The sequence below is a fragment of the Hemitrygon akajei genome, chromosome 2 (genome assembly GCF_048418815.1).
Source record: "Hemitrygon akajei chromosome 2, sHemAka1.3, whole genome shotgun sequence".
In the NCBI taxonomy this organism is placed as follows: Eukaryota; Metazoa; Chordata; class Chondrichthyes; order Myliobatiformes; family Dasyatidae; genus Hemitrygon; species Hemitrygon akajei.
In genome coordinates this window covers 62,212,073-62,284,010 of record NC_133125.1, presented here as the reverse complement: position 1 = coordinate 62,284,010, position 71,938 = coordinate 62,212,073, and the positions used below count along the sequence as shown (strand labels likewise).

General features: G+C 44.5%; 2 protein-coding genes across 2 annotated transcripts; both read left to right on the top strand.

Moving 5' to 3' along the window:
• Positions 1 to 12,667: 12,667 nt before the first annotated feature.
• Positions 12,668 to 40,969, top strand: LOC140737498 (sialidase-2-like). The gene is made up of 4 exons (XM_073063955.1): positions 12,668 to 12,710; positions 13,895 to 13,963; positions 27,917 to 28,114; positions 40,699 to 40,969. The coding sequence occupies exons 3-4, from the start codon at positions 27,917 to 27,919 to the stop codon at positions 40,732 to 40,734; spliced, it is 234 nt and encodes a 77-aa protein (XP_072920056.1). The 5' UTR covers positions 12,668 to 12,710; positions 13,895 to 13,963; the 3' UTR covers positions 40,735 to 40,969.
• LOC140738334 (sialidase-3-like) lies at positions 29,056 to 31,201 on the top strand. The gene is made up of 2 exons (XM_073065545.1): positions 29,056 to 29,082; positions 30,044 to 31,201. Exons 1-2 carry the CDS (start codon positions 29,056 to 29,058, stop codon positions 31,169 to 31,171), a joined length of 1,155 nt encoding a protein of 384 aa, XP_072921646.1. The 3' UTR covers positions 31,172 to 31,201.
• Positions 40,970 to 71,938: the final 30,969 nt, after the last annotated feature.

The following is a 71,938-nucleotide window of genomic DNA, read 5'->3' as shown; positions in this document are numbered from 1 at the left end:
GAGCAGTACTTGGAGATATGATGTGGTTGCCATTACAGAGACTTGGATGGCTCAGGGACACGAATGGTTACTTCAAATGCTGGGTTTTAGATGTTTCAGAAAGGACAGGGAAGGAGTCAAAAGAGGTGGGGGTGTGGCACTGTTTATCAGAGATGGTGTCCCGGCTGCAGAAAAGGTGGACGCTGTGGAGGGATTGTCTACGGAGTCTCTGTGGGTGGAGGTTAGGAACAGAAAGGGGTCAATAACTTTACTGGGTGTTTTTTATAGGCCGCCCAATAGTAACAGGGATATCGAGGAGCAGATAGGGAAACAGATCCTGGAAAGGTGTAATTAGAACAGAGTTGTCGTGATGGGAGATTTTAATTTACCAAATATTGATTGGCATCTCCCTAGAGTGAGGGGTTTAGATGGGGTGGAGTTTGTTAGGTGTGTTCAGGGTGGTTTCTTGACACAGTATATAGATAAGCCTACAAGAGGAGAGGCTGTACTTGATTTGGTATTGGGAAATGAACCTGGTCAAGTGTCAGATCTCTCAGTGGGAGAGAATTTTGGAGATAATAATCATAATTCTACCTACTTTACAATAGCATTGGAGAGAGGTAGGAACAGACAAGCATTTAATTGGAGTAAGGGGAATTATGAGGTGATCAGGAAGGAAATTGGAAGCTTAAACTAGAAAAAGATGTTCGCAGGGAAAAGTATGGAAGAAATGTGGCAAATGTTCAGGGGATATTTGTGTGCAGTTCTGCATAGGTATGTTCCAATGAGACAGGGATGTTATGGTAGCCTACAGGAACTATGGTGTACAAAGGCTGTAATAAATCTAGTCAAGAAGAAAAGAAAACCTTACAGAAGGTTCAGGGAGCAAAATAATGTTAGAGATCTGGAAGGTCATAAGGCTAATCGGAAGGAGTTTACAAAGGAAATTAGGAGAGCCATAAGGGGCCATGAGAAGGCCTTGGTGGGCAGGATTAAGTAAAACCCCAAGGCATTCTACAAGTATGTGAAGAGCAAGAGGACAAGATGTGAAAGAATAGGACCTATCAAGTGTGACAGTGGGAAAGTATGTATGGAACCGGAGGAAATAGCAGAGGTACTTAATGAATATTTTACTTCAGTATTCACTATGGAAAAGGATCTTGGTGATTGTAGTGATGACTTGCAGCAAACTGAAAAGCTTGAGCATGTAGATATTATGAAAGAGGATGTGCTGGAGCTTTTGGAAAGCATCAAGTTGGATAAGTCACTGGGACCGGATGAGATGTAACCCAGGCTACTATGGGAGGTGAGGGAGGAGATTGATGAGTGTCTGGCGATGATCTTTGCATTGTCAATGGGGACAGGAGAGTTTCCGGAGGATTGGAGGGTTGCAATTGTTGTTCCTTTATTCAAGAAAGAGAGTAGAGATAGCCCAGGAAATTATAGACCAGTGAGTCTTACCTCAGTGGTTGGTAAGCTGATGGAGAAGATCCTGAGAGGCAGGATTTATGAACACTTGGAGAGGTATAATATGATTCGGAATAGTCAGCATGGCTTTGTCAAGGGCAGGTCGTGCCTTAAGAGCCTGACTGAATTTTTTGAGGATGTGATTAAACACAATGATGAAGGAAGAGCAGTGGATGTAGTGTATATGGATTTCAGCAAGGCATTTGATAAGGTGCCCCATGCAAGACTTATTGAGAAAGTAAGGAGGCATAGGATCCAAGGGGACATTGCTTTGTGGATCTAGAACTGACTTGCCCACAGAAGACAAAGAGTGGTTGTAGACGGGTAATATTCTGCATGGTGGTTGGTCACCAGTGGAGTGCCTCAGGGATCTGTTCTGGGACCCTTACACTTCATGATTTTTATAAATGACCTGGATGAGGAAGTGGAGGGATGGGTTAGTAGGACGCTCAAAGCAGCTGCACAGGTTGACTCTGTAGTTAAGAAGGCGTACGGGGTATTGGCCTTCATCAATCGTGGAATTGCATTTAGGAGCCGAGAGGTAATGTTGCAGCTATGTAGGACCCTGGTCAGACCCCATTTGGAGTACTGTGCTCAGTTCTGGTGGCCTCACTACAGGAAGGATGTGGGAGCCATAGAAGGGGGCAGAGGAGATTTACAAGGCCATTGCCTGGATTGGGGAGCATGCCTTATGAAAATACGCTGAGAGAACTCGGCCTTTTCTCCTTGGAGTGACGGAGGATGAGAGGTGACTGGATAGAGGTGTATAAGATGATGAGAGGGATTGATCGTGTGGATAGTCAGAGGCTTTTTCCCAGGGCTGAAATGGTTGCCACAAGAGGACACAGGTTTAAGGTGCTGGGCAGTAGGTACAGAGGAGATGTCAAGGGTAAGTTTTTTATTCAGAGAATGGTGAGTGCGTGGAATGGGCTGTCGGCAACGGTGGTGGAGGCGGATACGATAGGGTCTTTTAAGAGACTTTTGGATAGGTACATCGAGCATAGAAAAATAGAGGGCTATAGGTAAGCCTGGTAATTTCTGTGGTAGGGACATGTTCAGCACAACCTTGTGGGCCAAAGGGCCTGTATTGTGCTGTAGGTTTTCTATGTTTCTATGTCTTTTTCCATAAATGAAAGTATTGAGTACAAAAATGGGATGTTATGTTGAAGTTGTACAAGATGCCAGTGAGGTCAATTTGGAGCATTGTGTGCAGTTCTGGTCACCTACCTACAGGGAAGTTATCAATAAGATTGTAAATTTTCTCTGCACTGTTTCAAGGATGTTGCCAGAACTTGAGGACCTGAGTTACAGAGAAAGGTTGAATAGGTTCCCTGGAGCGTAGGCGAAAGAAGGCAGACTTTACAGAGCTTTGCAGTTAGGGGTACAGATTGGGTATTTAGAAGCAATTTTTTTTCACTGAAGTTGTTTGAGATTAAAAGTAGAGGTCAAGGGTGAAAGGTGAAATATTTAAGGGAAAGTGAGTGGGAACATGTTCATTCAGAAGGTGGTGAGAGTGTGGATAAGCTGTCAGTGGAAGTGATGGATGTGGGTTCATTTAAGAGAAGTTTGGGTAAGTACAGGGATGGGAGGAGTGTAGAGGTCTATGGTCCAGATGCCAGTCGATGGGACTAGGCAGATTAACAGTTCGGCACTGACTAGATGACAGAAGGCTCTGTTTCTGGACTGTAGTGCTGCCTGACTATGACATCCAGTGACTGAGTAAAAATCTAATACGCGGATTAATGTGTGTGAGGTCACACACTTTTGTAAGAAGAATCAAATGGTGGATTATTATCTACTGTAAAAGGAGAAGGATTGCAAATGACTGAAGTTGAGAGGATCTAGGTGTTCTACTACATTAATCACCCAAAAAAACTAACAGGAAGGTTTAATGGATGTTTAGAAGGCAAATTCTATTTTGGCCTTTATTGCAGGTTGGTTGGGGTTTACAAACAGGATGGCTTTATGTATTGTAGGAAACTAATGTGGGACTTGAGAGGTTAATGGGTTGTTATAAGTATCCACTGAGCGTGTGGTATTTGGTGGGGTAGTGGGTTGTTAATGTAGCAGAACGGATGGCGTCGGGCCAGGAAATGTAACAATGCAATCGGTCCCAGCTCGTCAACCGCAACGCGTCCTATATTGTCCTGTGGTAACTGTACCATGTAGGCATGTAGAGGCATTGTACAGGATGTCCTTGTCCGTGTAGGCATGTAGAGGCATTGTACAGGATGTCATTGTTCTAAGAAGATATATATTGTTCTCATTGTTCTAAGAGGATATATATAAGGGGCCGGGGCTGTGAGGTGGAGAAGAAGACAGGGAGAGGACGATATGCAGTCCGTGGAGAAGGACAACAACTAGCAAGACCAGAAGGAACCCCAGGTGGGGACGAAACATCCCAGGTGAAGACCGCGTTCGCTGGCGTGGGTGCTTCATCACGCCTGTTCCTGGCCCCGTATGAGTCGTGTGGGAGTGGGATTAACCACACGTTGATAAGCATTGCTTGTATCGGGAAAAGGGCAGTTGCACAGCCGTGGATAGTTAAGCTAAGCCGCTTTCCGCAATGAAGTGTCATTTATGCTAATATTTTACCTTACCAATAAACAAGTGTAATCCTGTGATCCGGTGTATAGTCTCATTCTTGTCGCAGATACATTTTCTCTGATACCACGTTCCTGCTTGGTCGGATAACTTTCCGTCCATAACAATTGGCGCTGCGAGCAGGGTATCAGGATGAATTTGTTCCGCCGCAAGAAGGAGGCCACTCCCGAACAGTTCCTTATTCCCGGCTGGACGGATAATTCGGCCGGGTTCGGGATGCTGGCAAATACATTGTCTCAGTTGGGCTCTCCTCTTAGTTGGGAGGATCGCCTGCTACCACGGGAAACCCCTATCGGGGAAAGTGTGGCACGGTTATTGCGAGAGCTGAATTTTCCGAAGCAAAAGGGGTCCCTGATGGATGCTTTTTGGCTGCTGGCCACAGCCCTGAGGCATCAATCAGGAGTATTATCTGCTAAGAAGAAGGAATTGGGTGAATTAAGGGAGGAAGTTGAAGCCATGCAACAGAGGTGTGCTATGATGGGCGAAGTAGTGCGCACCAGTCAGAATCGGGCTTCTGAGCTGGAGGAAACGGGGGTCAAATTGGCATGTAGGGCCCTCCAATTGAAACACCAGTTGTATAAGCAAAAGGGATCTATGTCCCCGGATCCCGCCCGAGTAAGGGCAATGTTAGCACAAGGGGATGACATTGATACCTGGGATGGTGATATCTGGTATGATGATGACAACCGATATCCGGATCAACCATCTTATCCACCTCTCCCGGGCAATGGCCAGGGAGAGGATACCGCCCAAGCCCAAGCCCAAGCCGGGCCGGCAATGGTCACCACGTATACTTATCCTACCCCCCAGGATGAGGCGGAGGGAGACGATTTTGAATCTGACTATGCTCAGGCCGAGGGCGATGCGCGGGTAAGACCGGGGGAGGCCCTAAACGCGGGTCGGAGGCAGGTACAATATAAGGATTACACCATGAAGGAATTGTCCGGGATGGGCCAGAGGTTCCGGCAGAAACCATCGGAACCTTTGGCGGCTTGGTTATTACGGATATGGGAGGAAGGAGGGGGGCATATCTATCTAACTCCGGAGGAGTTGGTAGGTATGGGGACGTTAGCTACAGACCCTCGCCTTAACCAAGAGTTGCGGGGTCAGAGCGTCGACACTGATTATTTGTTCTATACTATTACTGCTGCCGCCCATAGAGTCTTCCCTTCCGCTATGGATTGGGACCATAAAGTTGCGGATTGGGAGACGGGGGAGGAAGGAGCACAGGTGCTGCGGCAGCAAGCCCTGGCGGCTGCCTTATATGCACATCGGCTGGGCCAGTGGGCCCATGGGGGAGGGCCAGAGGATGAACTCTTTACCGCCGGTATGCAGACCCGCCTGGTCCGCTCAGCGGCTCCCGCATTACGGGGAGTTGTATTATCAATAACGGGACCCTTGATCGGGAGACCTATCGCCCGTGTTATAGGGGCCCTGCAGACCTTGTCTGAAATAGCCACCCCCCGTAGCCGGGCTCGGCTCGTGTCTACGGATCGGCAGAAGAAAGAGGGACCGCCAGGACCGAGTAGGCGAGAACTGTTCCTCTCACTGTTGCAGGCAGGTGTCCGTAAGGAAGAAATAGATGGTAAGCCCACCTCTGTCCTGCATGCATTGTATAAGACCAAAGTGAAGGGAAAGGTGGAGGGAGGACCGGGTCTGAAGCGTAATGATGTGAGCAAGTCGTCCCCTTCCCTTTATCCCAGCTTGGACGATGTGCAACAGCTGGTGCGTAAAACATGGCAGGAGGAGGCGGCTAAATGGAAGGCACCAGTGCCATGTAAAGAATAGGAGGTTGGCGGGGTCGCCCTGGTGTATCGCATCACCACAGAGTGGATAAAGGGTGACCCCAGGCCTTATATACCTGTAATAGTCCACTGGGGAAAGGGGAATGACCAGCGCCATCTAGCCTTGGTTGATACTGGGGCTGAACATACGGTAATACCGGGCAATCCAGACAAGTGGAAAGGACCTCCGTACCACATTGAGGGTATGGGAGGAGCTCTGACGCGGGCCCGAGAGATTTCGGTCCGCCTCACTATTGGCCATCATACCCCGGTGGTGCGGCGGGTACTGGTGGCTCCCACGGAAGAATGTATACTGGGTATGAACATCTTAAGAGGGTTACAGTTACAAACCACAAGGGGCGCGTTCACCTTTGGGATAAGGGCTACTAGAGTAATTGTGGGAAAGGCGAGGTGGGAACCGGTCCACATTCCTGCTCCTCTCTCTCCGGTCAGTGTTCCCCAATACCGCATTCCTGGGGGGCATGATGCCATAACCGAGACGGTACAGGCTTTGGTCCAGGAAGGCATTGTGCGACCAGCCACTTCCCCGTTTAATAGCCCAATATGGCCAGTACAGAAGCCAGACGGCTCGTGGCGAATGACGGTCGATTACCGCCGGCTGAATAGAGCGGCTCCTCCATTGGCGGCGGCCGTTCCGGACATAGTAACTATTATTGAAAATATCGCCGCGCAGGAGAACGGGAGTTGGTATGCTGTGATTGACCTGGCCAATGCCTTCTTTAGTATTCCTATTAGCCCCGAATCGCAGGATCAATTTGCCTTCACTTGGAAGGGGCGGCAGTATACATTTACCCGACTACCTCAGGGTTATCTCCACTCTCCCACCGTATGCCATGGATTGATAGCCCGAGACCTGGCAGAATTCACCACCATACCTAGTATTATTATACACCATTATATTGATGATATTATGGTTCAGGGTTGTGATATGGACACAGTACAAGGGGCCCTGGAATCCCTAACCGCATACCTCACACAACGGGGCTGGGCAGTTAACCCCGCTAAAGTCCAGGGACCAAGTCAGTCAGTAGTGTTCCTGGGCATTCAGTGGCATGCGGGAGAGCAAGTCATTCCGGAAAAGGTGCGGCAGAAAATAATTAATATTGCCACCCCCTCTAACAAGACGGACACGCAACGATTCCTTGGGTTGCTAGGTTACTGGCGGAGGCATATTCCGCACCTGTCCGGCCTTCTGCGCCCTCTCTATGTGGTCACCCGAAAAAAGGCCCCCTTTGAGTGGGGCGAAGAACAACAGAAGTCGTTTGAAGACGCTAAGCTAGCTGTACAACAAGCGCTTTGTCTCCAAGGGTACCTGGTGTACCGTTTGAACTGCAGGTGACCGCCGATGTGGATGCGGCTCACTGGAGCATGTGGCAAAAACAAGCAGGACGGCGAGTTCCTCTGGGCTTTTGGTCAAGGAAGATGCCAGATGCTGCAACAAGCAGTGAACCGGTTAAACCAGCGGGTGGGGAAGGGGGGCACCCCGTTGGAGCGCCTGTTTCCCCCTGATGGTAACCAGGCCGGCATTGACATTGAGGAAGACGAGGAAGAGAAAATGGTGTCTGTTGTAGGACAGCAGGTATGGGTCCGTTATCCTACAGGTGAACGCCTCCCGGGGGAGATTATTGCTGTGGCCCAGGGGAACACCCGTTGGGTGGCTGTGAAAGGGCATGATCGGGTGGAATGGTTAAATACAGAACGCCTGACTAAACGCGAATGATTGTCTGTTTTCAGGATTTTGATGATGCTCTTGTACGGCCTGCTGACCATCCTTCTTCTCGGATCCAGTACCAGCTCTCGTATCTGGTCTTGCGACGATGGCACCGACCAGCTACACTTACCCGTCGGTGACAGCTGCATGTGTCATGCGAGTGGATGGAGGGTTGACCGGTTAACTTGTAATTGGTACAATGGTTTGTGTTTGTTATTCTGTTAATAATTTTTGTGGCTTTATGTGTTTTTGTGATTAAGCAGGTTATTCAACGTTATGTAACCCCTCGCCGCCGTTGACGAGTTGGTACCGAGGGGGTGGAGTGTATTGTAGGAAACTAATGTGGGACTTGAGAGGTTAATGGGTTGTTATAAGTATCCACTGAGCGTGTGGTATTTGGTGGGGTAGTGCGTTGTTAATGTAGCAGAACGGATGGCGTCGGGCCAGGAAATGTAACAATGCAATCTGTCCCAGCTCGTCAACCGCAACGCGTCCTATATTGTCCTGTGGTAACTGTACCATGTAGGCATGTAGAGGCATTGTACAGGATGTCCTTGTCCGTGTAGGCATGTAGAGGCATTGTACAGGATGTCATTGTTCTAAGAAGATATATATTGTTCTCATTGTTCTAAGAGGATATATATAAGGGGCCAGGGGCTGTGAGGTGCAGAGAAGACAGGGAGAGGACGATATGCAGTCCGTGGAGAAGGACAACAACTAGCAAGACCAGAAGGAACCCCAGGTGGGGACGAAACATCCCAGGTGAAGACCGCGTTCGCTGGCGTGGGTGCTTCATCACGCCTGTTCCTGGCCCCGTATGAGTCGTGTGGGAGTGGGATTAACCACACGTTGATAAGTATTGCTTGTATCGGGAAAAGGGCAGTTGCACAGCCGTGGATAGTTAAGCTAAGCCGCTTTCCGCAATGAAGTGTCATTTATGCTAATATTTTACCTTACCAATAAACAAGTGTAATCCTGTGATCCGGTGTATAGTCTCATTCTTGTCGCAGATACATTTTCTCTGATACCACGTTCCTGCTTGGTCGGATAACTTTCCGTCCATAACACTTTATTACATATGAGACCACAGAAAGTGCAGAGTTTTAATCTCCGTACCTAAAGAGGAATACAATAGTGTTAGAGATTCACCAGGCAAACCTCTGGGATGACAATGTTCTCCTTTAAACAGAGACTCGTCAAGTTGTGTATGCTTTCCTTGCAGTCTAGAAGAATGAGGCATGATTTGTCAAACATAGTAGATGTTAAGATGTTTTCAATTGTGAGTCATGAACAAGGGGACGTACTGTAGATACAAGAGGTTAGTTATTTAAAACTGAAGCACATAGAAATTCTTTGCCTCATAGGGTAGCGAATCTCAGAAATTCATTGCCATAAAGGGTGGTGGTGTAGGGCAAATCTTTAGAAATACATCTGATGGAGGTAGAGGAATCAAGGGTTATGGGGAACTGAAACAGAAGAGGAGCTGAGGCCAACACAGATCAGCCATGACTAAATTGAACGGTGGACAGACTACCTCCGTTCCTATTTCTTCTTGCGATAACAGTATTTACTGATGGGCCAACGAGTTGTCAGAAAGTAGTTTGTAAAGGAGGAATAAATACAATGTAGTTCAGTGTTGTGAGGGGTCAGATAGTTGTCAAATGGAAGGGAAATGTGAAATTCTCCATTTTAGTAGAATAAATAACGAACATTGTCTATGTGGTGAGAGTCTCGATCATAACACAACAGGAACATGAAACTTCAAAGAAAAAGCTTTTTTAATTATGAGAGGCTTAGATAACGTAGGTAGTCAATGTCTGTTCCCCATGGTAGGGGTGTTAAACACCACAGGGCACAGGTTGAAGGTGAGCAGGAGGGGAGGAACTGAAGGGTAAATTTTTCACACAAAGAGTAGCTGCAATGAGCTGCCAGAGGGGGTAATGGAGGCAGGAGTGGTAACAACATTTAAAAGGACCTTGAAAGGTAATTGGATAAGCAGGATATAGCAGGGTATGGAATTAACACAGCCAAGTGAGTTTAGTGTAGATATGCATAAAGGTTGGTATAGAAGCAGTGGGTCAAAGGACCTGTTTCTATGCTGTACAACTCTGTCTATTGTCCATTCTATAAATGATTGGGATTTTCTGTGCAGGTCTTGGCCAATGAGGTGAAGGATGACAGCAATAAAGATGGCTAATAGTGTGGGTGCAATGATGCAGCCCTGTTTAACTCCTGTGCTGCAATGATGCGTTCAGATTCAGCTCCACTATGCTGAGCCCTGTGGCTAACATGCCTCAGTATTCAGCAGTACTTTTCAGGACAGCCATGTTTTGATCGTATACACCAGAGTGCTTGGTGGTATACTGTATCAAATGCCTTTGTCATGTGTATGAAAGCCAAGTACAAGGGTTGTCTTTGTTCACAGCTTATTTCCTGGAATTGGCGTGTTGTGAAATCTGTGGTACCTCTAGCTGGGCAGAAACAACACTGTGATTCAGGGAGTACTTTTTCAGACAGAGGAAGAAGCCGGTTGACAAGGATACGTACAAGCACTTAGCCTGTTGTTGCAGCAGGGAGATACCTCTGTAATTGCCATGAGCTGCCTCATCTCCCTTCTTGAGTATGGTCACTATTAGAGCATCCCTGACGTCTGAGGGCAGTTGCTCCTTTTGCTCAGACCATCAGGGGCAAGATGCAGGAGTGGCGGTTCACCTTCGTTAGGGATCTCTGCTGCGATCCTGTCAGAACCAGTGGTGTTGTTGCACTTCAGTCTCCCATTAGCATTACGGTCCTCTTTCACACTGGGAGGTTCCCCCGTATCTTCTCCACGGGTCTCTGATGGACTTGGTTAGTAACCCTTGGTTCAGCAGTGCAGCCACAGTTCCTGAAAGTGCCCTCTCCATCGATTGTTGATATCCTGCCGATCCTTTAGCAATTTCTTCCCATCCTTTCTGCAGGGGATTTAATCTGCAGTAACTTGGACGGCAGTCTGATTTGGTGGCACTGACGAAGCCTCTCATATTACCAGAATCTGCCAGGCTCTGGATTTCCAGTCCATGAAGAGTTCTTTAGCTCTTTCACTGAGTTGGACGTTTGCCTCGGCTCGGGAGTATGCCTCTCTTTTGGCCTTGCTGCAATGTAATTCTGCCAGGCACAAAAGGCTTTCCTTTTCTTGGAGACAGAATAAACCAATCTCCATGTCATTATTATCAGACCAATCCTGATGTATTCTGGACTTGTACCCAAGGATGTTTTTGAAGATTTAAACAGACCCCAGTATTCGCCAATACCCTCTGGATATTCCTGTTGAAAGTTTTATCCAAACGAGGATGGAAGGAGCTGTTAGGTGGCAGAGTTAGTCGCCCAGTTCAAGGCCAAGAACAAGGTCGCTACCACCACTATCATGGAGCATCAGTATGCGGTTGACATCTCCATCAAGCACACTGTGAGAAGGTCCTCCAATGTATCGTGAATGCCATTTCCAAGGGAAACAGGGGTCCTGGTCTGAGCTCTGGACAGGCTCAGAATGCCGGTCTTAGTGAATTCTGGGGTGGGGTAACGTAACTGGTGGAAACGTATGGAATTCACACCACTGACGTTGGGTTGAGGATCAGTTTACACGGCTGGTCTGACGTTATGTAGTAATTACGTAAAGGGTTTTAGCACTTGAGTGTTCAGTAAAATGTGTTGTGGTTTTTCTGAAACATAAGATAGATAGATAGATAGATAGATAGATAGATACTTTATTCATCCCCATGGGGAAATTCAACTTTTTTCCAATGTCCCATACACTTGTTGTAGCAAAACTAATTACATACAATACTTAACTCAGTAAAAAATATGATATGCATCTAAATCACTATCTCAAAAAGCATTAATAATAGCTTTTAAAAAGTTCTTAAGTCCTGGCGGTAGAATTGTAAAGCCTAATGGCATTGGGGAGTATTGACCTCTTCATCCTGTCTGAGGAGCATTGCTTCAATAGTAACCTGTCGCTGAAACTGCTTCTCTGTCTCTGGATGGTGCTATGTAGAGGATGTTCAGAGTTATCCATAATTGACCGTAGCCTACTTAGCGCCCTTCGCTCAGCTACCGATGTTAAACTCTCCAGTACTTTGCCCACGACAGAGCCCGCCTTCCTTACCAGCTTATTAAGACGTGAGGCGTCCCTCTTCTTAATGCTTCCTCCCCAACACGCCACCACAAAGAAGAGGGCGCTCTCCACAACTGACCTATAGAACATCTTCAGCATCTCACTACAGACATTGAATGACGCCAACCTTCTTAGGAAGTACAGTCGACTCTGTGCCTTCCTGCACAAGGCATCTGTGTTGGCAGTCCAGTCTAGCTTCTCCTCTAACTGTACTCCCAGATACTTGTAGGTCTTAACCTGCTCCACACATTCTCCATTAATGATCACTGGCTCCATATGAGGCCTAGATCTCCTAAAGTCCACCACCATCTCCTTGGTCTTGGTGATATTGAGACGCAGGTAGTTTGAGTTGCACCATATCACAAAGTCCTGTATCAGTTTCCTATACTCCTCCTCCTGTCCATTCCTGACACACCCCACTATGGCCGTGTCATTAGCGAAATTCTGCACATGGCAGGACTCTGAGTTATATTGGAAGTCTGATGTGTACAGGGTGAACAGGACCGGAGAGAGCACCTCTTTTTGTTTTATTTTCGGAAGTCTACACTCTTCCTTTTCGATTCTGATGAAGGGTCTCGGCCTGAAACATTGACTGTTTCCCTCTGTGGATGCTGCCTGACCTGCTGGGTTCTCCCGCGTTTTATGTGTGTGTTGTAACGTTAATTATTTGCGATGAAGGCGGCAGCCCAAAGGAGGAAACGAATCTTGCATTTTTTAGATAATTTTAGATAAACAGCTGCATCTCTGTCTTACCAATGCGTCTTCTCGGAATTTACAGTTCAATGAATTTCTAGCAAACAGTTCGGTATCGCAGAGGAGTGCTGTTGGCAGAAACAGTCGGACAACTTGGATCCGGGGCGGTGACGGTGGGGGCGAGGGGGCGGTGTTCTCACTATTTAATGAGAGGGAATTTGCTCTGGTGGTAACTGTATTTCTCAGCAGCTGAAACGGGCGGCAGCGTTTTGGACCCGGAGACAGTTACCGACCCGGGGTAAGTGTCTGACGGTCAGAGATGGGGTGAATCGTGCAACTCCTCCTGTTCCCTCCGGAGACAGTGAGAGCGAATCCGGAGCTGGCCGGTGAACCGAGGGGTCGAATACCTTGTCCCATCCTCGTCTCTGTCAGTGGACGCCCCGCCGCTTCTGAGGTGTCCTCGACCAGCGGTTCTCCGGCTCAGCCTTAGTGACCCTCGTCTCTCAGAACACAAAGCGGCACCAGTCTGTTCTCCCATCCCAATATCCTGGGCACTTCCTGTCACTTTCCCTCTTCCTAACTCTACTTTCTGCACAAATCCCAAACAATTGTTTCAACTGCCAGTGATCCTTCACTTCCGTTCGTTCGGAAGGAAGGGTGCCTGTGAATGGGAGAAGCACTGAAGAGGAACTGGCAGACTGGACAAGAGGCATCGGGATTTTTGGTGAATGTTGTGTATCTGATGCGATGCCAAGGTCTTACTGGTTTATATAAAGTTATATATACAGTAGGTAAGCCCCAAGTTACTGGAGGAAGTGTGTTAGTGTGGATAGCACAGGCTGGAAGGACCGAGCCAATTGAGTACCCCTGGGATCGCTTCCTTCCCCTCAGTTGATTACTACAGTATTTAGATTAATGACCTGGAGGTTGGAACAAAATGTGAAGTTCCAAGCTTGCCAATGACCTGGAAATAAGTGGAGACGCCATTTGGTGATGAGGACTTTGTGGATCTGCAAAAGGTTAGATTGAGTGGCTGGGAGAAAAGAGGTGGCGTGGATAAATGTGGAAAGTGTGAACAATCAGAGGATGGATTATTATGGAAATGCAGAGGGATTGCAGATGAGTGAAGTTGAGAGAGCCTGGGGGTTTCAGAACATTCATCACAAAAAGCTAACAGGAAAGTCCAAAAGGTAGCTCAGACGGCAAATTATATTTTGGCCGATGTCATAAAGGGATTGTGGTTCAAAAAGCAGGTTGTTTATTTTTCATAGTTGTACAGGATGAGGCCATGCATGCAAACAGTTTTAGTCACCTTACTTAAAAAGCATTCAGTAGCAATACAGGTATTCCAAAGCAGATTCAACAGGAGAATTTCTGGGAGGGGAAGGTTGTCCTAACATCAGTATAGATACCCCCTGACAACACAAAATAGGCCAGCTGGTTTGATGCTGCTACTAATTTGTTTTTTCGTTACACGTACAGCTGCCCTTGCTTTTCCCAGACCTCCTTGATAAGCCTCTTGCAGTTCTGCCGAGGGTGACATTGAAGAGGGTGAGTCATTTGAAGATGACCAGAGTCTGGGTCATTATTATTAAGAATGTGGAAGATTCTGCATCATCTTTATTGTCATCTCCTAAGACATTAATATTCAGCAGATCAGCAAGCAAGGAGAGAGCACCTCCGACACTGTAGCATTCCCTCAGAGGTTTCAACCTTCAAACCACAGCCTCTTATTTAGAAATATGAATGCACAAACTAATACGATGACTGCTAATCATTAAACAAAAAACTCAGTGTTGATCCAATAGAAGTTATTTATTGGTTTGACATTAAATCAATACTCTTCATTACAATTGGCTCTTTCAGAGAAAAGATTAAAAGCTCATATCCTCTGGTCAGATTTGACATAGTCACTTTGGTCATGGAAAAAGACAAGGAAAATTCAAACTATTCAAGAACTAAATGGGAAGAATTCCTTAGTGTGTGGAGGAGGGCAGGGCAGGGACAAGCTGAATTGCTCTTAATAGCGCTGCTATGATCTAGAGAGGCCAAATGCCTGGGCTCCTCACTTATTCAATGTGTACAGTTTTAAACCAAGATTCAGAAGTAATTTTGAGGAACTTTCTCCTTCCGCAGAGAAGTTGGTACCTTTTATATAACTACAAAATGTTCTGCTTTTCTACCAAGATGGCTTGTTCAGATTCTTTGTGTAAAAGCGATCTGTTGAAGAAGCAGGATGGATTTCGAATTCCTGCACTGCTCCACATTCCAGACTCAAACATACTTCTGGCCTTTTTTAGAGAGCAGAAGTGGCCCCAACGATGAAAGTGCCGAGCTCTTATACCTGCGTTATGTGTCCATCATTCCCTCCTACTATTTAAAGTAGTTCATAGGGCTTATATGACCCAGGATAAGCTATCTCATTTTTATATGGATATATCTCCCTACTGTGATAGATGTAACAATGGAGAAGCTTCATTCATCCATATGTTTTTTGGACATGTCCAGGTCTTGAAAAATATTGGAAGGAAGTACTCCAAACTTTGTGTGCATTTTTTAAAGTAATTTTTAAGCCTAATCCTTTGACTGCCTTATTTGGTATTGTTGGAGGGAAAGATATCATTTTGAAGACATCTGACTTGTACATTCTGGCTTTTATCTCTCTTATGGCTGGAAGGGTGCTCTTGCTGAAATGGAAGGACGCTGCTCCACCTAATCACACTCAGTGGTTACGGGAGGTTATGGCATGCTTAAATTTAGAAAAGATTCATTGTTCAATTTCTGAATCTAGCCACAATTTTCAAAATTTGCAGGGACCGTTTTTGAATTATTTTCAATATCTTAGATTTCCTGTTGAAGTACAGATTCTGATTAATAGCATATTTCACTATCTGATAAGGTTTCTTTTTCCTTTTTTTCTTTACCAAATAGCTTCCTTTTTGATAGTGGGTATAGATTATATATACGTATGTATGTATATGTGTGTGTGTGTGTGTATATATAGAAGCGTTCAGCATGGACTATAAGGGCCGAGATGGCCTGTTTCCTATAAAATTAACCATTTAACAATTACAGCACGGAAACAGGCCATCTCGGCCCTTGCAGTCCATGCTGAACGCATACTCTCACCAAGTCCCATTGACCTGCACTCAGCCCATAACCCTCCATTCCTTTCCTGTACATATAACTATCCAATGTTTTTTTTAAATGACAATATTGAACCTGCCTCTACCACTTCTACTGGAAGCTCGTTCCACACAGCTACCACTCTCTGAGTAAAGAAGTTCCCCCTCATGTTACCCCTAAACTTTTGCCCCTTAGCTCTAAACTCGTGTCCTCTTGTTTGAATCTCCCCTATTCTCAGTGGAAAAAGCCTATCCACATCAACTCTGTCTATCCCCCTCATAATTTTAAATACCTCTATCAAGTCCCCCCTCAACCTTCTACGCTCCAAAGAATAAAGACCTAACTTGTTCAACCTTTCTCTGTAAGTTGGGTGCTGAAACCCAGGTAACATTCTAGTAAATCTCCTCTGTACTCTCTCTATTTTATTGACATCTGTCCTGTAATTTGGTGACCAGAACTGTACACAATACTCCAAATCTGGCCTCACCAATGCTTTGTACAATTTTAACATTATATCCCAACTCCTATACTCAATGCTCTGATTTATAAAGGCCAGCATACCAAAAGCTTTCTTCACCACGCTATCCACATGAGATTCCACCTTCAGGGAACTATGCACCATTATTCCTAGATCACTCTGTTCTACTGCATTCCTCAGTGCCCTACCATTTACCATGTATGTCCTATTTGGATTAGTCCTACCAAAAAATAGCACCTCACACTTATCAGCATTAAACTCCATCTGCCATCTTTCAGCCCACTCTTCTAACTGGCTTAAATCTCTCTGCAAGCTTTGAAAATCTACTTCATTATCCACAATGCCACCTATCTTAGTATCATCTGCATATTTAATAGTCCAATTTACCACCCCATCATCCAGATCATTAATCTATATGATTTACAACATTGGACCCAGTACAGATCCCTGAGGCACACCACTAGTCACCAGCCTCCAACCTGACAGTTATCCACCACTACTCTCTGGCATCTCCCATCCAGCCACTGTTGAATCCATTTTACTACTTCAATATTAATACCCAATGATTGAACCTTCTTAACTAACCTTTTTTTTCCTCTCTCTTTCAATCTTTTTATTAATATTTAAAATATTATGAATGAGATACAATTCAAATAATGGTAAGGGATTACAAATATATAGACTCCCATTATACATAAAGAAATACATAAGCAATGAATACAGCATAAGTAAGTTTCCCAAAACATAAACCATATAGTATATATATGAACAAGGTAAGTTTAGATATTCCATAATATATAGTATAAAAAAGAGAAAAAAAATAATAAATCTATCTAAGAAAGTTAGCTAATCTACTAATCTAGTATCAAGAAAAAGAAAAAAACAACAAAGAAGAAAAAAAACCTAAAAAAAACTTTTAAAAAAAGAGAAAAAAAAAGGGCTGTTCATAGTATCTCACAAGCATACATAAACATCAATGACGTCAACTCCGATCCTCTCAACATACATACGATTAAAACTGAAAAAAACCGATAAGCCTGGCACAGGGCCATTACATCATATGAAAATATTGAATAAATGGTCTCCATATCTTTTCAAATTTAATAGAAGTATCAAATACAGCACTTCTAATTTTTTCTAAATTTAGACATAACATAGTTTGAGAAAGCCAATGAAATACCGTGGGAGGATTAATTTCCTTCCAATTCAACAAAATAGATCTTCTAGCCATCAAAGTGAGAAAAGCAAATCATTCGACAGGCGGAAGGAGATAAGTGAAGTAAGTCCATCATCGGTAAACCAAAAATTGCAGTAATAGGATGGGGTTGTAAATCAATGTTCAGTACCGCCGAAATAATATCAAAAATATTTTTTCAAAAGTGGACATGACCAAAACATATGAGTTAAAGAAGCGATTTCTAATTGACATCTGTCACAAATAGGGTTTATATGAGAATAAAAATGAGCTAATTTATCCTTGGACATATGGGCCCTATGTACAACCTTAAATTGTATTAATGAATGTTTGGCACATATAGATGATGTATTAACTAATTTAAGAATTCTATCCCAATTCTCAATAGGAATAATAAGATTAAGTTCTCTTTCCCAATCATTTTTGGTCTTATCAAAGGGCACTGAACGTATCTTCATAATTATATTATAAAGTTTTGATATAAGCCCTTTTTGAAAAGGGTTTAATTCAAACAAACTTTCCAAAGTATCTGAAGACAGAGAATTTGGGAACGAAGGAAGTACCGTACTTAAAAAATGCCTAACCTGTAAGTATCTAAAAAAATGAAATCTAGGCAAATTATATTTATTAGCTAATTGCTCAAAGGACATAAAACAGTTGTCCAAAAATAAGTCGGAAAATCTTAATAATCCCTTAGTTTTCCAAGCCAAAAAAGCTTGATCTATAATTGAGGGGTGGAAAAAACAATTAGATACAATAGGACTATTTAACACGAATTGAGTCAACCCGAAAAATTTCCGAAATTGAAACCATATACGTAAGGTATATTTAACTATCGGGTTGTCGATTCGCTTCGGCAATTTAGAAAGAGCAAAAGGGAGAGATGTCCCTAAGATAGAACCCAGAGCATAAGCAGAAACCGATTTGGTTTCCAAACTCACCCAATGAGGGCCAAAAGGACCATCCCATTCTTTCAACCAACATATCAAATATCTAATATTAACTGCCCAATAATAAAATCTGAAATTGGGTAATGCCAACCCACCATCCTTCTTTGTCTTCTGTAAGTATATTTTACCTAACCTGGGATTTTTATTCTGCCATATATATGAAGAAATTTTTGAATCAACATTAGTAAAAAAGGATTTCGGAATAAAAATTGGTACCGCTTGAAAAACATATAAAAATTTAGGTAAAATAACCATCTTAATAGCATTAATCCTACCTATCAGAGATAAAGATAATGGTGACCACTTAGTAAACAAATCTTTAATCTGATCAATTAAGGGTAAAAAATTAAACCGAAATAATTCTTTATGGTTTTTGGTAATTTTAATCCCTAAATAAGTAAAAGAATCATTAACTAATTTAAAAGGTAAAATACCATAATTTGGGACCTGTCTATTCAAAGGAAACAATTCACTCTTATTAAGATTTAACTTATACCCAGAAAACTCACTAAATTGAGCCAACAATGATAAGACTGCTGGAATAGATTTCTCAGGATTAGAGATGAATAATAATAAATCGTCTGCATATAAAGATACCTTATGAATATCTGTTCCACGATTAATACCCAAAATATCCTGTGATTCTCTGATGGCAATTGCCAAAGGTTCTAAAGCGATGTTAAATAGTAATGGACTAAGAGGACAACCTTGTCTAGTGTCCCGAAATAAACGAAAAAATGGAGATCTTTGATTATTAGTAAACACCGAGGCTACTGGAGTTTGATATATCAGTTTAATCCAAGAAATGAAGGTCGGACTGAAATTAAACTTCTCCAGCACATAAAATAAGTAAGGCCATTCAACTCTATCAAATGCTTTTTCTGCATCTAATGAAATAACACATTCTGAAGTATTATGTGAAGGAGTATAAACAATATTCAATAATCTCCTAACATTGAAAAAAGAATAGCGATTTTTAATAAAACCGGTTTGGTCTTCTGAAATAATTTGGGGTAATACCTTCTCCAGCCTAGAAGCCAGCAACTTGGAAAAAATCTTAGAATCCACATTCAATAAAGATATTGGTCTGTAGGATGCACAATCAGTAGGGTCTTTATCTTTCTTCAGTATTAAAGAAATGGAAGCTCTATAAAAAGATTGTGGCAACTTCCCCAATCTAATTGCTTCTTCAAAAACCTTGCATAGCCAAGGAGATAGAGTATCAGAAAAACATTTAAAAAATTCTACTGTATACCCATCTGGACCTGGTGCTTTCCCAGAATTCATTGAGGAAATAACCCCTTTAATTTCCGCATCCGTAAACGGAGTATCTATTACTGAAAGATCATCAGATGATAGCTTTGAAAAATTCAATTTCCCGAGAAAATCACACATGGTATTATGATCCTGAGGGAATTCAGATTTATACAGGGAGGTATAAAAGTCTTGAAAAGACTTATTTATGTCATCATGGTTAACTGTCAAATCCCCATTCTGCTGTCGAACCTTAGTAATTTGGCGTTTAACTGAAACATTCTTCAGCTGACTAGCTAACAGTTTTCCCGATTTATCACTATGTATATAGAAATCAGATCTGGTTTTCATTAATTGATTTTCAATCGGAGATGTAAGTAATAAACTATGTTCCATTTGAAGTTCAACCCTTTGTTTATAAAGTTCCATGCTAGGAGTAGTCAAATATTTCTTGTCAATCTCTTTAATTTTATCAACCAGTAAAAGAGTTTCCTTCTTAATGCGTTTTCTCAGACCAGCAGAATACGAGATAATCTGTCCATGTATATACGCTTTAAAAGTGTCCCAAAGTGTTCCGCATGAGATATCCTCCGTGGAATTAGTTGAAAAGAAGAAATCGATCTGTTCCTTCATAAATTTAATAAAGTCCGGTTCTTGCAATAAGGTAGAGTCAAATCACCATTGTCTAGCACTTAAAGCTGTATCCGTAAAATTAATAGAAAGTTTTAATGGAGCATGGTCAGAAATAGCTATAATATCATAATTACAACCAATTACCGATGGAATAAAACAAGAGTCAATAAAAAAATAATCAATTCTCGAATAGGAGTGATAAACATGTGAGAAAAAAGAAAACTCTTTGTCATTAGGATGACGAAATCTCCAAATATCAAAAACTCCATTATCAGTCAAAAAGGAGTTAATACAAGTGGCTGACTTATTGGGTAGAGTCTGAATAGGTGTAGATTTGTCCATCAAAGGAATTAAACAACAATTAAAGTCACCACCCATTATTAACTTATATTCATTTAAATTAGGTAAAGAAGTAAATAAGGACTTAAAAAAGTCAGGACAATCCACATTCGGGGCATAAACATTAACCATAGCAACCTTTTTATTACCGAGTAAACCCGTAATTAACAAAAATCTACCATTCGGATCCGAAAGGATATCATGTTGAACAAATGCAATAGAGGAGTCAATAAAAATTGAAACTCCCTTAACTTTGGCATTCGAATTCGAATGATACTGTTGACCCCGCCAAGACCTAAAAAAGCGATATTTGTCCTCCTTCCTCACATGAGTTTCTTGTACAAAAATAATATGAGCATTAAGTCTTTGGAATACTTTGAAAATCTTCTTTCGTTTAATCGGATGGTTTAATCCATTAGTATTCCAAGACACAAAGTTAATGGTTTGAACCATGTTTCTAAAGTCATCCCTTTGGTATATAAAGGGTTAACCATGTTATAAACTCATGCATCCGGAAGAGGGACAAAAATAAAGAGCGGACCCGGAAGTGACGACATCGTAGACATATTTGTAGTTCAAGAACAGCCCAAGTAAAAAAACTAAAACAAATTGATAAGAGAAAAATTAAAAAAGAAAACAGACCAACCCCCACCCCCGTATGAAAAAGAAAAAAAGCCAAAATATGGCTCGAAAAAAGAAAAAGTGAAACTAACTCTACCCCCATATCAGCGGCAGACCACTCCGTGTTTAACGGATATATATTAAAAAAAACCACCCGAACTTTTAAGAATTATGATCGCAGTACTAAGAACTGCGATTCTTAATATGCTGAGTTGTAAAGAAAAAGGGAATATAATCACTAAAAGTTTATAAATCGGGTTATAACCCAAACAAATCAAGAAGTATTTAAACTATGATAAGCGATGCATTATAGGAAGAAGACGAAAAAAGAAACAATAACGCCATCTTAAACTAAACCAATACTTTGCAAAAAACCATTATCTTGATATTAAACAAAAAATTCACTTCGAAAGGTTAAAAATATACCTTCAAGGGAACAACAATAATAGACAAAAATATAGTATAGTAGTTAAAGTGTATAAGACAGAGCGATTAATATAACGAAAACACACTTTAACTTAAATATGAAGTATAGGATAAACCTACACCAATAACCAGAGACTAACCCTGGTTTAAGAAATCGAAAACCATCTTTCACGATCAGAATCACTCATTTAATGGAGAGTAGTAACTGTATCAGTAGGGAAGTTCTCCTCCAAATACTTTTTCGCTTCAAAGGTAGACAAAAATACTTTACGTGGAGCATTCGGGGGGGGGGGGGGGGGAGATCCTGAGCTTCGCAGGGTATAAGAGCGCAGGTTTTAGATTTTTCTCATAACATTCAGACATCAGAGGTTTAAAAAGCAGCCTTTTTTTCATAACTTCTGGGCTGAAATCTTGCACCAAACGAAAACAATAATCACGAAATTTAATCATCCCAGCCCTTCGAGCTTCACGAATGAGTTGTTCTTTATTGTGTACGTAATGAAATCGGACGATTACCACCGGGGGCTTATCTGAAACCGTCGGTGATCGACTCCAAATTCTATGTGCTCGGTCAAGTAGCGGAGGGTTTACTGGAAAAACCGACAGAAACGCATCTTTTAGAAATTGAGCAAAGTATTTCAAAGGATCGCCTTGTTCTATGCCGCCTGGGAGACCAAGTATGCGTAGATTCTGTCTTCTGGACCGATTCTCCAAATCGACACTCTTGGCTTTAAGTGTCTCCACCAGTTTAATAGTCGAAATTAAATCCTGTTGCAATTTTTCAATTGTCAAATCTCGTTTCCGAGCTTCTTCTTGCAGCAATGTGATAAGCGCTTGCTGCTGGTTAATTACTGAATCCGTCTTAACCATATAATCTTGAAAAACCTTTATATCTCGTTGAAAAGCCTGATGTTGTTCCTCAAATTTTTTATCCAAAAGCTCCATAAGCAGTTCATAAGTTAACTCAGTGCGTTGCGGTTGAGCTGGCTTCTTTCCATTACCGTTCGGGTTTTGCCCCGGTTCTCGTCCTTTGGATCTAAGGGCCATTTCTGTTTGCATATCTTCCAAAATTCACAATAAAATCTTAACAATAAGCCCGAGAAAGTAGCAAAAGTCTTTTGGTGTAGGTAACAATAAGTTGAATAAGGGTGATCAAAGGTTAAAAAAAGTAAAGGTTATGGAGCGGATCTGAAACAGTACTCACTCCATGAGCGTCTCCCACTGACCCTCTTAACTAACCTTCTATGTGGAACCTTGTCAAAGGCCTTACTGAAGTTCATATAGAAAATATCCACTGCTTTACCCTCATCAACTTTCCTAGTAACCTCTTCAAAAAATTCAATATGATTTGTCAAACATGACCTACCACGCACAAATCCATGTTGACTGTTCCTAATCAGACCCTGTCTATCCAGATAATTATACATACCATCTCTAAGAATACTTTCCATTAATTTACCCACTACTGACGCAAACTTACAGGCTGATAATTGCTAGGTTTACTCTTAGAACCCTTTTTAAACAATGGCACCACATGAGCAATACGTCAATCCTCCGGCACCATCCCTGTCTCTAATGACATTTGAAATATTTCTGTCAGAGCCTCTGCTATTTCTACATTAACTTCCCTCAAGGTCCTATGGAATATCCTGTCAGGACCCAGAGACTTATCCACTTTTATATTCTTGAAAAGCTCTAGTACTTCCTCTTCTTTAATCATCATAGTTTCCATAACTACCCTAATTATTTGCCTTGCCTTACACAATTCAATATCCTTCTCCTTAGTGAATACCGAAGAAAAGAAATTGTTCAAAATCTCCCCCATCTCTTTTGGCTCCACACATAGCTGTCCACTCTGATTCTCTAAGTGACCAATTTTATCCCTCACTATCCTGTTACTATTAATATAACTGTAGAAAATAAGATTTATTTTCACCGTACTTGCCAATGCAACCTCATATCTTCTTTTAGTTTTTCTGATTTCTTTCCTAAGATTCTTCTTAAATTCTTGATATCCCTTGAGCACCTCATTTACTCCATACTGCCTATATTTATTGCAGATCTCTCTCGTTTTCCAAACCAAGTTTCCAATATCCCTTGAAAACCATGACTCTCTCAAACTTTTAACAATAGACAATAGACAATAGGTGCAGAAGTAGACCATTCGGCCCTTCGAGCCTGCACCACCATTTTGAGATCATGGCTGATCAATTCCTATCAATACCCGGTTCCTGCCTTGTCCCCATATCCCTTGATTCCCCTATCCATAAGATACCTATCTAGCTCCTTCTTGAAAGCATCCAGAGAATTGGCCTCCACTACCTTCCGAGGCAGTGCATTCCAGACCCCCACAACTCTCTGGAAGAAGAAGTTTTTCCTTAACTCTGTCCTAAATGACCTACCCCTTATTCTCAAACCATGCCCTCTGGTACTGGACTCTCCCAGCATCTGGAACATATTTCCTGCCTCTATCTTGTCCAATCCCTTAATAATCTTATATGTTTCAATCAGATCCCCTCGCAATCTCCTTAATTCCAGCGTGTACAAGCCCAGTCTCTCTAACCTCTCTGCATAAGACAGTCCAGACATCCCAGGAATTAACCTCGTAAATCTACGCTGCACTTCCTCTACAGCCAGGATGTCCTTCCTTAACCCTGGAGACCAAAACTGTACACAATACTCCAGGTGTGGTCTCACCAGGGCCCTGTACAAATGCAAGAGGATTTCCTTGCTCTTGTACTCAATTCCCTTTGTAATAAAGGCCAACATTCCATTAGCCTTCTTCACTGCCTGCTGCACTTGCTCATTCACCTTCAGTGACTGATGAACAAGGACTCCGAGATCTCTTTGATTTACTCCCTTACCCAACTCTATACCGTTCAGATAATAATCTGCCTTCCTGTTCTTACTCCCAAAGTGGATGACCTCACACTTATTCACATTAAACGCCATCTGCCCACTCACCCAGCCTATCCAAGTCACCCTGAATTCTCCTAACATCCTCATCACATGTCACACTGCCACCCAGCTTAGTATCATCAGCAAATTTGCTGATGTTATTTTCTATGCCTTCATCCAAATCGTTAACGTAAATGGTAAACAGCTGTGGTCCCAATACCGAGCCCTGTGGCACCCCACTAGTCACCACCTGCCATTCCGAGAAACACCCATTCACCGCTACCCTTTGCTTTCTATCTGCCAACCAGTTTTCTATCCATGTCAATGCCTTCCCCCCGATGCCCTGAGCTTTGATTTTACCCACCAATCTTCTATGTGGGACCTTATCAAATGCCTTCTGAAAATCAAGGTACACTACATCCACTGGATCTCCCCCGTCTAACTTCCTGGTTACATCCTCGAAAAACTCCAACAGATTAGTCAAGCATGATTTACCCTTGGTAAATCCATGCTGACTCGGCCCAATCCTATCACTGCTATCTAGATATGCCACTATTTCATCCTTAATAATGGACTCTAGCATCTTTCCCACCACCGATGTCAGGCTGACAGGTCGATAGTTCTCTGTTTTCTCCCTCCCTCCTTTCTTAAAAAGTGGGATAACATTAGCCATTCTCCAATCCTCAGGAACTGATCCTGAATCTAAGGAACATTGGAAAATGCTTACTAATGCATCCGCAATTTCCAGGGCCACCTCCTTTAGTATCCTAGGGTGCAGACCATCTGGACCTGGGGATTTGTCAGCCTTCAGTCCCATCAGTCTTCTCATCACCGTTTCCTTCCGAATGTCAATCTGTTTCATTTCCTCTGTTACCCTATGTCCTTGGCCCATCCATACATCTAGGAGATTGCTTGTGTCTTCCTTAGTGAAAACAGATCTAAAGTACTCATTAAATTCTTCTGCCATTTCTCTGTTTCCCATAACAATTTCACCCAATTCATTCTTCAAGGGCCCAACATTGTTCTTAACTATCTTCTTTCTCTTCAAATACCTAAAAAAGCTTTTGCTATCTTCCTTTATATCCCTGGCTAGCTTGCGTTCGTACCTCATTTTTTCTCCCCGTATTGTCTTTTTAGTTAAGTTCTGTTGTTCCTTAAAAACTCCCCAATCATCTGTCCTCCCACTCACCTTAGCTCTGTCATATTTCCTTTTTTTTAATGCTATGCAGTCTCTGACTTCCTTTGTCAACCACTGTGGCCCCTTTCCCCCCTTTGAATCCTTCCTTCTCTGGGGGATGAACTGATTTTGCACCTTGTGCATTATTCCCAAGAATACCTGCCATTGCTGTTCCACTGTCTTTTCTGCTAGGCTATCCGTCCAGTCAACTTTGGCCAGCTCTTCCCTCATGGCTCCATAGTTTCCCCTGTTCATCTGCAACACTGACACCTCCGAGCTGCCCTTATCCTTCTCAAATTGCAGATAAAAGCTTATCATATTGTGATCACTACCTTCTAATGGCTCCTTTACTGCGAGGTCGCTTATCAAATCCTGTTCATTACATAACACTAAATCCAGAATAGTCTTGTCCCTGGTCAGCTCTCGTACAAGTTGTTCCAAGAATGCATCCCGTAGGCACTCTACAAACTCCCTATCCTGTGGTCCAGCACCAACCTGATTCTCCCAGTTCACCTGCATGTTGAAATCCCCCATAACTACTGCGACATTACCTTTGCCACATGCCAATGTTAACTCCCTATTCAACTTGCACCCAATATCCATGCTACTGTTTGGTGGCCTGTAGACAACACCCATTTGGGTCCTTTTGTCCTTACTGTTCCTCAGTTCTATCCACATAGACTCTACTTCTCCTGACCCTATGTCCCCCCTTGCAAAGGACTGAATCTCATTCCTCACCAACAGGGCCACCCCACCCCCTCTGCCCACATTTCTGTCCCTACGATAGCACGTATACCCTTGTACATTCATTTCCCAGGTCTGATCTCCCTGCAGCCATGTCTCCGTTATCCCAACAACATCATAGTTACCCATTCGCACCTTTCCTTTCAACCTAACAGAAACATAAAGATTCTATACCCTCAAAATTTCACCTTTAAATGACCTCCATTTCTCTATTACATCCTTCCCATAAAAGAACGTCCCAATCCACTCCTTCTAAATCCTTTCACATCTCCTCAAAGTTAACCTTTCTCCAATCAAAAATCTCAGCCCTGGGTCCAGTCCTATCCTTCTCCATAATTATATTGAAACTAATGGCATTGTGATCACTGGACCCGAAGTGCTCCCCAACACATACCTCCGTCACCTGGCCTATCTCATTCTCTAACAGAAGATCTAACACTGCCCCATCTCTAGTTGGTACCTCTATGTATTGCTGCAAAAAACTATCCCGCACACATTTTACAAACTCTAAACCATCGAGCCCTTTTACAGAATGGGCTTCCCAGTCTATGTGTGGAAAATTATAATCTCCCACAATCACAACCTTGTGCTTTCTACAAATATCTGCTATCTCCTTATAAATTTGCTCCTCCAATTCTCGCTCCACACTAGGTAGTCTATAATACACCCCTATAAGTTTTACTACACCTTTCCCATTCCTCAATTCCACCCAAATGGGCTCCCTAGACAAGCCCTCTAATCTATCCTGCTAAAGAACCACTGTAATATTTTCTCTAACAAGCAATGCAACACCTCCCACTCTTGCCCCTCCAATTCTATCACAGCTGAAGCAACGAAATCCAGGAATATTTAGTTGTCAATCACACCCCTCCTGCAACCATGTTTCACTAATAGCTACAACATATTTCCAGGTACCAATCCATGCTCTAAGCTCATCCACCTTCCTTACAATGCTCCTAGCATTAAAATAAATGCATTTAAGAAACTCTCCACCTCTTACTCTCTGTTTATCCCTAAGGGTGCAAACAACTTATCTTTTTCTTCCTTCTCCCCTACATCTTTGGTCTGAGCGCTCCCCTTCTCTATCACCTGTCTATCCTCCCTCACACACTGTCTCCTAGCTTTCTCTATTTGTGAATTAACCTCCTCTCTCCTAGTCTCTTCAATTTGATACCCACCCCCCAACCATTCTAGTTTAAAGTCTCCCCCGTAGCCTTAGCAAATCTCCTCATATCTCAACATATGAATTACTCTAACCTACATGAATATAGGGTAAGGAGTTCATCAATGTGATTCAAATATAATGTATTTGGTATTGTTATATCTTTCTTTTGTTCTATAATATGTATTTTCTTGAACTCTGTATTCTTCTATGTAGAAATTAATAAAAATATTGAAAAAGAAAAGACAAGGAAAATTCAAACTATTCAATAACTGAAAGGGAAGAATTCCTTAGTGTGTGGAGGAGGGCAGGGCAGGGACAAGCTGAATTGCTCCTAATAGCGCTGCTATGATCTAGAGAGGCCAAATGCCTGGGCTCCTCACTTATTCAATGTGTACAGTTTTAAACCAAGATTCAGATGTAATTTTGAGGAACTTTCTCCTTCAGCAGAGAATTTGGTATCTTTTATATAACTACAAAATGTTCTACTTTTCTACCAAGATGGCTTCTTCAGATTCTTTGCACAAAACCGATCTGTTCAAGAAACAGGATGGATTTCGAATTCCTGCACTGCTCCACATTCCAGACTCAAGCATACTTCTGGCCTTTGCGGAGAGCAGACGCGGCCTCAAAGATGAAAGTGCCGACCTGTTGTACCTGCGACGAGGCAAATATCATCAATGTTCAAAAGATTTTCAGGTAAACTAGAAGTAGAAATCTGAGCAAGTAAGCAAATACTGATGAAGCAAATGTGACTATGTTTAAAAATACAACCAAACTGAGCCACTTGTTGATCCCAGTATGGTTTCATCCAGCATTGTGTGTATGTTGATTCGGTTACAGTGACTGTGTGAATTACTCTGCAACTCACTCAAAATTACTTTCTTTGTAAAGTTTTGATATGTACCACATGTCAATCTTAAACATAGCTTGTGAATTGTCCTCACTGCAGAGGATATGCAGAGGAATGTACTTTTCCTTATTTTGGGAGTGATAAACCTTCTACAATTGAATTCATTCGCCCTGTCTTTTGTCCACTTGCAGAAGGCAGCTTCCTTCCTCTCAGCTTTGGACTTGGAAGCTGCTGGCACTACAATACTAAGAAAAAAATCTCAGCTTTTCCCAGTTAGCATTAACTCGCACTTAGTGTGTCTTCACTGTTTGAATGTGGGTGTAACTGGCAAGGTCTTCTTTTTGTTTCTCTCCATAATTACTCATTGGAACACGCTGGGAATTATTTTCATGAAGTATAGCAACCTCTTTGGTGAAGGTTCTCCACAGAAGTTTCCAGATATTAGCCACTTATGAAGGAATGACAATATATTCCCACCTCTGGTGGTCTGGGACTTGGGGTAGTGGGGGGAGAATTGGTGGCATTTCCTTCAGCTACAGCCTTTGTAATTTAGGTTGATGTTGGGTTTGGGAGGTGCTGACAAAACAGGCAAATGATATAGGCTGGAGTACAGAGAGTTAGAGAAGCAGCTTTGCACTGAATGATGTTCTAATGCTGTTCAAACTATAGTAAGAGTACGTAATCACTTTCTTGACCTGTGATTTCGGGAATCAAGAGGTGAGTTGGCATAATACCAGTCAGATCAGCAACAGTGTTTGAGTGGCTGGTCTGAATGAATTTCTGGTCAATGGTTATTCCTCCTCAGGATGATCTGGTGATTGAATGACAAGGGAAGGGTGTTTCCCATGATCTTATTGAATGGTGGGGCAGGCTCGATGGGCCGGATGGCCTACTCCTGCTCCTATATCTTATGTTCTCTCTTGGTAGTGATCTTTACCCATCATTGTTACTCTACTTGGTATTTATTAGCCTACACCTAGCTTTTATCCAGGTCTTGCTGCATGCTGGGATAAGATGTTTCCTTTTCTGCATTGTTGTGAATGAATTTAACTATAGTGAAAACATCAATTCATATCTCCACTTATGACTATATGGAGTGATGTACATGATGTACACCCTCTCCAGAGCAATTAAGGAGGGGCAGCAGTTGTTGGTTTTGTTATCAGGGTAGAAGGAATGTGAGAAACCTAGTGCTTGGACACAGAGTCAGAAACTGGAGTACGATGATAACTGGGTGCATGTTTAGACTTTGATGCTTGTTTGTCCTGGGACGCTGAGAAAGTTCCCAGGCATTGAATGAAATACAGGAAAAGGATTAAACGTGACTCAGGTTCAGGATGTTTGAAACTTGGGGCTGGATTACAATAAAGTAATTAATCTGCTTTTAAGAGGAGATAGATCATGCAGATTTAAACAGCTGGAATGGGGAATGTCAATGCAAAAGATTGAAGTTAAATTATCACTGCAGATTGATCATGGTGGTTATAAATTGTTAAAAGGTAAATTCCTTTCTGAAGTCAGAGCTGTCTTTTTGTCAAGTGATTGACGTCTGCTGTGGATTGTAGGACGTGCTGGCAAACAAAAACTGCAGCCATTCTAAAGTCAGTTCATTTAAAGGGGATCAGGACACACATGGCTGAGCTGAATGGGTCAGCTGGCTCTCATTGTTGAGTATTTATGTCATTTCAATGAATGGAAAATCCCCAGGAATTTTTGAATGTTAAAATTGCTAGAATTCTATTCTATCTGACTATGTCTTGGTCTCATTTTCTCAGTGGGAGGATGCAAAACCTATCCAGTCTGCACAACTAGAGAATTGCCGATCCATGAATCCTTGTCCCGTCTATGATAAAGGAAAGAAGACAGTCTTTCTCTTCTTCATTGCAGTTGAAGGATCAATATCAGAGCAAAAGCAAATCAACTGTAGAAGAAACGCTGCACATCTTTGTTATGTTACCAGTGTCGACAATGGACACAATTGGAGTGTCACTATACATCTAACAGACAAATGCTATGGTCCCAAAAAAGAGTCTTGTATATGTAAAACCATCAGTACATGGGCAACATTTGCTCTGGGTCCAGGCCATGGCATTCAGCTAAACTGTGGCCGTCTTGTTATCCCTGCCAATGCTCATGTGATAGAGACCATATGTAGAATCAGGGTACGGGCTTTCACTTTCTTCAGTGATGATCACGGGGATTCCTGGCAAATTGGTGAATTTATATCTGGGGAGGAGTGTGGGGAATGTCAGGTGGTGTCATTGGATCAAGGCAATGGATCCAGGGAGCAGACTTTAATATATTGCAATGCTCGGAACAATAAAGCAAATAAGAATCAGTATCGGGTGGAAGCCTTCAGTAGCGATGGTGGAAAAACCTTCACAGAAGGGAAACTGGTCAAACAGCTGGTTGAATATTCAGCAGGTTGCCATGGCAGTATCATCAGTTTTCCTGCCTCAGACATTTCAAATGTCCAAAACTATCCTGACCTTGTAACGTACCACACTCAAAAGGGAGGTGATGATTCAAATTTTGACATTATATTGTTCTCACACATCACAAACTCCAACCCACAGAGGGATTTGGGAATTTACCTTTGTACTTATTCTGGTGACGCTCATACCCAGACAAATCCTTATTCTGGTGACCGTCTTACCTGGACAAACCCTTGGGTCTTTTTCCCTGATAAAAGTGCCTACTCAGAACTGGCATTTGTTAAACTTCCTGAGGAAAGAAATCCTATTGTTACTTGTTTGTTTGAATCTGGTGGTAACAATACAATCTCATTTTGTGTTTTGCAAATTGATGATATTATTGAGAAAACTATAAAGAAAATTAATGATTCTGGGAATCCAGAAGCAGACAAATGCACAATTAGCAAATGCTTTTCTTGCTGCTGCTAGCAGCTGGAATAGATTGTGTTTGGGATGCTTGGGTCCCCAGTGATCTCTCAGGTATTTTTTACACACCTTTGCACAGATCATAGCTGCTTTTCTTGAGCTCCAGATGATCACTGGCAATGTAAGCTCGATGTCGCACTGTAAGTGCTCCTCATATGGAACTATTGATCCAGGGTTTCTGGTTCGGGAAGATTCAGAATTGTATGTTAATCATATGAAATAACCTTCTGGCAGGTTAACTAAATCAAAGGAATTTTGTAATGCTTGCTAGCTTTGAAATGAAAATGCAGATATAACCACAAAAGCACTTTTATTCAATGCAAACAATCACGGCACAACAGGTCTGCACACAACAGGTTGTCAGATTCCACCTGCTGATACCAGAGAACACATGGGAAATTTCCACATTCTGTATTAATGCCAGAGGTAGAGAACAGCAGTCAGTCTGCTAATATCATGCTCAGAAATAAATAAATTTAATAAGGGAGTTCATGCATAGAAACAGTGAGCTTTGAATAACCTTTTATTGAAAAAAGATCAGTCTCTTTCGAAATAGAGATACACTTTTATGACTATTTCTTACAGAGTTTCTCATGAATCAAAATATTGCAGTAAGTTTCTGCTCTAAAGAATGCAATGGTCAGTTGTTAATGATGCAAAGTTGAGTTTGCTTTCTCCAGTGTAAAGGTGGTTCCCTCATTGTGCTGATGTTTAAAGCACAAACTCTAATATCTACAGCAACTGAAAGTTGTGTTCATGATGACAGTGGGAGTCAGCCTTTGAAGCTCATTGACACTGCTGGCTGCATTATTTTTCACCGTCACAGTCCGATGGCAATTTGGTATTTATCCGAATTAAAACACATTCTGCTGAAGTTTTGTGTTTTCCTCTTCCTTTTGTAAACCTAACTACTGTAGTGAGTAATAAACATTTGACCTGCAACATTGTAGACTCTGTCTTTACAGAATTCAATATAAATCATAAAGAACAGATGCTGAAATTTCGAGCCCTTACCCATGTCCAATGTATTCTGCATCTTACCCCATTGTCTTTGTTTAATTCCCACAATAAGTGCAGGATTGTGTTAAGATCTGTCAGTGCTTTAGCTATTTTAGCCTGAATTTCAGATTTAAGCTGAAATAGTTAAATTTCAAGTCTACATCAGAGCCAAATTTGTCAACATATTTTTCTATTTTCAGATGTGTGTGCTGATTGGACACATCAGTACTCATGCCCCTTCCTTGGTGTAAGTGGTGCAGGATGCCACATTTTATCAATACTGTAGGAATGTATTCAATACGGAAGGTGATCTGTACAACCAGAGTGTCAAATTATTTCCACAAAAGATCTCATAAGCACCACAGAATATATTCCATTGAGAATCACATAAATCAAGTCAAGTCAAGTCGCTTTTTATTGTCATTTCGACCGTAAACCGATCATACACTACACAGTACAAATGGTACAACGTTCCTCCAGCACTATGGTGCTACATGAAACAACAGAAAACTACACTAGACTATGTGAGACAACACAAGACTACAGAACTACGCAGGACTACATAAAGTGCACAAGACAGTGCAGGACAGTACGTGTTTGGGTCTTCACACTAAATAGGAGGTGGATGGGCACCAGGAAAGTGATATTTAATAAAACAAGAGCCAGACAACGGTATAGGATGCTGAAGGGGAGATTCAGAAGCAAAGTGTGAGCGCAGGAGTGGAAAATGTAAACACGAGGATGCAACAAAGATCAATGTTCAAAGCAACACGCACAACACACTGTGGGAACTCAGCAGGCCACGCGGCATCTTTGGAAAAGAGTAAACAGTCAATGTTGCAGGCTGAAACCCTTCATCAAATTCCAAAGTGCAACATAAATTTATTATGAAAGTGTGTATGTGTCACCATATTCCACCGTGATATTGTTGTCTTGCAGACATTTACTGGAAGGTAAAGAATTATGATAGAATTTATGAAAAGCTAGAGAAATGAGCTTCCTGATATTGTCAAAGTAATGCAGGAAAATTAGAGCCAAAGCCTTTGTTGATTGCAGAATACTTTAGGTTGCATAAGTGGAATCAAAAGAAGGGGAGACCATTTTGATTTTCATGGTGGAATTGCAGAGATTGTCTGAGCATTGTCAGTTCGGTAAGGAGCTTAATGATACACTAAGAGATTGTTTAGTTTGAGGAATCTTAAAAGAAAGCATTCAAAACTGAAACCCAGCTTACATTTAAAAGAGCAGTGGAAATCACAGTTTCAATGGAAACTGCAGACAGAGACGCAACTGAATTGCAGTCTGGAATGAAAGTGAGCATGATTAAATTGTTCAGAGAATGCTCATCTAAATATGAAACAGCCTGGCCAAACAAACAGGAGCTCACGTACACCAAACAAATGCAGATTTAAAGGTGAAGCTTGCAAAAAATGCAAGGACACATACAAAGAGTATATCAGGCAGACAAAAATAAACGGTCTACACAGAGAACAAACACACAGGGGTAAGAGTGACACAGAACTGGGTAGCCTTGAAACTTAAAATGTGAAAGCTACCAACAGGAGTACAGGAGCAGGGAGGTTCTACTGCAGTTGTACAAGGCCTTGATGAGACCGCACCTAGAATATTGTGTGCAGTTTTGGTCCCCTAATCTGAGGAAAGACATTCTTGCCATAGAGGGAGTACAAAGAAAGTTCACCAGATTGATTCCTGGGATGGCAGGACTTTCATATGAAGAAAGACTGGATCGACTAGGCTTATACTCACTGGAATTTAGAAGATTGAGGGGGGATCTTATTGAAACGTATTGTAGTGATGTGCTACACACAGAGCGAGAGACAACAACACGCAGTCGGTAAGTCGTTTGGAGACTAGTTTATTCAAACTTCGTGGCGCTGGCATTTAATCCCTAGCACCCGCCCTCTCCGGGCGGAAATGACATCAGAGGTGCATTACCAAAGTCTCCCCCCGCGCACTGGCTATTTGTGAGCTGGTTCGCCTGCGCAGAAAGTGGGTCACCACATAAACCACCCCCCCCCCCAGAAGCGGCGATATACCCCCCAATGTCCACAGTCTGGATCAGCCTCTGTTTGGGTGGTCTGCCTCTGCGCCGCGATGCCAGAACCTCGACCGGCTGTGCCAAGTCCACATGGGCTGGTTTGAGTCGGTCCACCATGAAAACCTCCTCTCTCCCCCAATGTCCAGAACGTACGTGGACCCGTTGTTGTTGATCACCCTGAACGGCCCCTCGTACAGCCGCTGTAGTGGTGCCCAGTGTCTGCCTCTTCATACAAACACAAACTTACAGTTTTGCAGTTCTTTGGGTACATGGGTCGGGGTCAGTCCGTGCTGTGAAGTCGGTACGGGGGCCAGGTTGCCGAGCCTTTCACGTAGTCTGTCCAGGACTGCTGCGGGTTCTTCCTCTTGCCCCCTTGGGGCTGGTATGAACTCTCCCGGGACGGCCAGGGGTGCACTGTACACCAACTTGGCCGACGAGGCGTGCAGATCCTCTTTGGGCGCTGTGCAAATTCCAAGCAGGACCCAGGGAAGCTCGTCCACCCAGTTAGGTCCTCTCAGGCGGGCCATGAGAGCCGACTTCAAGTGACGGTGGAAGCGTTCCACTAGTCTGTTCGACTGTGGGTGGTAGGCAATTGTGTGGTGTAGCTGCATTCCCAACAGGCTGGCCACAGCCGACCACAGGCTGGAGGTGAACTGGGCACCTCTGTCGGAGGTAATGTGGGCTGGTACCCCGAAGTGTGCTACCCAGGTTGCAATCAGTGTTTGGGCACAGGAATCGGCAGATGTGTCGGTGAGCGGGACCGCCTCTGGCCACCTGGTGAACTGGTCTACCATAGTTAGGAGGTACCACGCTCCTCGGGACACTGGTAGGGGGCCCATGTTATCCACGTGAATGTGGTCGAACCTCCGGTGGGTGGGTTCGAACTGCTGCGGCGGGGCTTTAGTGTGCCGCTGCACCTTGGCTGTTTGGCACTGCGCGCACATTCTGGCCCATTCACTGACCTGCTTGCGAAGTCCGTGCCATGCGAACTTGCTGGAGACCAGCCGGATGGTTGTCCTGATAGATGGGTGCACCAAACCGTGTACGGAGTCGAAAACTCACCACCTCCAGGCTGCCGGGACGATGAGGCGAGGTTGGCTGGTAGCCACGTTGCCCAGGAGGGTCCTCTCACCTGGACCTACGAGAAAGTCCTGCAGCTGCAAACCGGAGACTGCGGTCCTGTAGCTGGGCATCTCATCATCTGCCTGCTGTGCCTCCGCCAGTGCTGCATAGTCCACCCCCAGGGACAGGGCCTGGACAGCTGGTCTGGAGAGTGCGTCCGCCACGACGTCGTCCTTTCCCGAGACGTGCTGGATGTCCGTCGTGTACTCGGATCTGTAGCACAGATGTCGCTGCAATCGAGCCGACCAGGGATCAGACACCTTCGTGAACGCGAAGGTCAATGGTTTGTGGTCCGTGAACGCGGTGAACGGCCTGCCTTCTAAGAAGTACCTGAAGTGCCGGATTGCCAGATACAGTGCCAACAGCTCCTGGTCGAAAGCACTGTACTTGAGTTCGGGTGGTCGTAGGTGCTTGCTGAAGAACGCCAGGGGTTGCCAGCGCCCCTCGATGAGCTGCTCCAGCACCCCACTGACTGCTGTGTCAGATGCGTCCACCGTGAGGGCGGTCGGAACGTCCGTTCTGGGGTGCACCAGCATCGTGGCATCTACCAAGGCTTCCTTGGCTTTAACAAAAGCGGCCACGGCCTCCTTGTCCCAAGTAATGTCCTTGCCTTTACCCGACATCAGGGTGTACAAAGGGCGCATGATACGGGCTGCTGAGGGGAGGAAATGGTGGTTGAAGTTCACCATACCAACGAACTCCTGCAGGTCTTTGACTGTGTTGGGCCGGGCAAAGTGGCGAATACGTCTACTTTGGCGGGCAGAGGTGTTGCCCCGTCTTTGGTAAACCTGTGGCCCAGGAAGTCGGTGGTATCGAGACCGAACTGGCATTTGGCCAGGTTGATCATGAGGCCGAAATCACGCAGGCGGGAGTAGAGCTGGTGGAGGTGGAACAGATGCTCCTGGCGACCACTGCTGGCTATAAGGATGATATCCAAATAGATGAACGCAAAGTCCAGGTCGCGTCCCACCGCATCCATTAGCCGCTGGAACGTCTGTGTGGCACTCTTCAGGCCAAAAGGCATTCAGAGGAACTCAAACAGGCCAAACGGGGTGATGAGTGCTGTTTTGAGGATGTCTTCAGGGTGCACCGGGATTTGATGGTATCCCCAGACGAGGTCTACTTTGGAGAAGATCCGTGCGCCATGCAGGTTTGCTGCAAAGTCCTGTATGTGCGGCACGGGGTAGCGGTCTGGAGTTGTAGCCTTGTTCAGTCTGCGGTAGTCGCCGCATGGTCTCCAACCCCCGGCTGCTTTGGGCACCATGTGCAGGGGGGAGGCCCATGGGCTGTCGGACCTCCATACAATCCCCAATTCCTCCATCCTCTTGAACTCCTCCTTCACCAGGCGGAGCTTTTCCGGGGGGAGCTTCGTGCGCGGGCGTGGAGTGGTGGTCCCTGGGTCGGGATGTGGTGCTGTACCCCGTGTCTGGGCATGGCTGCCGTGAACTGCGGTGTCAGAATCGATGGAAAGCCTGCCAGGATTCTGGTGAATTCTCTCTCCGACAGCGTGATGGAGTCCAGGTGTGGGGCCGGCAACTTGGCTTCACCCAGGGAGAACGTCTGGAAAGTCTCGGCATGTACCAGTCTTTTCCCTTGCAAGTCGACCAGCAGGCTGTGAGCTCGCAAGAAGTCCGCCCCCAGGAGTGGTTGGGCCACCGCAACCAGTGTGAAGTCCCACGTGAACCGGCTGGCGCCGAACTGCAGCTGCACTGTGCGGGTGCCGGAGGTCCATATCGTGCTGCCGTTTGCGGCCCTCAGGGTGGGTCCTGGCTTCCTGTTGCGGGTGTCATACCCCATCAGGGGCAAGACGCTGATCTCCGCTCTGGTGTCGACCAAGAAGCGGCGTCCCGACTTTTTGTCCCAGACGTACAAGAGGCTGTCCTGGTGGACAGCTGCCATAGTCATTAGCGGCAGCTGACCCTGGTCCTCGCCCTTGCAGGGCGGGTGACAACAGCGGGCTTTTGTGCCCCACCGCTGGTGGTAGAAACACCACTGTTCACTGGCCTCCTCACTCCTGCCTCTGTCTTGTGTGCCCCCCTGCCGGGCCTGGTCAACGGCGCTCACCACATGGTAGTGTGGAATCAGAAGATATCTGCCGTATCTGGAACTGAGCTTCTGCTTGGCTAAACCACACGCGTGGTCGCAGCGTCCAGAAAGTCGGCAGTTTGAGCGAAACTGCATGAACAGATGAAGAGTCAATCATCTTAGGTCCAAATCCCTTGAATTTTCCACACCACAGGTGTTAAGCACCTCCTGTATTTTATTTTTTTAAAGTTCTCATTGTTCGCAGACCTTTAATCCTTACATTTATGATTAAACCACTTTGAAGATGACAGGTGTGATCACACAAATCCATAACTATTTCTTAATTGGTGATAATTGTGCTATTGATTTCAGAATCAGGTTTATCATCATTGTCATGAAATTTCTTGTTTTACAACAGCTATACACTGCAATATGTTAAAAATTACTATTTAATTAATATCTTATCATGAGTAAGTAATGCGTGAAGAGAGCAGAAGTAAGGAAATGTTAATGGACTCTTCAAAAATCTGATGGCAGAGGGAAAAATTCTATTCCTGAGTGTGTGTCTTCAGGCTCCTGTACCTCCTCACTGATGGTAGCGATGAGAAGGGGGCATGTCCCGGGCGGTGAGGGTCCTTGATGATGGATGCTGCCTTCCTGAGGTACCACCTTTTGAAGATGTCCTTGATAGTGACATCAGATGGTGGTTTGTCTGAATGAGAAGAGCTCAAAGCTGAACAAGGCGCCTGAGCTATGATCCTAAGGTCGAGAAAAAAACCACTGCTGGAATTATGTTATGTTTGGACCGTCGGGGTCACCACACACAGAGCGAGAGACAACGACACGCAGTCGGTAAGTCGTTTCGAGACTAGTTTATTCTGCACAAAAACACTTCAACAAAGTGGAATTAGCTGAGACCTACTTGTAGGTGGAGAAGGAAGAAGAGACCAAAAATGCTTATTTTTACCATTAAGGATAACGAGGAACATCTCCAAAACCTCAATACAGTGTTAAAAACATTAGAAGATTATGGGCTCAGAGCATGATGCAACAAGTGTGAATTCTTCAAAACAAACATCACTTTCCATGGTCACATGATTGTCCCAGTTGCAGTACTGTTTAGGATTCATCAATTACTATGACAGGTTCCTGCCAAACCTGGCTACTCTGCTCCTCCCTTTGAACTTATTACTGCAGATCGGGAAGAAATAGCAATGGACAAGGCAGTGTGAGTTGGCTTTCAAAAGGTAAAGGAAATAGTGATGTCAGTCGCTGTAGTCACACATTCTGATCCACATTATCCAGTGAAGCTTCTCTGTGACACTTCGCCTCATGGGATAGGGACAATCATGTTACACATTACAAGTGATGGAAGTGAACTTCTTCATGTGCCTTGCTCGTTACACGCTTTGGCGATCACGGCTTTCCACATTGAACAATCCCACGCAGTGTCAATGATATCTCGCATACTTGGATCTGTTAGTTCTTTCACACTGTCCATATATGTTCTTCTTTCCCTTCCCCTTCTGCATTTCCCAGGCATACGGCCTTGTAATATAAGGCATTCTATTTCTCCCTTTCTGATGACATGGCCCAGGAAAAAGTTTCTTCTCATTTAATGTTCTCATTAAAGATCTTTTTGTATGGGCACGTTGGGGTACTGCCTCATTAGTTACCCTATCTCTATATATTTTCAGCATTCTGCTAAGAAGCCACATTTCTGGTGCATCTAAGTTTCTTTGGAGTTCTGGTGTTATAGTCCATGTTTTGGAAGCATACAGCAAGATTGACCAGAGCCTTTCAGTAGCCTAAGCCTTGATGTCATAGAAATGTGTCTGTTGGTAAAAATGAGTTTCATTTTTTGGAAGTTGGTTTTGGCAATGGCAATTCTTTTTATTTCTACTTTACTTCTAGCATTTTGTGATATAAAGCTACCAAGGTAATTAAAGCTGGTCTCTTGTTCAATCTCTTGGTTACTATTGGCACTATTGATGCACTATTGGCACTTGGGAATATCCTGCTGTTTTGATATTAACATACATTTGGTTTTATTACAGTTGATGGTTAGACCAAAATCTGCACTTGTTTGTACGACGTTGTCTAGGAGGATTTGTAGGTTGTACTGTTCTCATTCAGGTGTAAAAACTCTGAACTAAACACCTAGGTAAACCGTAGTCAATGAAGCAGGATCCCAGTAAGATTAACCGTTTACTGTTCACTCTTCCACATTAACGTATGGTGAAAAGGCGTTGCTTCTATGATGTTTCTGAGTGCGTAGAATGAAAACTTTTCTCGTGCTGATCCTGCTCACACAAGCCTTCTCCTTCCTGTTTCTCCAAACTGGTATTTTCCCACAAGATGCAGCGAAACCGGGTGCGACATCATCGCATGCCATGATACATCACAGACAACAAATTTACTTTCAACAACCTTAACATTAACTAGAAAATAATTACAAACGAATTACTAAAGCAAAAATGTAATAAAGCTAAACAAATGCCTTAAGGGCAACACATAGGTCTTCAGCAGCACTTGCTATTAGGGTGGTATCGTCTGCATATCTTATATTGTTGATGTTAACACCCCAATTTCTATCCCATCTAGGTCTATTTCTCTGAGAATCATTTCACTATAGATCCCTGTCTAACTCCACTTTGAATTTTAGTCCAACTGCTTATATTATCATCAAATTTTGCCTATGCCATTTGGATCCAATATAAATTTTGAAGCAGTTGTTGGTCCCTTCCACCAGTGTTTAGTTTAGCAAGATTTTGAGATAATTTTTCATGTTGCACTTTTTCGTATGCGTTAGTGAAACCAAACAAACATAAGAAGACATCATTTTGATATTCAATTGCCCTTCTGAAAGCATTCATAGTATGAAAATTGCTTTCCTAGTTCCTCTATCCTCAATAAACCCATATTGCAGTATAGAGGTTTCTGGCCTTAACATGTTTTCAATTCAATTCAGAACAATTCTTAACAAAATTGTTATTATACCGAGTGCAAGACAGACAGACAAGACAATTGTGCAGTATTACAAAGGAAGAATGGCTGAATCAAAAATGCAATGAAGTAGAAGGCCATATTAACAACAGCATAGAAATGCACAAGAAAATTAAGGAAATTATTGGAAGTGAACACCCCATAGAATTTGCATCACTTTCCCTCCCTTCCCAAATGGAAAACAGAGAAAAATTATGCACAGATTGACAGAGAGGCCTTGAATCTGGTTTGGGGTGTAAAACGTTTCAACCAGTATCTGTATGGAGAGTTTACCCTCGTTACTGTTCAGCAACCAGTCGTGTCCATGTTCAATCCACAGAAGGGGGTTCCACCAACAGCAGCAGCACGAATGTAGTGATGGGCTCTGTTTCTTGGAGGACACAATTACAGGACGGAATTCAAAGAGGACGACAAATCATGGAAAAGCTGATGGATTGTCCCAATTACAGAAAATTTACAGAAGAGAACACTCAGGTCTAGAAGGCCACTGTAAATGGCTGAATGTGCAACTGAAATCCCACTTCCCCAATTTTTACCAGTGCTAGGAACAATATGCAGGATTGAGAGTTTGTTTTACCATCCAAGCTGAGAGCTAAGATGTTGGAGGAGCTACATGCTGGTCATCTGCGCAAGGTTAAAATGGCAGTGCTGGCTCATAGGTTTCTCCAGTGGCCCGGGATAGATCAGCAGATCGAGCAGCTTCCCATGCACTGTGTGGGATGCCAACATGTCGGGAGGTTGCCAAGAGCAATGCTTTTCCATCCCTGGCAAAGGATTCATGGGGATTTTTCCAGAGTGTTCATGGGCACGTGGATGCAGCTACAAAGTGGCCGGAAGTGTTTCCAATATCTTCCACTACAGCCGCACTCACTGTTGATGTGTTGTGAAGCCTCTTCTCATGGACTGGTGTTCCAGAACACTTCGTCAGTGACAGTGAACCAGTTTGTTATGGAACAGTTTGTGATGGGCAAACTGAGTTTGAAACTGGGTCCAGAATTGACCCTATGAACTGTGCTGCTATTGAGAGAGAGAGGGGAAGGTGTCCAGCGCAAATGAGAGAGAGAGAGACAAGATTTAATGTTATGGTTCCTCTGCTGATAGTTTACCTTTCTCCAAGGACACTTCGCTTGCTTGTTAAGATTCCTGCAGAGACAGCAGGACAGAGCCGATTGATGGACAGCCTGTGTCCAGCATGTGGAGATAAAAAGCAGGTCTGCTGGGACACAGACAGACACACCACGGGACAAGAACGAGCTTTGTGCACCCACAGGAAGGTGGGGTTTTGGAGGATTGATTCGGGGAAATCGATCAGTGGCTCACAGTGTGAAAAGGTGCAACCAGTGGGGAACTATTTGTGTGTCCTCCCTTGCCTGGGTGATAGTTCTACCACTGAAGAATGGTCGTATGTATTATGGTCATAGTTGCTGACCACAGCAGGACTGCGGGAGACAACAGGAAGCTCATTAGCAATGGTATCACCTCTCATCACCTCTCTCTCTCTCTCCAACGTTACTCAAATAACTACCTCGATCTGAACTGATGTGAACTCTTCACCATTGTAAGACTCTATCCATTTACCCCTAGGTTTGAAAGAGCCTGGTTTTGGTTCCTATTTCCACACTTCTGTATATATTATTGCTAACCTGTTTCATATATTTGCATTCTATAGTACTGTATTGCATAGTTTACTAATAAACACTATCAGTTACTAGTAATACCAGACACCAAAGTGTTTTCCATTTCTGCTGGTTCTTTAACCCAGTCACAGGGTAAGTGACAAGTTTCAGTCATTTCTGAAAATGAATGGAATAAGACATATTACATCTGAATCCATACCACCCAGCTACAAATGACTTGTTGGAAAGGTTTTGCCCAGTGTCTAAACAACACACTGCATGCAATGTCAGCAGAACACATGACACTGACACTGAACCTCAAGCTCACCAATTTCCTCCTTGCATTTTGCAACGCAGCACATTCCACAACCAACTACTCACCAGCTGTGTTGTTCCTGGGTTGTCCCTTGCACTCATGCTTGGATCTCCTCAAACCCAGTTCCAGAAGGACTATGCAGGACAAGCACCTGAGACAAATTGAGGGCTCCTCAAACAAGGAGGTTCAATGTTTCACTCTTGGACAAGCAGTGCTAGTGAGGGACTACAGTGAAGATCAAAAGTGGGTGCTCGGAAAGATTGAGGACAGATCTGGACCACTCTCCTACACGGTGGAGATTGCATCTGATATCATCCAGAGATGACATATTGATCAATTGAGAAGAATAGATTTTTAAAGTAAGGGGGTGGGGCACAGCTTCAGAACCACTTCCTGCAGTCCCAGAGTCAACTCCTATAATCATAAGAACATAAGAACATAAGAGATAGGAGCAGGAGTAGGCCAATCGGCCCCTCAAGCCTACTCCGCCATTCAACAAGATCATGGCTGATCCAATCTTAACTCTAGTTTTCACCGAATCCCACAAGGCAACAGTGCCAACCAACAGGGCACCATGCCACCCATTTTATTTTATTATTCATCCCGCCCAAACCCATGTGATCACCCGGGGGGAAAAAAACGAGTTGCCAATTGAGGAGAAAAATCTAGAAAATTCCTCTCCGACCCATCCAGGCTATCGAAAACTGGTCCAGGAGATCACATGGCTGATCTAAACCTAGCCTCATGTCCACTTACCTGCTCGCTCACCGTATCCCCTAATGCCATTTTTATCCAGGAAAATGTCTATCTCCGTTTTGAATTTATTGAGTGTAGTAGCTTCCACAGCTCTCTGGGGCAGTAAATTTCACAGCCCCACTACCCTCTGAGTGAAGAAATTTCTCCGCATCTCAGTCCTGGAATGGCATCCCCTTATTTTAAGATTATGCCCCCTAGTCCTAGTTTCACCCATCATTGGGAACATTCTCCCCGCATCCACCCGATCAAGCCCCTTCACAATCTTATATGTTTCAATAAGATCGCCTCTCATTCTTCGGAACTCCAATGAGTAGAGTCCCAATCTACTCAACCTCTCATCATACATCAACCCACCCATCCCCGGAATTAACATCATCACGAAGAGGTCTCAGAACCTGAGGTTGTTGCACAACCACAAGTCTCACTTGCCAGGCAGAGTGAGCCCCCTTGTCAGGAAAGATGCTCTCCCACAAGAGTAAAAATCCCCCACAGTCATTATATCTTTAGGCCTGAATGGGACAATCTAAAAATTTTGTAGATGTCTGTATGTGGTTGTTGCATTATATAGCAAACTGTGTATATAGTTGAGATGCATTCTCTATTGAGTTGGAGTTTATACCTAAGCAGGGAGGGGTGTTGTGTATTTAATATTTCGGTAATATTTGAGTAGTCTTGTATATAAATATTGTTTGATTAAGCATTCATGTTCATTTCAATAATTATTTATGGGTTATATGTAAAATATATTAATTGCACACGTCATCACACTACCAGTCCCAGCCAGTGCTGTCACAAAAACAAATGAGGCTGTAAGAACTGATAATGAGGGGCCAGAGCATCTTGAAAAGATAAACATAGTGCCCATCAGACTAGAAACTTGACCAACTTTGCTGATAAGGTCTCTCATTTAACCCCTAAACAGAGCGAGCAGCTGACAAAACTAATTAACCGGCATGCAGATGTTCCGAGGCGATGAGTACATGATGTTATTGTTACTTCAGCCCAGCCTATTAAACAGCACCCCTATCGGATGAATTTAGAAAAGAACAAGCTGGTGGAAAAAGAAATTGAACATATGCTAGCTGCTGGTATTATCAGGCAATCTTCCTCCGACTGGGTATCTCCATGTGTGGTCGTCCCAAAGCCTGATGGTAGTGTAAGGTTTTGTACAGATTACAGGAAGGTGAATGCCATCACAAAGACTGATGCTTACCCTATCCCATGGGTGGATGATTGCATTGATAAAGTGGGAGAGGCTAAGTACATCACCAAGATTGACTTGCTAAAAGGATACTGGTGTGTTCCTTTAACAGACAGGGCTCGAGAAATTTCAGCATTTGTCACTCCATCAGGGTCCTGTGAGTATAATGTCTTGCCTTTTGGAATGAAAAACGCTCCAGGGACATTTCAAAGGATGATTGGCTCCGTGATCAAAGGGTTAAAGAACACAGGGGCTTACATTGAGGATTTAGTGGTTTGAAGTGATACGTGGGACAAGCACATTGTGGCTGTGGAGGAACTGTTTAAACGGCTGTCTAAAGCCAATCTCACAGTGAACCTCGCCAAAAGTGAGTTCGGCCATGCCACGGTCACGTACCTGGGGTATGTAGTAGGACAGGGACAGCTGGATCCTGTGCAGGCTAAAGTGCAGGCTATTTCTGAAGTTCCCGTCCTGACTAATTAGAGAGCTCTGAGGAGGCTTCTGGGAATGGTGGGGTACTATCGGAAGTTTTGTAAGAAATTTGCGGATATTGCCCTCCCTCTTACAAAGCTCTTGCAAAAGAATGAAAAATTTGTGTGGAGCAATCCTTGCCAAGAAGCCTTTAAGAGGCTGAAAACTATACTATGTTACCACCCTGTGTTAAAAGCACCTTCGAAACCCTTCTCCCTGGCAACCAACGGAAGTGACGAGGCTGCAGGGGCAGTGTTACTGCAGAAAGCTGAGGACAAAATTGAACACCCAGTGGCTTATTTCTCTAGGAAGTTCAATGTGCACCAGAGAAATTATTCTACTGTAGAAAAAGAATTACTGTCACTTATTCTGGCATTACAGCATTTTGAGGTTTACATTTGTCCGGCACAGAAGCTATTAATAGTTTATACTGATCACAATCCATTGGTATTTTTGACTAACATGAAGGATAAGAATAGGCAGTTACTAAGTACAACATGTAAAGGGGACTGACAATGTAATTGCTGATTGTTTATCTAGGTGTTAGATTTGAAAGTATATCTGTGTTACTCTGTTGGTCAATGACTACTTCTGTATTATATTAGACTCTGTAATGTGCCTTACTATTGAGTTTTTACCCCCTCTATAAAAATTCTTTCTAAGGGTGGGGGTGTTATGTGTGATGAGAAAACCAGATGGAGATGGGGTCCAAAGTTAAGCCCCCTGTGAACTATGCTGCTAACGAGGGAGAGGGATGAAGGGGGGGAGCCATCCTGCTGCAGATGTGAGAGAGAAAGACGAAGATTTAAAGTTATGGCTCCATGGATGATTTAGTATTATGGCTCCATCGTTAATAGATGACTTTAGCGCCAAGGACATTTGGCCAGTTTGTGTGGATCCCTGCTGACACAGCAAGGAGGAGCCAGGTGGTAGACATGATGGATAAGCGAATCTGCTGAGACACTGGCAGACACGCCATGGGACACTGAAAGAGCATTCTGCACCCACAGGAAGGTGGGGACTTGGAGGATCGATTCAGGGGATTCGATCAGAGGCTCACTGAGTGTGAAGGCAGACCGATGGGGGCCTCGTGTGTGTGTCCACCCTCGCCTGGGTGACAGGCTCACCACTGAAGAACCGTCTGGCTGGGAACAGATGGGTCACAGTCGGTGACCACAACAACACAACAGGACAAGAAGACAATGGAAGGTTTGCCTGCTGCAACTGTTCATCTCTCACTGTCTCTCTCTCTCTGTCTGCCTCCCCCCAACGTTACCACAGCAACTACCTCAACTTAAACTAAACTGAACTGAACTCTGCATCATCTTAAGACTGTTCATTTACCCCCAGACTTTGATAGAGCTTGGTCTTGATTTATATTTCCACACTTCTGTATATATCATTGCTAACCTGTTTTATTTGTATATTTGCATTTTATTGTACTGTATTACTTAGTTTACTAATAAACACTTTTAGTTTGTTACAATCCAGCAACAATGAATATATGATTGAAACAGGGTTTTTATTTATTAAACACTGCTAAAAGAAACCCAAAAAAGTAAACAAACGACTAGCAACCGGAAGTCAGCTGCGATACGGCAGCTCGAACAGTTCTTAAAGCGATAATGTGAAAACAGTTTTTAAAGCGATAACGTGAAAACAGTTCTCAGAAGTAGTAATGGGAAGGTCCAAAATGATTTACAGTCCATTAAAGGAGAGGCATTCCTTGATAATAAATTCTCTTTCGTGGCGTTACTGCCTAGCCCAGTCAAAGTATGCTTTGATCAAAGGATTTACGATGAAGAAAAATGAAACAGCTTAAAGGACCTGACCTTTCTTTGGCGAAACTTTACCCAACCCTCTATTCTTCTGGCAGAACAGGAGTTATCACGGGCATAGCTGATGAATTCCTTCCGAATGAGAATCAAAGCAGGTCGAACTTGTTTCACCGTCGTAATCAACTTTCCTCGATCTTTAACTTCCCGAACTTCAAATCTTCACTCTCCAATGACTGGACAGGCAGTATTATGGCAAAACTGCCGGAAATAACCTTTGACTTAAGGCAGAAAGTAAAACACCACTTTCAATTGAAACTGCGTCATAACATCGGAATACACAGCAGCATGGAGTCACTACCAAATTCAACCACGGACTGCCCACGTCACAAGGTGGGGTTCTCCTTTTATACCCGGTTGAAAAAAAATCAAATGACCTCTCACTGGCGGGAAAATGACGTCACTCTCCCATCACAAGACCATCTCCAGCATAGCTTCAATTACATCATGGTCACGTGACAGGTACAAGATACCCACGGGTACGTAACATCTCCCTCCAAAAAAAAATTTGATCTGTCAAGAACAAAAGTTTAACAATTAACTATTTACAGGAGAATATAAACATACAAAATTTACAATGTACACAGTATATATAGTATCATCATACAGTACCTTACAACTTACTATACAGTAGGAGTGTTACAAACATTAAAATATCACTCCATATAAAAAATACATTGTACATTCAACATCAAGATAGACAATCAGCAATTACATTATCTTTACCTTTAATATGAGTTATCAAAATATTGTACTCTTGTAACATTAAATTCCAATTTAATAATCTTCTATTTTTCTTTCTCATCTTACTCAGAAACACTAACGGATTATGATCAGTGTAAATGATAAGTGGTTTTTGAGTTGTACCAACATATACGTCGAAATGTTCTAAGGCTAAAACAAGAGATTGTAGCGATGTGCTACACACAGTGCTGAAATAACGACACGCAGTCAGTAAGTCGTTTCGAGACTAGTTTATTCAAAACTCGCGGTGCTGGTATTTCAATCCCCAGCGCCCGCCCTCTCCCTGCGGAAATGACGTCAGAGGTGCTTTACCAAAGTCTCTCCCTGCGCGCTGGCTATTTGTGAGCCGGTTCACCTGCGCAGAATGTGGGTCGCCACATAACCGCACCCCCCCCCCAGAACCGGCGATACACCCCCCAATGTCCACAGTCTGGATCAGTCTCTGTTTGGGAGGTCTGCCTCTGCACCGCGGTGCCTGAACCGCGACCGGCTGTGCCAAGTCCACATGGGCTGGTTTGAATCAGTCCACTGTGAAAACCTCCTCTCTCCCTCCAATGTCCAGAACGTACGTGGACCCATTGTTGTTGATCACCCTGAACGGCCCCTCGTACAGCCGCTGTAGCGGTGGCCGGTGTCCGCCCCTTCGTACAAACACAAACTTACAGTTTTGCAGTTCTTTGGGTACACGGGTCGGGGTCCGTCCGTGCTGTGAAGTTGGTACAGGGGCCAGGTTGCCGAGCCTTTCGTGTAGTCTGTCCAGGACATCTGCAGGTTCTTCCTCTTGCCCCCTTGGGGCTGGTATGAACTCTCCCGGGACGGCCAGGGGGGCGCTGTACACCAACTCGGCCGACGAGGCATACAGATTCTCTTTGGGTGCTGTACGAATTCCAAGCAGGACCCAGGGAAGCTCATCCACCCAGTTAGGTCCTCTCAGGCGGGCCATGAGAGCCGACTTCAAGTGACGGTGGAAGCGTTCCACCAGCCCGTTCGACTGCGGGTGGTAGGCAGTTGTGTGGTGTAGCTGCGTTCCCAACAGGCTGGCCACAGCCGACCACAGGCTGGAGGTGAACTGGGTGCCTCTGTCGGAGGTAATGTGGGCCGGTACCCCGAAGCGTGCTACCCAGGTTGCAATCAGTGCTCGGGCGCAGGAGTCGGCAGATGTGTCGGTGAGCAGGACCGCCTCTGGCCACCTCGTGAACCGGTCTACCATAGTTAGGAGGTACCGCGCTCCTCGGGACACTGGTAGGGGGCTCACGTTATCCACATGAATGTGGTCGAACCTCCGGTGGGTGGGTTCGAACTGCTGCGGCGGGGCTTTAGTGTGCCGCTGCACCTTGGCTGTTTGGCACTGCGCGCACGTTCTGGCCCATTCACTGACCTGCTTGCGAAGTCCGTGCCACGCGAACTTGCTGGAGACCAGCCGGAAGGTTGTCCTGATAGATGGGTGCGCCAAACCGTGTATGGAGTCGAAAACTCGCAGCCTCCAGGCTGCCGGGACGATGAGGCGAGGTTGGCCGGTAGCCATGTCGCCCAGGAGGGTCCTATCACCTGGACCTACGAGAAAGTCCTGCAGCTGCAAACCCGAGACTGCGGTCCTGTAGCTGGGCATCTCGTCGTCTGCCTGATGCGCCTCTGCCAGTGCTGCATAGTCCACCCCCAGGGACAGGGCCTGGACAGCTGGTCTGGAGAGTGCGTCCACCACGATGTTGTCCTTTGCCGAGATGTGCTGGATGTCTGTCGTGTACTCGGAGATGTAGGACAGATGTCGCTGCTGGCAAGCCGACCAAGGATCGGACACCTTCGTGAACGTGAAGGTCAACGGTTTGTGGTCCGTGAACGCGGCGAACGGCCTGCCTTCTAAGAAGTACCTGAAATGCCGGATTGCCAGGTATAGCGCCAACAGTTCCCGGTCGAAAGCACTGTATTTGAGCTCGAGTGGTCGCAGGTGTTTGCTGAAAAACGCCAGGGGTTGCCAGCGACCCTTGATGAGTTGTTCCAGCACCCCACCGACTGCCGCGTTAGATGCGTCCACTGTGAGGGCGGTAGGGACGTCCATTCTGGGGTGCACTAGCATCGCGGCGTTTGCCAAGGCTTCTTTCATTTTAACGAAAGCGGCGGCGGACTCCTCGTCCCAGGTAATGTCCTTGCCCTTACCCGACATCAGGGCGAACAGGGGGCGCATGATTCGGGCAGCTGAAGGGAGGAAACGGTGGTAGAAATTTACCATACCCACGAATTCCTGAAGGCCTTTGATTGTGTTGGGTCGGGGGAAATGGCGGACCGCGTCTACCTTAGCGGGCAGAGGGGTTGCCCCGTCTTTAGTAATCCTGTGGCCCAGGAAGTCGATGGTGTCGAGCCCGAACTGGCATTTGGCCGGGTTGATTGTCAGGCCGTATTCACTCAGTCGGGTGTAGAGTTGACGGAGGTGGGACAGATGCCCCTGATGACTGCTGCTGGCTATGAGGATGTCGTCCAAATAGATGGAAGCGAAGTCAAGGTCGCGTCCCAACGCGTCCATTAGCCGTCTGTGCGGCATTCTTTAGGCCGAACGGCATGCGGAGGAACTCGAAAAGGCCGAAAGGGGTGATGAGTGCCGTTTTGGGGACATCGTCCGGATGCATCGGGATTTGATGGTATCCCCGGACGAGGTCCACCTTGGAGAAGATCCGTGCGCCGTGCAGGTTTGCTGCAAAGTCCTGAATGTGCGGCACAGAGTAGCGGTCCGGTGTCGTAGCCTCGTTCAGCCTGCGGTAGTCGCCGCATGGTCTCCAGTCCCCTGTTGCTTTGGGCACCATGTGCAGGGGGGAGTCCCATGGGCTGTCGGACCGCCGTATGATCCTCAATTCCTCCATCCGCTTGAATTCCTGCTTCGCCAGGCGGAGCTTTTCCGGGGGGAGCCTTCCTGCGCAGGCATGGAGGGGTGGTCCCTGGGTCAGAATGTGGTGCTGTACCCCGTGTCTGGGGATGGCTGCCGTGACACTGCTGTGTCAGAATCGATGGGAAGCCCGCCAGGAGTCTGGTGAATTCGTTGTCCGACAGCGTGATGAAGTCCAGGTGTGGGGCCGGCAACTTGGCTTCACCCAGGGAGAACGTCTGGAAAGTCTCGGCATGTACCAGTCTTTTCCCTTGCAAGTTGACCAGCAGGCTGTGAGCTCGCAAGAAGTCCGCCCCCAGGAGTGGTTGGACCACGGCGGCCAGTGTGAAGTCCCACGTGAACCGGCTGGCGCCGAACTGCAGCTGCACTGTGTGGGTGACGTAGGTCCATACCGTGCTGCCGTTTGTGGCCCTCAGGGTGGGTCCTGGCTTCCTGTTATGGGTGTAGTACCCCGTCGGGGGCAAGACGCTGATCTCCGCTCTGGTGTCGACCAAGAAGCGGCGTCCTGACTGTTTGTCCCAGACGTACAAGAGGCTGTCCTGGTGGCCAGCCGCCATAGTCATTAGCAGCAGCTGGCCCTGGCCCTTGCAGGGCGGGCGACAACGGTGGGCTTTTGTGCCCCACCACTGGTGGTAGAAACACCACTGTTCACCGGCCTCCTCACTCCTGTCTCTGTGTTGTGTGCGCTCCCCTGCCGGGCCTGGTCTGGTCTGCTGTTGGGCGCGTGGCCTGGTAATCTGACCGACAGACGCCACGCTCTCCCTCTTGGCTTTCCACAGCACATCTGCCTGGGCTGCCACCTTCCGGGGGTCGCTGAAATCTTCGTCGGCCAGCAGCAGATGTATGTCCTCGGGCAGTCGCTCCAGGAACGCTTGCTCGAACATGAGGCAGGGCTTGTGTTCGTCAGCCAGGGACAGCATCTCGTTCATCAATGCTGATGGCAGTCTGTCTCCCAAACTGTCCAGGTGAAGCAGGCGGGCACCCCGCTCACGCCGTGAGAGGCCAAAGTTCCCAATGAGCAGCGCCTTGAATGCTTCATATTTGCCTTCTTCCGGGGGCGACTGTATGAAATCCGCAACCTGGGCGGCCGTCTCCTGGTCAAGGGCGCTCACCACGTGGTAGTAACGCGTGGAATCAGAGGATATCTGCCAAATCTGGAACTGGGTTTCTGCTTGGCTAAACCACACGCGTGGTCACAGCGTTCAGAAAGTCGGCAGTTGTAGTGAAACTGCGTGAACAGATGAAGAGTCGGTCATCTTTGGTCCAAATCCCGTTTGGACCGTCGGGATCACCAATGTAGCGATGTGCTACACACAGTGCTGAAATAACGACACGCAGTCAGTAAGTCGTTTCGAGACTAGTTTATTCAAAACTCGCGGTGCTGGTATTTCAATCCCTAGCGCCCGCCCTCTCCCTGCGGAAATGACGTCAGAGGTGCTTTACCAAAGTCTCTCCCCGCGCGCTGGCTATTTGTGAGCCGGTTCGCCTGCGCAGAAAGTGGGTCGCCACAAGATAACAATTCCTTCTCTATTGTTGAATAGTTCCTTTGATGCTCATTAAATTTCTTAGAAAAGTAAGCTACTGGATGATCAACCTCATCACCCTCATTCCTTTGCATTAATACTGCTTCTACAGCCTCATCACTAGCATCTACAGCTAATAAAAAAGGTTTTTCAAAGACAGGTGCTTTGACCACAGGTTGTTGACATATCATAGTTTTCAATTTCTCAAATGCTTCTTGACAAGGCATTGTCCAAACAAACTTTTCATTCTTCTTCAAGAGGTTAGTTAATGGAAGGGCAACATTAGCAAAATTCTTACAAAATTTTCGGTAATATCCTACCATTCCCAGGAATCTTCTGAGAGTTTTTTCCCAGTTGGAGTGGGAATCTTTAAAATTGCCCTAACTTTTGCCTGAACAGGAGCTACCTTACCTTGACCCACAACATAACCAAGGTAAGTTACAGTGGCATGTCCGAATTCACTTTTAGCTAAATTAATAGTCAGGTTAGCTTTGGAAAGCCTTTCAAACAATTTCTCCACTGCAATAATGTGTGCTTCCCAAGTATCATTTCCTGTCACCAAATCGTCAATATAAGCATCTGTATCCTTTAATCCCTGAATCACAGAGTTAATCATCCACTGGAAAGTACCTGGGCATTCTTCATCCCAAATAGAAGAACATTATATTCATATAACCCAGATGGAGTTACAAACGCAGAAATCTCTCTACCTCTATCCTTTAACGGAACACACCAATACCCTTTCAATAAATCAATCTTTGTAAGGAAATTTGCTTTTCCAACTTTATCTACACAATCATCTACTCTAGGAATTGGATATGCATCTGCTTTCGTTACAGAATTCACCTTCCTATAGTCCGTACAAAACCTAATACTACCATCTGGTTTTGGCACCGTAACACAAGGTGAACTCCAATTCGAGTTAGAAGGTCGAATAATATTATTCTCTAGCATATATTTAACTTCTTTCTCAGCAAGTTCACATTTTTCCATGTTCATCCTATATGGGTGTTGTTTAATGGGTTTGGCATCTCCAACATCTACATCATGTGAAGCTACAGTGGTCCTTCTAGGAACGTCTGGAAACAAATCTTTATATTTAAAAATTAATTGTTTCATTTCCTAGTTCTGCTATGGCTGTAAATGTGCTAATTTCTCATCAATATTTTCCAGAATGGTTGAGTTTGGTAATCTGACAGAAACAATGTTGGGTTTAGAATGAGTTTCAGATGAATCATCCATTATGTTCCTAGTGAGATCAGACTCATTATTATTGACCACAACAGTCATAGTAGCAGATTGTTTCTCAGAATATGGTTTTATCGTATTGATATGGCAGAGTTGTGTTGGCCTTCTACGATCTGGAATTTTTATCACGTAATCCACATCATTGATTTTAGACACAATTTCATAAGGACTATGAAATCTAGCTTGTAAAGGATTCGTTTGCACTGGGAAAAGAACCAGCACCTTATCTCCAGGTTTAAACATCCTCATCCTAGCTTCTTTATCTACCAGGTTTTCATTTTCTCCTGAGCCAATTTTAAATTTTCCCTAGCTAAACTACAAGATTCATGTAATCTGTCCTTAAATTTCAAAACAGTCTAATAAATTAGTGTGTACCTCTTTATTAATCCATTGTTCTTTTAATAAAGCTAAAGGTCCTCTAACTCTATGCCCAAATACAAGTTCAAATGGACTGAAACCTAAGGATTCTTGTACCGACTTCCTTACTGCAAATAGAAGTAAGTGTATACCCGCATCCCAATGACTTTCATTTTCCACACAGTATGTCCTAATCATATTCTTGAGGGTAGAATGAAACCTCTCTAAGGCACCTTGCGATTCTGGATGGTATGCAGACGAAGTGATTTGCTTAGCTCCCAATTTATAAACTATCCGTTGAAACAATCCAGACATAAAATTACTGCCTTGATCAGATTGTATTTCCTTAGGCAACCCAAAATAAGTCAAGAATTTTATAAGAGCCTTTGTCACAGCTTTAGCTGTTAAATTCCTAAGTGGTACTGCCTCTGGAAACCTAGACGCAGTGCACATGATAGTCAACAAGTCCTGATAACCAGTTTTTGTTTTTGGTAATGGACCTACACAATCTATAATAATTTTAGAAAATAGTTCACCAAATGCTGGAATAGGTTGCAATGGAGCCTCTGGTGTAATTTGATTTGGTTTACCCATAATTTGACAAGTATGGCATGTTTTACAAAACATCGCCACATCTTTTCTTAAACCAGGCCAGTAAAAATGTTGTAAAATCTTGTCCACAGTTTTCCTTACCCCTTGATGTCCACCCAAGGGCACACTATGAGCTAAAGTTAAAATCTCATTCAGATAAACTTTAGGAACTACTACCTGGTAAACAATATTCCATTCATCACTTGCAGGAATTGTAGGCGATCTCCACTTCCTCATCAGTACACCTTTCTCAAAATAATATCCTACTGGCACCTTCTCAATTTCACTATCCAGAAGAGCTTGTTCTTTTAATTTTATAATCTCAGGGTCTCTACTCTGCTCTACTATCATCTCCATCCTGGACAAAGACAAATCTTCATAGTCAGACTTACGCCAAGAATTTTGTTCAAACAAAGAAGGTAAGAAAGTTTCTGACACATTGTCAAAACTCGAATCCTGAGTTGAACAGTCATGAGTAACAACCTCATTCTGCACATCAATCTTTTTAGCCATAGCTCGAGTTACAACACAGGAAGAATCTGTGTTAGAATCCATCCGTGGTTCCTCTGACTCAATTGTTAAATGCACTTCAGGAAAAAATTGTCCACCTGCCAAGTCATTTCCTAACAATAAAGAAATATCCTTCACAGGTAAGCTAGGCTGTAATCCTACTTTAACAAGTCCTGTAACTAACCCTGATTTTAAATTCACTTTATGCAGATGTACAGGCATAAAGGCACTCCCAACACCTCATATATAATTTACATCACCAGTATCAGACTCATTATTAAACTTTAACACCCTAACATCAGTGATTGAGAAGCTCTAGTATCCCTAAGGATTTTTATTGGCACCGGAGTAGATCCTTCTTTCAAGGATACAAACCCTTCAGTTATAAAATGATTATATCCCTTTTTAACTTGGTCAAACTCTAATAAAACGTCATTTGTGTTTATCAAGCCCTGTGAATTTACAGGTGTTTCAGTATGTTGCACACAAGCATCTGGGACTGCTTCCTTCTCTTTCTTTTTCAATCGGAAACAGTTAGATATTACATGACCAGGTTTCTTACAATAATTACAAATGGGACCAAATTGCCTTTCCTTCACAGGTTTTCCTTCCTCCTTACCTTTCTCACTAACTTCTGATTTAATTTCTGATTTACCTTGAGTCTCTGTTATTTTTACTTTTAAAAATTCTGCCCTGAGGAAATTTATTCTTATGGATTAAAGCATACTCATCAGCTAATTTAGCAGAGTCCTGCAATGTATCAATGTCTCTCTCATTTAAGTATGTCCTTACTTCAACAAGAACACTTCTTTTAAATTCCTCCAATAAAATCAGCTCTTTCAATTTATTATAGTCCCCATTTACATTTTTAGAGGAAACCCATCTCTCAAAACACACAGCTTTATTGTAGGCAAATTCCACATAAGTTTTTTTCCACAGATTTCTTCAAATTTCTGAATCTTTCTCTATAAGCTTCTGGAACCAATTCATACACCTTCAATATGTGCATTTTCACAATATCATAATCAAGCACTTGCTCAGCAATTAAAGCTGTATAAACCTATTGTGCTTTGCCTATAATTACACTCTGCAACAACACTGAACATTTCTCTTTTGGCCACTCTAAAATCAGAGCAATAATTTCAAAATGTTGAAAATATTTTTCTACTTCTGTTTCACTAAATGGAGGGACCAATTTAATTTCCTGACTAACAACAAATGTTTTTTCTAGAACCAGGAGACTGATACTCAGACTTTAATTCTGCTATTTTAAGTTCAAATTCCCTCTGTTTATTCTCAGCTTCTAACCTACATAATTCCAAGTTAGCTTCCAACTGTTTCTTTTTATTTTCGGCTTCTAATCAACTTAATTCCAATTTAGCTTGCAATTCCTTCTGTTTTAATTCAGCTTCTATTTTTAACATTTCCAATGCTAATTGTTCCAAATGTGACTGAATCGCTGCTTTACTCACAGGAAACCGATTTAAGCCGATACATCAAACAAACCGGAATCTATATCGTGTTCTGTGATTTTTCTCTGAATTACAGGCTTTGTTGTATCTTTTGAAATACCTTTAAGTTCCAACCTGCTAGCAATCTCCAATACATCATTTTTTTTTTGCCTTCGCTAATAACTCTGCGTCTGGTGAAGCCAGGAATTCATCAATACTAATTGTTGCTGAATACCACTCACAAGCCAATCAGATAAAAGAATCGAGTATTCCTTTATTCCAAAACACCGATCCAAAATCAAACAAGCATTTGAACTCAAAAATGGATTCAGATCGCACGAGCCCCAAAAAGTTACAATCCAGCAACAATGAATATATGATTGAAACACAGTTTTTATAACAAATAAAACATTTATTAAACACTGCTAAAAAAAAACCAAAAAAGTAAACAAACAACTAGCAACTGGAAGTCAGCTGCGATACGGCAGCTCGAACAGTTCTTAAAGCGAGAATGCGAAAACTGTTCTCAGAAGTAGTAATGGGAAGGTCCAAAATGATTTACAGTCCGTTAAAGGAGAGGCATTCCTTGATAATAAATTCACTTTCATGGTGTTACTGCTGAGCCCAGTCAAAGTATGCTTCGATCAAAGGATTTACGATGAAGGAAAATGAAACGGCTTAAAGGACCTGACCTTTCTTTGGCGAAACTTTACCCAACCCTCTATTCTTCTGGCAGAACAGGAGTTATCATGGGCATAGCTGATGAATTCCTTCTGAATGAGAATCAAACCAGGTCGAACTTGTTTCACTGTCAAAATCAACTTTCCTCGATCTTTAACTTCCCGAACTTCAAATCTTCACTTTCCAATGACTGGACTGGCAGTATTATGGCAAAACTGCCAGAAATAACCTTTGACTTAAGATAGAAAGTAAAACACTTTCAAATGAAACTGTGTCATAACATCAACAGCATGGAGTCACTACCAAATTCAACCACGGACTGCCCACATCACAGAGTGGGGTTCTCCTTTTATACCCGGTTGAAAAGAACTATCACATGACCACTCAGTGGCGGGAAAATGACATAATTCCCCCATCACAAAACCATTACCTCATCTCCAGCATAGCTTCAATTACATCATGGTCACGTGACAGGTACAAGACACCCACGGGTACGTAGCAATTTATAGTACCACCAAACTCCAACGTATCATTCCATTTCTGCTGGTTTGGCAACCTAGTCACTGGGTACGTAACAGATGTGGAGACAAGGAGACTTCCAGTCTCCCTGACAACTGCATCTGCAGGAACTGCATCAAGCTGAAGCTTTTTACAGACAGCGTTAGGGAACGGGAGTTGGAGCTGGATGACCTTTGGCTTATTCAGGAGGCTGAGCATTGACTGACAGGAGACACAGGGAGGTGGTTACACCTAAGGTGAAGACACATCGAACAGGGGAACCATCAGGAGAAGGAGAGGGGACAATGCAGGTTACCCCTGTGGCCATTCCCTTCAATAGCAAGTATATTGTTTCAGAATCTATAGCGGTGACATGACAGTCAGTTCCCTGGCACTGAGTCTGGCTCTGTGACTCAGAGGGGAATGGGGCAGAAGAGGTGAACTGTCGTGTTTGGGGGGGGGGGGGGGGTGTTCATTGTTTTGGTGAACAGACAAAAGTTTCTATGGACAAGAATGAGATTCCCGAATGTTATGTTTCCTCCCGTGTGCCAGGATCAGGGACTTCTCAGATCGAGTCCATAGCGTTCTAAAGGAGGAGGGTGAGATGTCACAGGTCATTGTCCATGTTAGTACCAAAGACATAGGTAGGAAGGCTGATGAGTTCCTGCAAAGCAAGTGGGACTTAGGTGCTCAGTTAAAGGACAGGACCTCCAGGGTTGTGATCTCAGGATTGCTAACTGTGCCATGTGCTAGTGAGGCCAGAAATATGAAGAGAATACAGTTTAGCTTGTGTCTAAGGAGATGGAGGAAGAGTGAGTGCTTTAGATTTTTTGGATCATTGGGTTCTCTTCCAGGGAGGGCGGGACCAGTAGAAATGGGAGAGGTTGTACTTAATCTTGAGGGGGAGTCAGTATCTTTGCCAGACAGTTTAAAGTGTTGCTCCAGGGAGTTTAAACGAGAGTTACAGAGGGATGGGAACCAGCATTCCAGCACAGCTAATGTAGTGGGTGTGGGAAAGTAGACGTTAAACATACGTTCAAAGACAGGAATGAAAGGTTGAGCATGGCGTTGCATCTATTTCAATGCAAGGAGTTTAGTCGGTGTTGTGCCCTGGTTCACATCTTTACTGTTAAGCTGTAGGTATTTCGTTTAGCAGCTCTGTTCTGCTTTCAGCCTGTTTGGGTTAATGTTGAAGATAAGGGATGATGTGGAATGTGGGCCATCCAGTTAGCAAGAGATTTTCTTGATGAGGACCAATGAGGTTGGGCTTGAGGATTTTTTTGTTCATGAGGAGATGGAGAGAGAAGACGTTGGGGAGAACCAGTCGTAGCGTACGATCCGGTGGGAGATGGATTGTGAGCGACATTCGGAACATGGTGTGAGGTTTCACGTTGACCGAAGGCCCAGAGCGTCAGTGACAGAGAAGTTCAAGATGAGCTCCAACTTGTGCACATTTGACCGTTTAATTAGAATAGGCCCTTTTCTTTTTGTTATTCTTTACTAACCCTTTAGTTAAGATTCATAAATATTAATCGTATGCAGTGCACTGTCTATTATTTCATGGCATTAATTTGTAACAGGGTGGCGAATTATGCAGCATCCACACAAACAGGGGGTTTGGGGGGTCTCACACCTCAATCTCACATGTTTCAGGGGCCGAAGATTGTCATCCCTAGACTTACCCAGCCAAGTGTTGCAAGGTAGTGACTGGCGATGAACCCAAGTGCAGGAGAACGTGTGTTGGCGCATGGCCAAGTGTTTAAGGCTTTGGGCTGGCGATCTGGGGGTCGTTAGTTCAAGCCTCAGCCGAGGCAGCGTGAGTGTCCTTGAGCAAGGCACTTAACCACACGCAAGACACAGGCACAGAGACAGGGTCAAAAGGTGCTAGCACAGTCACGAACGTAGGACAGATACCCAGGGGAATCTTGACTTGATGACGAGGTTTTCGTAGAATATCTAGAGAATGGAGGGGAGCTTAGATCTAACAGATCCTAAGGGATCAGGAAACAAGTTTAACACTCACTGGAATCAACCAACGAACTGGCGACCCGTGGTTGTGACGCCAGAGTTCCTATCCTGCAGTCTCTGATGGAAACCAGGTGTGCTGTAATTAATTGAACTAGCAGCAACTGGGAATCAGATGACTGAACTAAGGCATCATCAAAGAGATTGGAGCGAGATGGGGGACAGCCAGACAGGACCATGACAGTACACCTCCCCCACCTCCCCTAACGGGAGCCTCCAGGCAAAATCCCGGCTTGTCTGGATGGTCCCAATGGAAGTCACGGATGAGGGAAGGGTCCAGGATGAAAGAGCAGGGAACCCAGGAACGTTCCTCTGGGCCGTAACCTTCACAGTCGACAGGTACTGGAGATCCCTGCACCGATGGCGCACGTTGTCGATTATCCAGGTGGGTGGAGGGGGTTCGGTTGGAGGACACAAGGGTCTGACAGAAACTGGTTTTATTTGGGAAATGTGAAATGTAGGGTGGGTGAATGTGCATTGATTTAGGTAGGTTAAGTTGAACCGCTGTTGGGTTGATGATACTTTCGACCTCAATGTCTCAGGAAGCGAGGGGTGAGCTTCTTGGGCTCATTTTTGAGAGGAATGTCCTTGGACGAGAGCCACACCTTCTGGCCAGGTCCATACTCAGGTGCAGGAATCTGATAGGGATCGGCAATCCTCTGGTTGCGGTCGGCGGATCGGAGCAGGGCCGTGCGTGCGTCTTCCCAGATTTTGCAGCACCGATCGATATGGGCCTGAACCAACGGCACCGCAATCTCCTCTTCTGGAGTGGGAAACAGCGGGATTTGGTACCCAAGGGAGCATCCAAAAGGAAATCTTCCAGTGACAGTACTAACCAGAGAGTTGTGGGCATACTCTACCCACGCGAGATGGTCACTCCAGGTAGATGGGTTGTCGGTTGTTATGCAATGTAGTGCCACCTCCAAATCCTGGTTGACCCATTCGTCTGTGGATGAAAGCTGGACAAGGGGCTAACTGAGGCACCCAGGGCTTGACAAAAGGACTTCCAGACTTGCGAAACAAATTGGGGACCCCGATCGGAGATGATAGCTACAGGATTTCTGTGGAGGCGAAAGACATGGCGGACGAGAAGGTCTGCGGTCTCCTGAGCAGAAGAGAGTTTAGGGAGGGCTACAAAGTGCACAGTTTTGGAGAAACGGTCCACCACAGTGAGTACGATGGTGTTTCCGTGTGAAGGGGGTAGACCCGTGATGAAATCTAGGGTGATGTGTGACCAAAGACGACCAGGGACAGGTAGGGGACAAAGTAATCTTGCACGTGGCTATTGGAGGCTTTTCCACGGGCACAGACAGAATATGCAGAGACATAGGAACGAGTATCCGCCTCCATGGAAGGCTACCAGAAGTGTCTTTTCAGGAGAGCCAGTGTCCGATCACTCCCGGGGTGGCGGGCGAACCGAGACGTCTGCCCCTACTAGAGAACCTGAGACCTGACGGAATTGGGGACAAAAAGGCGATCAGCGGGTCTGTTGCCGGCGTCAGGGTCATCCCGTTGGGCCTCATTTACAATAGACTCGATTTCCCAGGTGAGGGCTGCAACCACACAGGATAGAGGGAGGACGGTCTCTGGGCTGGAAATGTCCTCCTTGGAGTTGTATTGGTGGGAGAGCGCATCAGGTTTCCTGTTCTTAGAGTCCGGATGGTAGGCGAGAGAAAACTTGAATCAATAAAAAAAGTAATGCCCAATGGGCTTGGCAGGAGTTCAAGCATTTGGCGGTGTGGATATACAAAGGTTCTTATGATCGGCCCAGACAATAAACGGGTGCTCTGCCCCCTCCAGCCAGTGCCTTCGCTCCTCCAATGCTAGCTTAACCACCAGTGGCTCCCGGTTCCCCACGTTGTAATTTCATTCAGCAGGGAACAGCCAGTGAGAAAAGAAGGCACAGGGATGAAGCTTCTTGGCAGGACTTGATCATTGAGACAGCACTGCTCCCACCCTGGAGTCGGAAGCGTCACCCTCCGGAATGATTTGACAGGAGGGGTTCAGTTGGACCAGGATGGGAGCGGACGTGAAATGCCTCTTGAGTTCAGCGAAGGCTGAGTCAGCCTCGGAGTCCCAAAGAAAAGGTGTTGAAGGTGAGGTAAGTCGGGTAAGGGGTGCCGCCACCCGACTGTGATCCCTGATAAACCGGCGATAGAAGTTCACAAACCCCAAAAACTGCTGAAGTTGCTTGCGGGTCGTGGGTCTGGGCCACTCCGCCACCTCCCGGATCTTCTCGAGATCTGCCCTCACTTACCCGCTCTTGATAATGTAGCCCAAGAAGCAGACCGAGGGGACATAGAATTCACACTTCTCCGGCTTCACAAATAACTTTTTCTCCCACAGACTCTGTAGGACTTGATGGACATGATGAATGTGTTTTTGGAGGCTGCTGGAGAATATTAAGATGTCATCTAGGTAGACGAACACAAAGCGGCTAAGAAAGTCCCTCAGCACATCATTAATCAGGCAGGGGCATTGTTGAGGCAGAATGGCATGACCAAGTATTCCAAGTGACCTAGTGGTGTACTAAATGCTGTCTTCCACTCGTCTCCCTCCCTTATCCTGACTAGATGGTAGGCGCTTCGAAGGTCCAACTTCGAGAAGATGGTGGCTCCGTGAAGTGGTTCAAACACTGAGTTAATGAGGATTAGTGGGTACTTGTTTTTAATGATTCTATTGTTAAAGCCTCGATAATCGATACAGGGACTTAGCAACCCATCCTTCTTCTCTGCAAAGAAGAAACCTGCGCCCAACAGGGAGGATGAGGGTTGAATAATGCCCACCATGAGAGGCTTACTGATGTATTTCTCCATGCCTTCTCTCTCAGGCTGGGACAAGTTATATAAGTGTCTGGTTGGTAACGATACACCAGGTAGAGGTCGATAGTGCAATCATACGGGCAGTGTGGAGGCAGGGAAAGAGCCTGTTGCTTGCTGAATACCTCTCCCAGCTCGTGGTATTCTGTGGGAACTCTGGGCAAGTCGAAGACAGGCGAGGTTGCGGTAGCCTCCCTAGGAGATAGGGCCGACTGCAGACAGGTGGCGTGAGAAAATGGACTCCAGCTGGCTATCCTCCCAGTAGACCAGTCAATATGGGGATTATGGTGGTTTAACCAGGGGTATCCTAGAGCCACAGGGGCTTGAGGAGAATGGATTAGGTTAACTTGTACCTGCTCGCGATGGTTTCCAGGCAGAATCAAGGTCAGGGGTGGCGTACAGTGGGTAACCCGAACCAGAAGTCTCGTCCAGTGCCCGGGCTTCCAGAGGGGTACTTAACAGTTCCTGAGGAATTCTGGCCCAGGAGGCTATGTCCTCGTCCAACAGATTTCCCTTGGCACCAGAGTCCACCAAGGCGGATAGAGGCAGGAACTGTTGGTGGTAGTTCACGGTAGCCTGGATCTGTATCCAAGTTTGGGGGACTGAAAGGAGTGTCGTCTGACTCACCGGAACAGTCAGAGCGGGGGCTATACGAGTAGCGAAAGGGAGAGAGATTAAGGTTGGTTGAAGATGGTAAATCAGGCCGTGGGATGAGCCGAGGAAAGGGGCGCCCGGTTTTTTCTCTCTGACGCTCTCGAAGTGGGTTATCTAGCCTGGTGGCTAGTGAGACTGAAGAGTCCAAGTTGTTAGCATCATCCCTCAATGTTAATTCATCTTTTACCTTGTCACAGAGACCTTGTTGAAATAGTTCCTGTAGTGCCTCGTCATACCACCCTGAGTCGGCCGCTAATGTTCGGAACTCTATGGAGTGTTCAGCTACGCTTCGTGAGCTCTGACGGAGAGTCAGTAGGTGCTTAGTGGCGTCGTTACAGTGAATGAGTTGTTAAAAAATCTTTCTCATTTTGGAGATGAAGGTGGAGAAAGGAGAGCAGGTCTCTGGCTGGTTGTCCCAGATCGCGGTGGCCCACGCTAAGGCATCCGCTCGCAACAACCCCGTGATGTCCGCTATCTTTGATCTGTCAGTGGTGTACGTACGTGGCTGTTGCTCAAAAACCGAGGAGCATTACAGTAAGAAATCCCAGCATTTCCCTAGGTCCCCAGGGTAGGGTTCCGGTTCGGGTACGTGTAACTCTCTTGGTGATTGTGTTGTCATCCCAGGTTGTGCGGTTTGGTCAGACTGGGATCCTGGGAGGGACGGAGTAAGGGGAGCGGATACCCGGTCGACCTGCTCCCTGACCTTCTTTACATTCTCAGACAGAGCACAAAGGTTTTCCATAACCTCTCTGAGCAGTTGATCATGGATGCCCAGTAGGAAGCCCTGGCTGGCGAGGGCCTGCTGTAGGAAGTTCGTGTCTGCTGGGTTCATTCTTGCCCAGTTCGTTCTGTTGCAGGGGAGTGACTGGGGACGAAGCTAAGTGCAGTACGCAGGCACGGAGACAGGGTTGAGAGGTACTAGCACAGTCACGAACGTGGAACAGATAACCAGGGGATCAGGAAACGAGGTTAACACTCGCTGGAATCGATCAACGAACTGGCGACCCGTGGCTGTGACGTCAGAGTTCTTATCCTGCAGTCTCTGATGGGAACCAGGTGCGCTGTAATTAAGTGAATTAGCAGCATTTGGGAATCAGACGACGGGCACAATCAAAGAGATAGGAGTGAGATGGGGGACAGCCGGATGGGACCATAGCACCAAGGAAAGCAAGAGTGTTTCATAGGTAAGACTTGGAGCATGGATCAGCATGTGAAGTTAAAATGTTGTAGCTATTAATGAAACTGGGTTGCAATGGGGGAGAACTGGCAGCTGGATGGGATAAAGTTTGTCAAATATATTTAGGGTAGTTTCCTGATCAGTATATAGAGTTACTAACTAGAGAGAGTGTGATACTGATCTCCTATTAGGAAATGAGACAGAGCAGGTGACAGAAGAGTATGAAGGGGAACACTTTGGTTTCAAGATAATTATGACGAAGGATAGGACTGGTCCTCAGGTCGAGATTCTAAATCAGAAAAATGCATGACAAAGTGTAAGAGAAATCAGGAGGGCTAAAAGAAGGCATGATGTTACTCCGGTAAACAAGGTGAAGGAGAAGCCCAAGGGCTTCTACAGATTTATTGGTCATCTATGTACGGAGCTCAAAGAGATGAGGGAGAGCTAGGAGGGATTTTTTGTATCTGTATTTACTCAGAAGAAATATAGAGAGTTTATAGAAGTGAGACAAAACAGTAGTGAGGTCCTGGACCACATCTGGATTGCAAAATCCAGATATGCCTGGTGTGTCTGGGTAGTTTTGTTTTGTTTGGTGGGTTTGGAGTTCCTTTTCAGGGAAAGCACTAAGATTGTAGCACAATATTAATACGCAGCAGCCTCTCCGGACTCTGGATTGGGGATTGCCAAACGTTATGTGGATTTTCTGGTGTAGTCTGTTTTGTCATTGGCTTTTGTGATATCATTCTGGAGGAAAGTTATCTCAGGTTTTAACTGCATTGCATTTGTGGTTCCTAAATAACAGTAAACTGAAACTGAACTGAACTGAAAACAGAAGGTGCTTGCTGTCTTGAGGCAAATTGGGGTTGTTAAGTTCCCATGGATAGACAATGTTTACCCTCAGAGCTTGTGGGACGCTCTGGAAATTGCAGGGTCCCTGGCCGAGGTATTGAAAATATCATTAGGCATAGATGAGGTGCTGGAGGACTGAAGGATAGCTATTTATGAACCTTAGCAAAGCCTTTGACAAAGTCCCATATGGGAGGCTGGACCAGACGGTTCAGTCACTTGGCATTCAGGATGAGGTAGTAAATTGGATTCAACATTGGCTTAGTGGTAGAAGCCAGAGAGTGGTAGTGGTTGGTTCTTTCTCTGACTGACAGCCTGTGATTAGCAGTGTGCTGCAGGGATTGGTGCTGGGCCCATTGTTGTTTGTCATCTGCATTAATGATTTGGATGCTAATGTGTTAAACTCAATCAGCAAGTTTGCAGTTGACACTAAGATAGAGGGAGTGGGCTGTAGACCGCTCATCAAGGCAGCGAGAAAGGCTCTCAAAGTTTACCATGGGATCTGGACCAGTTGGAAAAATAGACTGAAAAATGGCTGATGGAATTTAATGCAGACCAAGTGTTTGGTGTTGCACTTTGGGAGAACAAACAGGATAGGACTTGTAGAGTAAATGGTAGGGCACTGAAGAGTGCAGGAGAACAGAAGGATCTGGGAATACAGATCTTTGATTCCTTGAAAGTGGCATTACAGAGAGGCTTGTAAAGAAAGCTTTTGGGACATTGGCTTTCATAAATTAAAGTATTGAGTACAGAAGATGGGATGTTATGTTGAAGGTGTACAAGATGCTAGTGAGGTCAATTTGGAGAATTGTGTGCTGTTCTGGTCACCTACCTACAGGAAAGTTATCAATAAGATTGAACGAGTGCAGAGAAAGTTTACAAGGATGTTGCCAGAACTTGAGGACCTGAGTTACAGGGAAAGGTTGAATAGGTTCCCTGAAGCGTAAGAGAAAGGCGGCAAATTTTGTAGAGGTTTGCAGATAGGGGTATAGATAGGGCATACCGTAGCAATCACTTTTCACTGAGGTTGGTTGAGATTAGAACTAGATATCATAGGTCAAGGGTGAAAGGTGAAATATTTAAGGAAAGATGAGAGGGAACATCTTCATTCAGAAGGTGGTGAGAGTGTGGATAAGCTGTCAGTGGAAGTGATGGATATGGGTTCATTTAAGAGAAATTTGGGTAAGTACATGGATGGGAGGAGTGTGGAGGTCTATGATCCAGATGCTGGTCGATGGGACTAGGCGGATTAACAGTTCGGCACTGACTAGATTGGCAGAAGGTTCTGTTTCTGGACTGTAGTGCAGCCTGATTTAGACATCCAGTGACTGAGTAAAAATCTAATACGCAGATTAATGTGTGTGAGGTCACGCACTTTTGTAAGAAGAATCAAATGGTGGATTATTATCTACTGTAAATGGAGAAGGATTGCAAATGACTGAAGTTGAGAGGATCTCAGTGTTCTACTACATTAATCACCCAAAAAAACTAACAGGAAGTTTTAATGGATGTTTAGAAGGCAAATTCTATTTTGGCCTTTATTGCAGATTGGTTGGGGTTTACAAACAGGATGGCTTTATTACATATGAGACCACAGAAAGTGCAGAGTTTTCATCTCCGTACCTAAAGAGGAATACAATAGTGTTAGAGATTCACCAGGCAAACCTCTGGGATGACAATGTTCTCCTTTAAACAGAGACTCGTCAAATTCTGTATGCATTCCTTGCAGTCTAGAAGAATGAGGCATGATTTGTCAAACATAGTAGATGTTAAGATGTTTTCACTTGTGAGTCATGAACAAGGGGACGTACTGTAGATACAAGAGGTTAGTTATTTAAAACTGAAGCACATAGAAATTCTTTGCCTCATAGGGTAGCGAATCTCAGAAATTCATTGCCATAAAGGGTGGTGGTGTAGGGCAAATCTTTAGAAATACATCTGATGGAGGTAGAGGAATCAAGGGTTATGGGGAACTGAAACAGAAGAGGAGCTGAGGCCAACACAGATCAGCCATGACTAAATTGAACGGTGGACAGACTACCTCCGTTCCTATTTCTTCTTGCGATAACAGTATTTACTGATGGGCCAACGAGTTGTCAGAAAGTAGTTTGTAAAGGAGGAATAAATACAATGTAGTTCAGTGTTGTGAGGGGTCAGATAGTTGTCAAATGGAAGGGAAATGTGAAATTCTCCATTTTAGTAGAATAAATTATGAACATTGTCTATGTGGTGAGAGTCTCAATCATTACACATCAGGAACATGAAACTTCAAAGAAAAAGCTTTTTCAATTATGAGAGGCTTAGATAACGGAGGTAGTCAATGTCTGTTCCCCATGGTAGGGGTGTCAAACACCACAGGGCACAGGTTGAAGGTGAGCAGGAGGGGAGGAACTGAAGGGTAAATTTTTTACACAAAGAGTAGCTGCAATGAGCTGCCAGAGGGGGTAATGGAGGCAGGAGTATTAACAACATTTAAAAGGATCTTGGAAGGTACTTGAGTAGGCAGGATATAGCAGGGTATGGAATTAACACAACCAAGTGAGTTTAGTGTAGATATGCATAAAGGTTGGTATAGAAGCAGTGGGTCAAAGGACCTGTTTCTATGCTGTACAACTCTGTCTATTGTCCATTCTATAAATGATTGGGATTTTCTGTGCAGGTCTTGGCCAATGAGGTGAAGGATGACAGCAATAAAGATGGCTAATAGTGTGGGTGCAATGATGCAGCCCTGTTTAACTCCTGTGCTGCAATGATGCGTTCAGATTCAGCTCCACTATGCTGAGCCCTGTGGCTAACATGCCTCAGTATTCAGCAGTACTTTTCAGGACAGCCATGTTTTGATCGTATACACCAGAGTGCTTGGTGGTATACTGTATCAAATGCCTTTGTCGTGTGTATGAAAGCCAAGTACAAGGGTTGTCTTTGTTCACAGCTTATTTCCTGGAATTGGCGTGTTGTGAAATCTGTGGTACCTCTAGCTGGGCAGAAACAACACTGTGATTCAGGGAGTACTTTTTCAGACAGAAGAAGAAGCCGGTTGACAAGGATACGTACAAGCACTTAGCCTGTTGTTGCAGCAGGGAGATACCTCTGTAATTGCCATGAGCTGCCTCATCTCCCTTCTTGAGTATGGTCACTATTAGAGCATCCCTGACGTCTGAGGGCAGTTGCTCCTTTTGCTCAGACCATCAGGGGCAAGATGCAGGAGTGGCGGTTCACCTTCATTAGGGATCTCTGCTGGGATCCTGTCAGAACCAGTGGCGTTGTTGCACTTCAGTCTCCCATTAGCATTACGGTCCTCTTTCACACTGGGAGGTTCCCCCGTATCTTCTCCACAGGTCTCTGGTGGACTTGGTTAGTAACCCTTGGTTCAGCAGTGCAGCCACAGTTCCTGAAAGTGCCCTCTCCATCGATTGTTGATATCCTGCCTATCCTTTAGCAATTTCTTCCTGTCCTTTCCGCAGGGGATTTAATCTGCAGTAACTTGGACAGCAGTCTGATTTGGTGGCACTGAAAAAGCCTCTCATATTACCAGAATCTGCCAGGCTCTGGATTTCCAGTCCATCATGAGTTCTTTAGCTCTTTCACTGAGTTGGACGTTTGCCTCAGCTCGGGAGTAAGCCTCTCTTTTGGCCTTGCTGCCAATGTCATTCTGCCAGGCACAAAAGGCTTTCCTTTTCTTGGAGACAGAACAAACCAATCTCCGTGTCATTATTATCAGACCTATCCTGATGTATTCTGGACTTGTACCCAAAGATGTTTTTGAAGATTTAAACAGACCCCAGTATTCTCCAATACCCTCTGGATATTCCTGTTGAAAGTTTTATCCAAACGAGGATGGAAGGAGCTGTTAGGTGGCAGAGTTAGTCGCCCAGTTCAAGGCCAAGAACAAGGTCACTACAACCACTATCATGGAGCTTCAGTATGCGGATGACGTCTCCATCACAGCACACTGTGAGAAGGTTCTCCAATGTATCTTGAATGCCATTTCCAAGGCAAACAGGGGTCCTGGTCTGAGCTCTGGACAGGCTCAGAATGCCGGTCTCAGTGAATTCTGGGATAGGGTAACGTAACTGGTGGAAATGTACGTAATTCACGCCACTGACTCTGAGTCGGGGTAAAATTTACGTGGCTGGTCTGACGTTATGTAGTAATTAAGTAAAGGGTTTTAGCACTTGAGTGTTCATTAAAATGTGTTATAGTTTTTCTGAAACATAAATCACCTCATTTGTTTTATTTTCGGAAGTCTACACTCTTCCTTTTCAGTTCTGATGAAGAGTCTCGGCCTGAAACATTGACTGTTCATTTCCCCCATGGATGCTGCCTGACCTGCCGGGTTCTCCCTCGTTTTATGTGTGTGTTGAAATGTAAATTATTCGCTATGAAGGTGGCTGACTAAAGGGGGAAATGCAGACATCCCACTTCCCCCGGAAGTTCTGGGAGTCTCCTGCATATTGATAGCAGCTCCCTGACGCCTCCAAATTATATACAATATTGCAGAAATTGATTTTTTTGAGAGAGATCGAGCAAGAGGGGGAGAGAGAGAGAGAGGGGGAGACAGACAGAGAGAGCAAGTGACAGACATAGCGAGAGAGTGACAGAGAGAACATCCTGATTGGTCTCTCTTTGTGCTAAGTAGACCTATCAGTTTTCTCTGTGGGTGGGTTTTACAGTTGACCTCTCTCTCTCTTTCATTGTCCATCAGTTCAGTTTAGTGTCCTGCAGCGCCATGGCAGAGTGTTCCAAAAAAAGAAAATATAAAACGTATTTCACCCCAGAGTACACTAAAGTGCACTCCTGCCTAATAAGGGTCAAAAATAATGACCGTGTTGCTTGGGGCACTGTTTGCAACAGTGACTTTTCTATTGCCCATGGTGGGTTAAAATGTAAAAGACATGTTGAGGTGAGTTTAACAGGTGTCATTCATTTATTAGCATAGCTAACATTATTTAAACTAGCTAGCTAGTATTGAAGAATAAAGTTGCAGTGTCTGCTGTGTGGCCAGAACTACGTGGCCAGCCTTGTGTTTGCTATTTGCTATGTATCCAATTTATTAGCCAGAATGTAATCTCTGTATTGCCTCTGTACTATTGAATGCATCAGTGCCTTGAGAATGTAGTTAGCCTTGAGAAAGTAGCTAACAGTGAAAAACCAGCCTTATATTTACTATGTATCCAACTTATTAGCCAGAATGTAATCTCTGTATTATCTCTGTACTGTTGAATGCATCAGTGCCTTGAGAATGTAGCTAACAGGGAAAGTAAGCATGTAGAGATAACGGTGGTAGACGGGATCGTGGAGTGGTGTGATAGTATGGGGACCAGTCAAGGCCGGGAAGGGGGACACGTGTTCCAGGGAGTAAACTAGAGCAAGTATGGGCAATGGAGTGGTGTGATGGTATGGGGACCAGTCAAGGCCAGAAAGGGGGACATGTGTTCCAGGGAGTAGACTAGAGCAAATATGGGCTACTGAGCAGAAATATTGGTGGTGAATTGAGAAGCTAATGTGCTGGTGATAAGTGTTGCAAGTGGATAGGGTATGCTAATGTAACTGAGATAGGAGACGAGGGAATGCTCATGTAACTGAGTTAAGAAATTACTATAAAGAATACTGTGTACTAGGCTCAGCAGACAATTAATGACACGTTCATTAATTGTCTCAGCTTTTGTTTGCAAATAATGGCTTAATCTTCTGGGGAACTGAAACAGAAGAGGAGCTGAGGCCAACACAGATCAGCCATGATGAGATTGAATGGTGGGCAGGCCACCTCCGTTCCTATTTCTTCTTGCGATAACAGTATTTACTGATGGGCCAACGAGTTGTCAGAAAGTAGTTTGTAAAGGAGGAATAAATACCATGTAGTTCAGAGTTGTGAGGGGTCAGATATTTGTCAAATGGAAGGGAAATGTGAAATTCTCCATTTTAGTAGAATAAATAATGAACATTGTCTATGTGGTGAGAGTCTCGATCATAACACAACAGGAACATGAAACTTCAAAGAAAAAGATTTTAATTATGAGAGGCTTAGATAACGTAGGTAGTCAATGTCTGTTCCCCATGGTAGGGGTATCAAACACCACAGGGCACAGGTTGAAGGTGAGCAGGAGGGGAGGAACTGAAGGGTAAATTTTTCACACAAAGAGTAGCTGCAATGAGCTGCCAGAGGGGGTAATGGAGGCAGGAGTGGTAACAACATTTAAAAGGACCTTGAAAGGTAATTGGATAAGCAGGATATAGCAGGGTATGGAATTAACACAGCCAAGTGAATTTAGTGTAGATATGCATAAAGGTTGGTATAGAAGCAGTGGGTCAAAGGACCTGTTTCTATGCTGTACAACTCTGTCTATTGTCCATTCTATAAATGATTGGGATTTTCTGTGCAGGTCTTGGCCAATGAGGTGAAGGATGACAGCAATAAAGATGGCTAATAGTGTGGGTGCAATGATGCAGCCCTGTTTAACTCCTGTGCTGCAATGATGCGTTCAGATTCAGCTCCACTATGCTGAGCCCTGTGGCTAACATGCCTCAGTATTCAGCAGTACTTTTCAGGACAGCCATGTTTTGATCGTATACACCAGAGTGCTTGGTGGTATACTGTATCAAATGCCTTTGTCATGTGTATGAAAGCCAAGTACAAGGGTTGTCTTTGTTCACAGCTTATTTCCTGGAATTGGCGTGTTGTGAAATCTGTGGTACCTCTAGCTGGGCAGAAACAACACTGTGATTCAGGGAGTACTTTTTCAGACAGAAGAAGAAGCCGGTTGACAAGGATACGTACAAGCACTTAGCCTGTTGTTGCAGCAGGGAGATACCTCTGTAATTGCCATGAGCTGCCTCATCTCCCTTCTTGAGTATGGTCACTATTAGAGCATCCCTGACGTCTGAGGGCAGTTGCTCCTTTTGCTCAGACCATCAGGGGCAAGATGCAGGAGTGACGGTTCACCTTCGTTAGGGATCTCTGCTGGGATCCTGTCAGAACCAGTGGCGTTGTTGCACTTCAGTCTCCCATTAGCATTACGGTCCTCTTTCACACTGGGAGGTTCCCCCGTATCTTCTCCACAGGTCTCTGGTGGACTTGGTCAGTAACCTCTGCTTCAGCAGTGCAGCCACAGTTCCTGAAAGTGCCCTCTCCATCGATTGTTGATATCCTGCCGATCCTTTAGCAATTTCTTCCCGTCCTTTCTGCAGGGGATTTAATCTGCAGTAACTTGGACGGCAGTCTGATTTGGTGGCACTGAAGAAGCCTCTCATATTACCAGAATCTGCCAGGCTCTGGATTTCCAGTCCATCATGAGTTCTTTAGCTCTTTCACTGAGTTGGACGTTTGCCTCGGCTCGGGAGTAAGCCTCTCTTTTGGCCTTGCTG

What these genes read in the sequence shown, in the direction of transcription:
- LOC140738334 (XM_073065545.1), top strand. Translation starts at nt 29,056, where the DNA reads ATGGTTATTCCTCCTCAGGATGATCTG. An exon ending in TTCCTCCTCAGGATGATCTG is followed by an intron (nt 29,083 to 30,043) that starts GTGATTGAATGA and finishes TCATTTTCTCAG; the next exon opens with TGGGAGGATGCAAAACCTAT.
- LOC140737498 (XM_073063955.1), top strand. Translation starts at nt 27,917, where the DNA reads ATGGCTTCTTCAGATTCTTTGCACAAAACCGATCTGTTCAAGAAACAG. An exon ending in AATGTTCAAAAGATTTTCAG is followed by an intron (nt 28,115 to 40,698) that starts GTAAACTAGAAG and finishes TTCAATCCACAG; the next exon opens with AAGGGGGTTCCACCAACAGC.